This window comes from Phragmites australis, chromosome 2, assembly GCF_958298935.1.
Source record: "Phragmites australis chromosome 2, lpPhrAust1.1, whole genome shotgun sequence".
NCBI lineage: Eukaryota > Viridiplantae > Streptophyta > Magnoliopsida > Poales > Poaceae > Phragmites > Phragmites australis.
Genome location: NC_084922.1, coordinates 29,352,998 through 29,425,086, shown reverse-complemented (window position 1 = coordinate 29,425,086; position 72,089 = coordinate 29,352,998). Strand labels below are relative to the sequence as shown.

The 72,089-nt window shown below is 43.5% G+C and overlaps 4 protein-coding genes and 1 pseudogene across 4 annotated transcripts; 1 reads left to right on the top strand and 4 right to left on the bottom strand.

Moving 5' to 3' along the window:
• Positions 1–28,555: 28,555 nt before the first annotated feature.
• LOC133908161 (kinesin-like protein KIN-13B) lies at positions 28,556–33,176 on the bottom strand. Its single transcript, XM_062350238.1, has 12 exons — positions 32,951–33,176; positions 32,724–32,867; positions 31,793–31,984; positions 31,571–31,678; positions 31,382–31,459; positions 31,215–31,296; positions 30,976–31,135; positions 30,581–30,883; positions 30,257–30,475; positions 29,722–30,175; positions 29,187–29,252; positions 28,556–29,103 (listed from the first exon to the last, which is right to left on the bottom strand). Exons 1-12 carry the CDS (start codon positions 33,038–33,040, stop codon positions 28,900–28,902), a joined length of 2,100 nt encoding a protein of 699 aa, XP_062206222.1. The 5' UTR covers positions 33,041–33,176; the 3' UTR covers positions 28,556–28,899.
• Positions 33,177–49,104: 15,928 nt separating this feature from the next.
• On the bottom strand, positions 49,105–54,070 carry LOC133904959 (protein CDC73 homolog; annotated as a pseudogene).
• A 2,961-nt stretch (positions 54,071–57,031) lies between these two features.
• Positions 57,032–59,373, top strand: LOC133908115 (probable WRKY transcription factor 27). Its single transcript, XM_062350231.1, has 3 exons — positions 57,032–57,896; positions 58,089–58,214; positions 58,721–59,373. The coding sequence occupies exons 1-3, from the start codon at positions 57,274–57,276 to the stop codon at positions 59,193–59,195; spliced, it is 1,224 nt and encodes a 407-aa protein (XP_062206215.1). The 5' UTR covers positions 57,032–57,273; the 3' UTR covers positions 59,196–59,373.
• A 191-nt stretch (positions 59,374–59,564) lies between these two features.
• On the bottom strand, positions 59,565–64,767 carry LOC133908131 (protein SGT1 homolog). The gene is made up of 10 exons (XM_062350233.1): positions 64,486–64,767; positions 62,990–63,059; positions 62,754–62,878; positions 62,383–62,527; positions 62,147–62,243; positions 62,000–62,065; positions 60,854–60,992; positions 60,273–60,355; positions 60,074–60,178; positions 59,565–59,958 (listed from the first exon to the last, which is right to left on the bottom strand). Exons 1-10 carry the CDS (start codon positions 64,649–64,651, stop codon positions 59,851–59,853), a joined length of 1,104 nt encoding a protein of 367 aa, XP_062206217.1. The 5' UTR covers positions 64,652–64,767; the 3' UTR covers positions 59,565–59,850.
• A 3,841-nt stretch (positions 64,768–68,608) lies between these two features.
• Positions 68,609–69,561, bottom strand: LOC133909987 (late embryogenesis abundant protein Lea14-A-like). The gene is made up of 2 exons (XM_062352509.1): positions 69,138–69,561; positions 68,609–68,920 (listed from the first exon to the last, which is right to left on the bottom strand). The coding sequence occupies exons 1-2, from the start codon at positions 69,428–69,430 to the stop codon at positions 68,668–68,670; spliced, it is 546 nt and encodes a 181-aa protein (XP_062208493.1). The 5' UTR covers positions 69,431–69,561; the 3' UTR covers positions 68,609–68,667.
• Between the last annotated feature and the right edge of the window lie 2,528 nt (positions 69,562–72,089).

Below are 72,089 nucleotides of genomic sequence, written 5' to 3'. Positions count from 1 at the left end.
ATCTTGGATGTGCTTTTGAATTGCTCATCCACAGATGCCAAGTACGTATTAGCCTTTTCTAAGATTGGGATTGCTCCCCTTATAACTTCTAAGATCGAGTTCTTCATAAGCATTAGTGACATGTGGTTGGACCACTCCTAATTTTTCAGAAAGTGCATCATAGTTTTGTTTAGTTCATCATAGTTCTCCACACCAATGCTAACCTCGCTCTGATGCCAAATGTTAGATCTAAACTTAACTAAAACATCAATTCTTAGCCTTAAACATGAACACCAATCTAATGCAAAAGCATGACGTTGCATACCCGATTGAGTAGAGGTCATTAGGGTCTTGATTTGTTGATGTAGAAGGTGGTGTGGTCCAGTCAGGTGATGTGATGCACGCGTAGGCGATGCAGAGGATGCCGACGTGAGGGAGAGCTCAGCGGAGAGTGGTGGTCAACGGCGTGATCCTGCAGTAGAGGTGTAGGTTTTCCTTTGAGCACCAGCGCCAAGCCAATCAGGCAGGGGATTTGTTGGGGGGCAAGAGCAATCTCTAGAGATCGTCAGATCAACCAGAGGGTTGGCTCCCCGTTTTCTTTATATTGCGCTGGGCCACGGGGGCCCTAAACCATTGGTTGGTTTGGCACCCCGATCAGGGCGCCTACCTGGACGTCGTACCCCTTAGGACTCGATCGCTTGTTAGCCATTGAGATCATAATACCAACAATAAACCGTATGTGCATAAAGGCATACAAAATTGCATTATCATGTGGAGTTGCCATCACGTGAAAGGTTGGTACATACTTTGCACGCCATTTGGACCAAAGCATGATCCCACAGTACAAAAATCTACTAATGATATTAGCATTTAAACATGCAACTAATCCAACTACCCAATCTAGTGCGGGGCAGAGAGGGCAGTAAGGATCGTGCCAGGATAGGGGTGGAAACGTGGCTCAGTTCGAACGAGCTTGGCTGTGAGTAAGCCGAGGCTCGGCCCAATCAACATTTTGAGCTGAAAATCAGGTTTAGCTTATGCTCGACAGAGGCTCGAGCCAGCTCGACTAGTTCACGAGCTGATTGAACAATTTCAATTCCAAACATTAGACACTTGTTCAGACAGTCTTCCAGTGTGTCTAAATAACAAACACAACAATTCAGCTATTAGCAGTACACATGCTATACACAGACACCACACAAGTTGGGAGATCGGTGACACCAATTCATCAGCTAGACACAAGTACACAGCCTGTAAACACAACAGCATAGACCTCGCCTCGCACACAAGGAATACGAACAAGTACATCAATCATTCACTCTCAAAGCACAACCATATGATTCAGATAAAAAACCCTTGTAGCAGTAAGTATGATCACCTCAATCACTACAAGTCGACCTTGGGTTTAGCCGGACAAGCAACAGTACAACGACTCAAAAACCTCTTGCTTCGGCCTTGCAATCTCACTAAAGAAACAAATCCCGCACCATCGCAATGCTGAGGAAAGCCATGGTAAGCCCATCTACCGCTATGGATCATCCATATCTTCCAGCCTTCACGCTCATGATAAGGCGGAGAGGTGGTGGGTCGGTGGCATTGCGAGGCTATAGGTGGAGAGATGGTGGGCTAGTGGGATTGCGAGGCCACGGGTAAAGAGACAGCGGTGACGGTGGCAGGCACCAAGCTGAGAGGCAGCAGGCGACAGTAGCGAACACCAGAGACGCGTCTCTAGCTCTCTACGAGCGGGTGGAGAGGCACATCGGCTTGGGCTTAGAATGTGGAAAATAAGACCGATGTCTCACCCCTAAACCTAAAGGACTCGGTGACTAGCGGCTAGCGGTCCGGGACGCTTAGCTATGTAGTTTGAATGACTACGCTAGGTTGGCGGCGGAGCCAACGAGCCACTTGTAAGTCAACTCAAATTCGACCTGTTAAGCCACCAAGCTAGTGAGCGTGATTCAGACTCTAACTCATTTAACATCCGAATCAAACGAGTCTTTTGAGCCTAAGCTAGCTTGCGAGACTCGGATCTTTATTTTCGGTCTAAGTATATACTCTCTTCCCGTTTGCGCTTCTCTGGCAACGACTAGTCGTAGGCTGGACACCTGTCCTGTTAGTAATGTGGTCGATGGATCATCAGCTCTGATTTTTACACTGTTAGTGCTAACTAGCTATTAGCCTGCTACAGAATATGTAACACGTCACGTTCTCAACAGGAAAACATATAGTAATACGTCACGTAGGGCTGTGAGTCTGTGACTTGCGGACGCGCGCGACGAGGATCCGTACGTGCGCGCTGGCATCCGTGTCACGTCGTCGCCGGGCCAGCGTGGGGCAGCGAGATCGGGGCGGTGACCGGCCTGTCCGGAAAGCCACCAGAAAGGCGCTGCGGTTGGTCGTGACAAGACGCGAGCTTACATGCTTGAGGCTTGGAGCTACGGTGCACTGTGCTGGACTGCTCGTGCAGCGCACGCGGGGTGGATTAGCTATAACCGGCCGGCTAGCCATCTAGCTAAGGCGATCGGGCGGATTGAAGTCAGGGAGCAATAGTAAAATGTGTCAGATGTTACAGTAGAAAACAGTATTTTTAACTTTATGTACTGTTTAGATTTACTGTCCATTAAAATATTGTTTACATTTACTGTTTATAACGTTGCCGTATCACTAAATCTTGTGCGTCCATTTTAGATCAAACGTCCAACACGAGTTTAAAGTCACGCTACAGTGCCTTTGACTTTAAAAGTGAAGTCAGAGATCCAAATTCATTGGGCGGATGGGCGTGCCAAATCGTCTCGACGAGGCATGGGACCAACAGCAGATATGGACCTTGTTTGGTATCGTGAAATTTATAGATTTTTACTTAAGAACTATTTTAGAAAACATACTCTCTTTAATTATAAATATAGATTATTTTAGCCTCTTCAACTATTCTCTAAATATAAGTTATTTTTAAACTTCTATGCATTTTTTTCTCTTTTATTTTCTTCTTACCTTTGTTTAATAAATACTATCGCTCTCACAAATAAATACGTTATCTTTTCCAATGCAAAATAAATAAAGGGCAACAAGGTCATTCGATCTACTTTCTTAATTCTTGTGCATAAGTCTGGAGTATTTATGATTTTTTAAAAACGGTTAGCTTATTATCTTAATTTTTAGACTTTTAGCATATAACTTTTTTAAAAAAAAATCACTTCTAATCAACTTATCATGTTTCATTTTATCAAAAACTAACTTACCAATTTTCCAAAACCCAGCGTAAACTCAACCTAATGGACACAGCTTATCAACGAATCTTTTTCTCATAAATCATAAGCATAAGCTGTACGGACTGACTGAGTAATCACTCGCACAAAAATGGTGGTGGGCCAAGGCTACCTTTAGGCGGGCCCCACCTCCTTACCCTTTTTGGGGGATTGGTCGAGTAAAGAAACGCACACGAGGTTGGCATGCCCTCTTCGAAAATATCTTGCCCCCTTTGCTTCGAGGCCTGAAACGGATGAGATCATGCGTGCCCTCCTTGTCCTCAAGTAGGTGAGCTGCTAATCCCTGTTCCCAAATTGGGCATGTTATATATTTTTCAAAAAAAATATTATTGTATTTTAAAATAAAAATTAAAAATATATATGTCTATTTAAAAAAAATAAATATCTAGACTCAACTTGTGCTGGCGGGTAGCAATTAGCACGTTGTTTAATTGGTTGTTAGCATTCAATTTGAGTGCCCTACTTCATTTGGATTTCTCTCGGGGTAGATTCAAAAGGGCCTACAGTTCCCTATTGCTTAGCAGTCAATGTAAACTTCCTAATAATATTTTTGTCTAGATGGGAGATAATCTATACTATAAAGCGTGAGTTTTTTTAAAAATATTTCTCACCCAACAATTATCTACCAAAATCGATTTAATAGCGTTAGATCCGTTGCACAATTTCCATCCAATAGCATGCATGGATGGTGGCCCGATCCATCCACGCGCGGGCATGCCTAGGACTCAAGCGAGAACGCCTGCGTTTGGCCTCCGAGGTCACCCCTACGCGCATCGGCCCCGTTTCTACCCGCCTGCTGATACCCACTTCTTGCATCCGCCACCGCCGCCCTCGACTCCACCTCCCTCTGCCACTTTGGACCTCACCGCCTCCCTCCGCCGATCTCGATCGGTCACCTCCCTCTCCGTCATCCCCGGCCCCACACCCTCATCCCCACACCACACCTCCTCCCCAAATCCTCAGATCCGCCTCCTCCTCTTCACCCTTGCGCCGTGCCTCCACACCACACCACACCACACCACACCCCACCCCAGATCAGATTCGCTGCCACAACAACTACCTCCTCCACCACCATGAGGACCAGCAGGGTAGCGACGGCATGGGGCGGGACGACGGTAGGGTTGAGGCCATCTCGGCAAGGAATCTGTCGACATGGGGTGCATACTGCCTGGACCCTTGCTCGCTCCGACTAACTCTGCCGCCACAGTGAGGGGTAGGTGGCAGATGCGTCCATTGCGGCCCATACCATGGAGGTGGCAAGGAGGCAGAGGACACGGAGACGCTGTGATTGGGAGCTGCCATGGATAGTCATCACGGTGGACTCCGCCCATTCAGATCTGATGAATTCGCCGCCAGATGCACCGAGCTCCACAACGCCGACTGTTGATCCCTCCCACGCAAGATGCGGAACCTCTGAGGTCCCCACGGTGGGCACACTCCTCTTTGTCGATCTGCCTCGGGGCTAGGTATAGCAGGCGAACTCCCCCTATCTATTTTGTTTGGAATTTTAGACGAACTTGTATTGCTAGGACTCGTGTTCTTGAAATGTGAGAACACATGAATAGAGGGTGCAACAGGATTGCTAGCATGTTAGGGCAAGGTATGGCAGGGTGGAAACTGGATCGTTAAAAATATATGATCAGAGATTTTGATGGATTCATGTTGTCCTAGCATAATTTAATTTGTGCAATTTTATTCCTACTTCTACAATTAAGAGCTTTAACTGCTGGTGCTTGTGCTTGAAGAGAAGGGAAGGTACTTCAGGGCCGCCCTCACTTGACACACTTCGACACAGTGAGGATGGGGAAGGCGGTGAGTGGATCCGAGGAAGCTTGTTGCCCTCTTCACCCACTATCTACGTAGTTGTAAGTGCTCTAGACTCTAGTGCATGGCGCCTGCCTCTCAACCTATGATGCGGTGACGACCTTCCCCCACCTCACCGGCCTGCACCTGCGAACTTCATGGATCCATGTTTCCTCTATGTTCCTATCTACCATTTTGTCTTAATTTGACTCTGAATTCAGAGATATTTGGCACTCTTCCATCCGTCTCCAATGGATAGTTTAAATGAATGATCCCATAGAGGTATGATCTATTTTTCTGTATGTTTTCTTAATTGAGATCGGCTTGAATTGGTATCATATTCTTTGAAACAACAAAGACATAGGTATTAGGCTAAGCTTGTCCATGTATGTAAGCATCTAATACGAATTTCTTAGTTAGTCAGATTTCCACGACACTTTGTTTATGTTCGACAGTCTGAAGTAGATACTATTCTATAACTTTCTTTAAAAGGAAGAGAAGAAATAGATGTAGCCTCATTCTATTTTATTCGGTATTAATTTTTGGTATCAAATTTTTTATTTTGAATGAATTGTGTGCTAAGCATTGACAACCTCCATTCCAATACAGTATATGACCATAGCTAGGGAGCTGTTGGAGCAGCTAGGAGCATAAATTACACCAGAAGGAATATCAAGGTGTGTTTTCTTCAATGGCGTAGTCTTGAAAGCTATTTTTTGGAATGATGATATAGTGATATACCGGCCATTTGTGACCTAGTCAATGTTTGTTGAGGATCCATTCCAATGCAGTATGTGACCACAGCCAGGGAGCTATTGGAGTAACTAGGAGCATAAACTACACCAAAAGGGATATCAAGGTGTGTTTTCTTCAATGGCGTAGTGTTAAAAGCTTTTTTTGAACATACTAATATAGTGATATGCCGACCATCTGTGACCTAGCCAATGTTTGTTGAGGATCCATAATTTTTTGAGGGGAAAAAAAAAGCAAAAACTAGCTGCCATATGACATTACCAAACAAAAACATCAAAATTCCAAAGTGAAATGTAAAACTGTTAAACATAAATTTCAACATTGATCTTGCCGTGTCATTTTGCATTATTGTAAAATCTTGAAGTTTGTATGAGGAGTATCGGCTGCTAATGAAAGAATAAACTCTGCTACTATTTGTCTTTGGCTGACAGTGTCTTTCAATATTTTGTTAAGCCTTTTTAATGCCTTTACATTCTGATTACACAAGAATGTCCCCCCCCAAAAAAATACAAGAATGAGGATTGAGAAACTCATGATCTTTCCTTTACACACAAGTGCTACACTAACCTAGCTTCTAGAAAAGTCTTTCTTCTTTACCCTTTTGTATGTAGGGTTACAATATATACCCTTTTGTTGTGCTAACAAAAGTGACATATAAACATGGTATTTCATTTTTACCGATGTCGATGTGTTGCAATAGATATTGTAAAGTTGTTTTTATGAATCTTTGTCAGTAACTTAAAGTTGTGAAAGCAAGGGTTAAATCCTATTTCTAGCTAACCTACTGGATAAATTAGTCCATTATTTCCTTCATATTGAAATATTGTGTCATCAAAGGCAACATTACTTTTGGGCTCTTAAATGCTTACATGATGCATTGATCTGATGTTTCTGAGAAAAAAAAATTCAACTAGAACTCTATGGAATCTAAAGTAGTTCACCCAGCTACCATACATTAAGCAATTGACTTCTTTTCTCTTGGTGAGAGCTAATAATAAACGATGTTGGCATCTTTGTTCAAGCATTAGCTATAGCATTGCTTAAAGTTAGCTAGGGGGCAATGCCATCCAGTTGTTTAATTTTCATAAAAATATAGCACTGCAGTTGTTAGGTACAACTATATGTGACCGACTCAAAAGTCTAAACTAGAATTCATGCATGGAATCATAATATCTCATGGAAAGCATGGACAATTTATAGCTGAGATTTTATTTCTATTTATTGGTGAATGTTGACAATCTTTTCACCGCCCTTGCGGTCCGTTGTCTTGTGGTTTTTTTTGTTGAGAAATTACATACATACAACACACGCACGCGACCCCCTGGTGCAGCACCCGCGTATGCTCAAAATTCGTACAAGGGCGGGTGGGGCGTTGCCACCCACACCTCACCACGACCTCAAACCCAGGTCGTCACAGTAACGCTTGAGAGTTTTGCCACCCAGGCTGAGAGTTGTTCACGTCTTGTGGTTAGTTAGGTCTGGAGTTCTTGGCAGAATGTTGCACACCTGTCTACATCTGTGTTGCTGCTGCTGCTTTTTCCCCTTGGTCGTAATGCGCTGAGTGCAGTTATTGTGTTAGGTTTCCGGTGGTTTTGACTTTTTACATTTGGCTTGAATCTATTAACGGAATCTGGAAACCTATGCTTGCTCAGCTTGTACACTGCAAATTGAAATTCCACCAAAATGTTTGAAATTTTTCAGCATACAGAGGATCTGATCTGGGTGCTTAATCAAGCAACAGGAGGCTTTGGCATTTGCAAGGAAGCTACCCTTCTCAATCTAGCCATCAGCTGCTTCACAATCACATTTCCATTAGGTCAGTTGTTGGAAGGGCTGCTTTTGTCTCCTCCTCCTCCTTCCTGAGCTACTGCAATGCCCTGCATGCTGCATCCATACATCTATGCTTGTCCTGAGAAAAGCTGAAAATTATTGTGGAAAATTATTTCATGAAGAATATGATTTCTAGCTGTTTGCTGATTGGATGCGTAACTATGCATTAGTTGAAAGTTTGAGTAGCCTTGAGGCAATACTTGTCTGTTGGTGATCATCTACGACATGATATAGGATAGCACTTTGCAACACATCTCCACTACATTAGTCAGGAGTGTTTGAATTTATGTTAGCATTGCCATTTAAAATTGAGGACACGAAAAAGAAAAACCAAACTAATCTGGAGAAATAGTTCAAGGAAAAAAAATGAGAACGCCTACATTAGTCAGTGGTCTTTGATTTGCTAGGAATATACCATATATATGTCAGGATTGTCAGTCTTGGTTTCACTCAGGTCTAATCAGAAACTGAATTCCTACACATCTTGGATTGTCTTGGATTGCACTGTCAAGATCTTGCAGGTACCATATTAGTGGGGACGTGATAGACCAGAGTACATCTTCAACGAGAAAAGTAATTGGAATTGGTGGTCGCGCTCCATTGAGTGATCAGACAAGTCCAGTAGGCAATGCTAATGAATGTATACCGTATGCTATATTATATGTGGGTTGTTCTATCATATGTGCCATTGCTCCGCTCTATGGTATATTTTATGATGAATCTATATGATGACAATCACTTGTTGTTTATCAATGTTTGCGTTAGGTTTTATAGGCAATGAGTATTTCGATGAGGCTGAGTGTAGGTAGCAAAAAGATAGGAAAATGTTTGCCAAGATGTCCGATCAGGATAAAGGGAGCATCCGTGCTAGAAAACGTGCATATCAACAACGATATAGGGATAAAAAGAAAGGACTGGTTGTGTGTATTGATGAGCATGGCTCATCACCATCTACGACGCCTGCGACAATACCTTATGTGATAAATGACAACTTTTGATTATTTATATTTTTTAAAATAAGCTATCATCAATGTTTTTTGTTAAATCCATTGCACGCTGGTAATGACATAATATCTTGTACATCTAGTGAACATGGTGAGAACGTTCTAGATCAGACTATACGTAAAAGGGAGCAGAGGATGGCAACACACTCTGGTAATGGAGTTAACCTCTTTTGGATTTTTCATACTGCTGGTACTTATGTCACAGTTGCTTTGCATTTTGCTCGTATAGGAAGCACATAGTCTATAATTTCTAACAGGAGCATCGTGAGTGAGAATGGAAGGGGTTGCTTTGGAGGAAATAACAATGCCCCATCATTTGGTAGAATCCTCGATAGAATCTTGAGCTTAAAGGTCCCCATCATTTGGTTTCCTGACATACGATCCGAGCATATATGGTACTGTGGCGACTGAAGAAACGGTACTTATCATTGATTTGGGGCAGATATGTGTTACCAGCTCTTTGGGCCCTATGGTCGCCCATACGAGCAGAGCCCCATTTTATATGGCCTCCTCCAGTTTGGGGTGGGGTCGTATCTCGTATGGGGTACCAACATGGTCAGATGTCCTGAACATGTCGACCCAAGCATAATTTTTTTGGTATTTTTCTTTTTCTGCTGTTCTCATCGCCGGCAACTGCATTTAGAACAAATTGTGATGACACTGTTCTCATCGTTGGCCACAAGGTGCCCGTCCCCTTCATCGTCCGTATGCGCGCGTTGCTCGAATCGACTCGTGTCACTAAGCGAGATCGTAACCCCTGGAGATTCTGGAGAGCTCGCGAGATTCATCCTAAAAAATCATTGCCGTGTGCCCACGTCGATTTCCACAGAAAAGGTGCTCCATACCGCCACTCGTGCCACCGAATCTGTATCAGCCGTGCGCCCGTGCCTAGATCCTAGAGGGAGGCGGCGCCGGAGCATTGGAGCGGGAACTGGAGACGGCAGCGGGAGCGCCACGCGCCAGGCGAGGCGGGAATTTGGATGGACCCGCGTGGGCCGGTAGAGAGGGAGACGCTGGTCTGGGGCACTTGGACCTGGTCAGATAGGGCTTAGGGGGTCGTTAGGGCTTAGGGGGTCGTTAGGCTACACTGCACTTCAAGCAAGGCACCTTAGCGATTTTTTTTTAAAAATCCTAATATTAATATTTAAATAAATAGACATATGATTAAAAGAATTACAGAAATAGATATCTTCCGTCTTTTGAGAGAGCGATAGATATGTCAAGATGATATGAATATCTTTTATTGTCCTTTGAGAGGATGGTTAGATCTCACCTCTGTTTTACTGCCCATACCCTATACAACCCTCTCAGAGGGTGGTTAGTACTTACCACCCTTGAGAGAGTAGGTAGGCCCTACCCTCAGGCACATTGTACCATACCATCTCTTACCGTCGTCTGAAAGGACGGTAAGGCCATTGTCACCCTCTCAAAGAGCGGTTAGTCCCCCTGCAACGCTACTCCCTCACGCTATAAATAGGCTGAAATTAAGTTAAAATAGCCATTTTAATCAAAAAAAAAGAAAGAGAGGGGAAGGAGAGGAGACTGCATGCCCAAGCCCTAATGTTTTTAGTCTACAAATTTTGGACCTCAGTTTCTGGTAATTTTTTCTAAACTTATATTTTTATTAGTAATTAAAATACCACTAGATCTTGGATTAGCGACATAACCGTAGTTACATTATATAAGACCTAGGGTATAGCAAGGCAATTAGAAAATGAGGCTTTTATGTCTTTTATAGTATATTGTAAAGGTATAGTTCAACATGGTAGGATAGACATCAAATATATAGTTGTATTTAGAGTACGGTAGTTTCGATCTAGATTTTACAAAATAGTGATGTAGGTAATAACTATAGATAATTAGAAATTTTATTAAGTAGATGGGGTTTAATTAGTTTAAATTATTTAGTTTTTTTAAAGCAATATTGATTGTAGTGAACTAAATGTATTGTTCAATGACCATCAGTTCCGGTAATTTTGTCAGAGTTTTGATAATTAGAAGTGTAGTTTTTCCGTATTAATGTCGGATATATTTTTGGATGTTTCTAGGTATGTTCGATAAGCTATATTTTCATATATATTATGGTAAAACTTAGATTAGTTATGGTTCTAGTGGTGTAGATCTCTTTGGATTTCATTAAGTCATCAAGAGACTTAGTAGAGCCAATAATAGGATCATAGTGGGTGTGTGCAAGTTTCTGATGTGCCATTTTTAACTAGATCCCCAACAACATAAGGTTAAGCTGAGAGCTGTGCTAAGCCATGCTACTCATGGGTACTTTGGGAAGTTCATCCCGATTAATGTGATATCTACTTGGAGAGAGTACGTAGATATAGCATGTGAACGTGATCTCCCTCTTATGCTACTAGCTGAGGAGTATCAGAAGGATCCAACAGAGATAAACATTGGGGAAGCATTAGCAAGAGCAAATCAGTCAGTGGTGGATGAAGCAGACCAAGCAACAATGAGGAACGAGCAGGACATTAGGGTTGTACAAGAGATGCAGCCGAGGGGTGTAGCCGATGAGGGGGAGCACATCTCTAGCATATTTGAAGAGATGGAGAGGGAGGATCAAGAGCTCGAGGAAGCCATTGCCGATGAGGATTCATTGGATGAGTAGGAAAGTACTCATGTTCCTACAGAGTGGAGGAATCAAGAATTTGCAAAACTAGTGATCAGTGAGGGGCATTGGACATTGTGGGAATATCATGAGAACGATGTGTCCTAGGGTGCTATGCACCCTAATAAGGAGGCTGTTATTGATATAGTGAAATACTGGTCTCTTTGGAGGCAGTTTAAGGTTGTGAAGTCAAGCAAAAAAGAGTACGACGTCAAGTGTTTGGTGCCTGATTGTCCATGGCGAGTGCACGCATTTAGGGAAAGTGGGTTGACCACTGAGAGTGCTCATTAGTTAGGGAGAATAATTATCACATTGATGAAATAGAGTTATCTCATCGGAATCTATTATCAACTTTTGTTACTAATATTATGTACGAAGAGATTGTGGACTTCTTAAAGTTTGAGCCATGATAAAAAAATCTGTGCTATTGAGGAAAGGTTCCTGTCGGAGGGTGAACTCCTATCGCAGGGATCCTGAGGGACCCCTTTTTGAGATTCGGCCGAGGGGATGATTCTGAATATATTTGCGGGAGAAATAAATGGATGTAAATGCGATGGCAGGTGGGGTGGAATGATCTAATGCAGTAAGAGGTAAATGCACTGGAGGTTTTTAGACAGGTTCAGGCCGCATTGAGCGTAATACCCTACTCCTGTGTGGATGCTATAAATGCCCTGAGAATATCTCTCAAAATGTTGCTAGTTACAAGAATGTTTGTCTATCCTAGAGCTTCGGGCTCCTTGTTCTTCGGTGGTCTCAGTTTCTATGCTTGTACGAAGATGTTCTTCGAGTCTTGGCGTCTGTGCTCTCTGAGAGTCCTCTAAAAGTTCTTCTGGGTTGTCTTTGTTCGTGCCCGCCGGCGGTAGAGTTACCCAAAAGGGAGGGCACAACTTCCAAGGCACCATAAATGGAAAGGCGATCATTATGGGTTGCTGTGCGAAGCGACAGGGGGTTGAAAACGCGCCCCCCCCCAACCCTGTCTTCGGTCGTCATGATAGCGCTGGCAACGGGCGCCGTGGAGAGGGCCCACCGGGTAGCCGCAGAACAGCCCAGCGTACCCGCCCGATCTTGTTCATCTGACACAGCAGGGCGGCAGGCGGGGCACTCGGGCCTTGCGATGCTATCCCGAGGCGCACTGGATGACGCAGGATGGGACCCGTGCAGGGACTGACACCGAGCGTGGCAGGAGCAGTTGGAGGTGACAGGCCACACGCCCTCTTAAATGCGGCATCGGGCCTTTCACAGACTGACACCTTACCGCTGGACCCCTATAGGGGCCACCGACGAAGGGCTTCTTGGGCCGTCGGGGAACCGAGTGCTCGAGGGTCACTGTTCACATCCCCGAGCACTCTCTCCCGGAAACACCCTCTCTTGGTCCTCGGGGAACCGAGTGCTCGGGGGTCACTGTTCACGGCCTCGAGCACTCTTTCCCGGAATTGACTGTTCGGGTCCTCGGGGAACTGAGTGTTCGGGGGTCACTGTTCGCAGTCCCGAGCACTCTCTCCCGGAACTACCTTCCTTGGGTCCTCGGGGTACTTGGGTGCTCGGGGGCCACTGTTCGCATCCTCGAGCACACCCTTCCCGGTACTCAGCTTTTCTGGTCGTCGGGGGACTTGGGTGCTCGGGGGGCCACTGTTCATGACCCCGAGCACTCTCTTCCCGGTCACTTGATCTTTGCAGATCATCGGGGAACCTGGGTACTCGGGGACCACTGCTCATGGCCCCGAGCGCCCTTTCTCGGGACTTAGTCTTTTAGTACCTCGCGGAGATGATCCCCGTGGGAGGGCGCCACGTGACGGATTGCTGGCCTAGCCTCGGGATTCGGGGACCCCTGGTTCCTGATTCACCGACAGTTCCAGTACACAATAAACTATGCAAAGGTATGGAGGGTGAATCAAAAGGCTATTGAGATGAGGTTTGGGTCATACAAAGCATCATATGACAATTTATCACGTCAACTAGCCACAATATGTGCGAGAAAATTCTGAAAGTTACTTTGACATCAAGCATTACCCCTCGTGTGAAAAGCTTGGAAAGCAAGTATTACAGCATGCTTTCTTTACATTTGCAGTAACCATAAAGGTATTTAGGCATTATCGACTCATCATTTGCTTGGACAGGATGTTCCTCACTGGGAAGTATAAATAACATATATTGTCTGCAATTGAGGTTGATGGGAACAACCAAATGATGTAACTGGGGTTTGCCTTTGTGAAGAGCGAGAACAGGGACATCTGGTATTGGTTCATTGAGCGGGTGAAGCATGCTATTATTCTGGAGTGGCCTGATATATGTTTGATTCATGATACACATGCGGGGTTGTTGCATGCTTTGCTGGATATGCAATACTGCAGTATTCGATGATGTGTAATAGCAAAGTGGTCTGACTTGAAGAGCAGGTGGTGCATGAAGCATATGGGTGCAAACTTTTACGGATAATTTAAAACAAGAACTTGATGAATCTTTGTAAGAAATTGTGTAGCCAAAACTAGTAGAGAAAGTTCAACACACTATAGGCAAGGCTAGATGAACTAAGCACAAAACATTCAGCTGAGGTAGCAGACACCAGAGAGGAGTCGATTGCTCTTGTACCCATCCCAACAGATACTCCTCAGATAGTAAGGAGGCTAGGGTCATCCGTTAGGAACTTCTCGTAGCGGATACAAGATGAGCCAAGCGAGAAATAGACCCTAATGTACGACACTGGAGGGGTAAGGTATGGAGTATAACAACTAATCTTGCTGAGGTCTACAACTAGGTTAGGCGGGGTATGATGTCACTTCCCTCTTATTAGAATTGTTGAAGGTATTAAGTATGGAACCTACAGATATTTCATTGATTGTTACGTAGCTATCTCAAAGGCAATGATAGATAATCATATGCTCTATGGATTGATACTATGTGAGTACATGGAAAAGGCCACAAAAAGGCACATATGCACCGCGTAAATCAAGAGTGAACTGTGGAGCACAAATATGAGGGTCTTAGGGGTGCCAAACATGAGCGCCATGTGCAAAAGTATGTGCTTAGAAATGAAACATGCATATGTTTGTGCCAGAAGACACAGTTGCTACACAGGTCGTACACACATCATAGCTGCATGTGGGAGTGGGGAGTCCAATATGCTACCCCAACAATATGTTTCTTGCTATTTTAAGAAGGATCAGATACTGAACACATGGAATCATGAGCTTTATGGCTACGACATTGTTGATATATTTACAAGTGAATCTACGTGCCATACTTCGAGAAGATGAAGTTGAAAGTGCATGTAGGCCCCCTATGTGGGTTTTGGATAATTGATGACAAAAGATTAAGGGACTAATATGTTTACTGAGGTTATGAACATGTTTTAGTCCTATTGGAGAAGTTAAACGATGTTGGCATCCCTCAAAAAGAAAACAGAAGCGGCATGTAGTTACTCATTAGGTTTAAATTGTTTTTATTTTCGAACTTGAGTTTAGGAATACCATTCTATCAAGAGGGATGCGTTTAGATTGACTTGAAGATGTCTCAGTGCTCAAATAACTCTTTTAGACCAAATATGAGAGACACAATCACCCTACAGACACCAATAAAGTTTTAGTGTTTGTTTGCACCCGGAGTGTCTGGGTTATTCCGGACTCTCCAGGTTGCTGGAACCTCCGGGTAAGTCTCCAGGAAAGGTGCTTGGGTAGAACCTAAGTGCTGAACCTGGAGTCTCCGGGTTGTCCCGGATACTCCAGATTCTAGTCAGTGGTCCGGAGTCTCATGGTTAAACTCCGAGTCAAGCTCTCTGTTTGGGCTTGAGTGCCCAACCCAGAGTCTCGGGTAGACCCGAATACTCCGGAATATGGTGATGGTCCGGACCCTCCGGATAGGGCTATGAACAGAGGTCTCTATGGAGCTTTCGAATGCCAACCCGAATACTCCATATCAGAAAAAAAAAAAGGTATTGTAATGACTAGTTTTTGGGGGCTGGGTTTAAATACCCCCTTCCCCCTTTCATTCATTGTTGTTGAACCAACTCGAGACAAAAGACTTCATAGCCTCTTTAGAGCCCTCTCACTCCTCAAGTGCATTAATTCTAGCAAGGATTTGAGAGTGTGGGTTGGAAAGTGAGATTGAGTGCTAGTGAGCTTAAATCCATCTTTTGAGCACTTGAATTCTTCGTCAAGCTATCGACTCGCATTTGTTACTCTTGGAGCTCCAAGCTCCTAGACGGTTAGGTGTCACCTGGAGAACACCCAAACTTGTGTAGTGTTTTGGGAAGTTTGTGAAGGTCATCCTAGCCTCTGCAAGGGAAGAGGAAGGTTGAGTTAGCCCCAAGCTCGATCTTTGTGGTCGCTCGATGAGGATAAGGATTGAGAGAGACTCAGCTCTTTATGAGGACCTCAACGGAGACGTTGGATCCAAACTTCGGAAAAAAAAATATTTGTCTTCTTTACTTTCTTGCATACTTCCTTGTTCTAGTTGATCTTTTGGGCGATTTGCCCCAATCTACTTGTTTGTGAGTTTGTGACCGCAAGTGGCTATTGAAAAGAAGCTCATACATCAATTAGAACATGTGGTAACTCATAGACTCAACTAGATTCGCTTAAATATTCATAGTTTTCGATTTCTTATTATTTCTGTACTATTTGGGTTCACCTGGAGTATCCAGATCCTATACAACCTGGAGTCTTCGGATTGACCTGGAGTATTCGGACTCTATAATCCGCTATGAAGCTTTAAATTTCAGGAAACGCCTATTCACCCCCTCCCTACTAGGCAACATCACGTACATTCAGAAGTACAAACCAGGAAGTCAGCAAACTCGACAGATTCAGAATGATATGGATGAATCTGAGGCGGGTCCAAGGGTGAAGCGATGCAATAAATATGATGGAACTGGTCACACATATAAGAACAATCCGAAAAATGCACCTTATGTAAGGGAGGGTCATGACGGCGGTTAAGTGTGAATGTGTTTGTCGTATTTGGATGTAATGTTTGTGGGGTTTTTGCCTAACCTATGTAGGTCGTATTTGTACCTTACGTTTGTATTTGATTCTGGACCTTACATTTATATTCGTAATTGTATATATGTAACATCCTGAGTTTTAGCATACTAATTAATTGTAAATTTCACTCCAAATTAGAACTTTTTGTGACTAATTAAGCCAACTAAAATCAAGGAAAAATACATGTTCAAATGTATTAAGTTGACTAGGTATTCCAAGATGCACTAGAATAATTTTCAAAATACACTAGAGCCCAAAATAATCCCTGCATTAAATTGGTTCATACGCATTGGTTTATGGTTTTTATGGTTATTTGTGTAGAGATTTGAAATTTAATGTCTCTTAGTTTCAAATCTATTCTTAGATTCTATTCAGCTCAAATCCAATTTAAATTCAAATCTTTTTTATTTGAATCACCTAAGCTTTACTCCTATTTCGTAAATTTAAATTAGCCCAATTAAATTTATGCCAAGTCCAAAGTTAAAACTAAATTCAAATACCTCTATTTGAATTTAAACCCAAACCTCCATTTGAATTTATGCCAAGTTCAAAGTTAAAACTAAATTCAAATATCTTGCTAGCCGTCGTCATGTTCCTCGGGGACAGCGCGACACGCCCACCGCCCCTCTGTAGCTCCCTTCCCCTCTATAAATAGGGTAGCCCAGTCCCCATTTCCTCATTTTTCTATCTCGCCGCCACCAGAGCTCCGTCGCAGCCACAATTACGCACCACTGCAACTCGCCATCACCGATCAACCACCCGCCTACTGCCAAGGAACACCAGGAAGCCACCGTCGTCCTTGTGCTGCTCTTCATCGACAAAAATCCAGACGAGAGGCCACCCGCACCGGACGCCGAGCCACTTTGCCGCAACTACATCATCACTCTGCCGTCCACCAGCCAACATCTCGCAGTTCTTGCTCTCGGTGAGCATCCCAGCACCCTCACGAACTCTTCTAGTTAGCATGTAGCCATCCCCTTGCTTTCTTCTCACGCGTAGCCGCGTGCAGCCTGTGGTTCTTGCTCCGCCGCCATGCAATAGCTCACCACCGGTGTGCATATGCCTCTGTGTGTGGTCCGGCCATTGTGTCGTGTAGTCCAAGGAGCTCCACGTCCCTTTTTCGTGTAGGTTGACCACGCCTATGCCGAGGGTCCTGCCCAATTTTCTTTCGCCACTGTCGTCTACCACATTGACATGCAGGAGGCCCAGGAAGCACCAGGAGTCAAACTCAATGAGTTTCCCATCAACTCAACCCTTGCAACAGTCTTATTTGATTTTGTAGCTTCGATTCATTTGTTTCTTCAAAGTTTGCTGCACTTCATAAGTTGCCAACTATGAATCTTAAGAAGCTGATTCAATCCCGTATGGGAAGTATCTTGTGTCGTCTAGGATGCCCCCAGGTTAAACTCCGTTTAAGTGGGGTACAGTTTCTAGAAAACCTAGTTATTCTGAATTCAAAAGTAATAGATGTCATACTGGGAATGGATTGGTTAACCAAGCACGAAGGTAATATAGCTTGTGCTAGTATAAGAGTTACCCTGGTCAATCATAAAGGAATCAATGTAGAGTTTGAGCCTAAAGGACCCAAATCTGACCCAATAGTGTGCAACTTAATTGCTCAGTCAATAGAGGATGTGTCAGTAATATGTGAATACCCTGATGTATTTCCAGAGGAATTACGTGGTATGTCACTGGACTGTGACATATAGTTCGTTACTGATTTCTTACCCGCCAAGAGACCTTATGGGATGGCAGTCAATGAATTGGAGTTATTGAAGGAGTAGATTAGAGAATTACAAGCAAGTGGTTTCATGAGACCTAGTTCTTCATCCTATGGATCACCAGTCCTGTTTGTAGAGAAAAAAAAGATAGCAGTTAGAGGATGTGTGTTGATTACCATTCCTTGAATGAAATGACCTCAAGAACAAGTATCAACTACCAAGGATTGATGATATGTTCGATCAAGAGGAGCCAAGTACTTCTCTAAGATAGATTTGAGATCTAGATACTACCAATTAAAGATTAGAAAATGTGACATCCAGAAGACCACCTTTGTAACAATGTATAGATTATATGAGGTTACATTCATGTCATTTGAATTGACAAATGCCCCGACATGCTTTATGAATCTGATGAACAATGTGTTCATGGAAGAACTGGACCGAATTGTGATAGTATTTATTGATGATATTCTCATCTACTTAAGGAGTACCAAAGAGCATGAACAACATCTGAGGGTGGTTATGGATAGGCTAAGAGCACATCAGCTCCACGCCAAATTCAGTAAGTGTGAGTTTTGGCTACAAGAAGTGGTATTTCTTGAACATGTTTTAACAGCGAAAGGGATATTAGTGGACCCTTCAAAAGTTGAGGCAGTAGTTGGCTCGATTCAACTAATGAATATCTCAGAAATCATAAGCTTTCTTGGATTGACGGGTTATTACCGCAAGTTTATTGAGCGATTTTCAAAGTTAGCTAAGCTAGTGGCCAAGCTTCTCCAGAAAGATGCCAAATTTGAATGGGGTGAAGCCTATGAAGAGAGTTTCCAAGAGCTCAAGAAGAGGCTAACTACCGCCCCACTGTTAAAATTATCTGATATCCAGAAAAAACTTCGTGGTCTATTGTGATGTCTCACGCCAATGTTTAGGTTGTGTATTGATGCAAGAATGCAAGGTTGTAGCTTATGCATCCAGGCAACTAAAGCCGCATAAAGAAAATTACCCAACCCATGACCTGAAATTAGTAGCAGTTGTGCATGCACTTAAGATATAGAGACACTATCTTCTTGAAAATAAGTGCGATATCTATATGGATCACAAGAGTTTAAAGTATATTTTCACTCAGTCAGAATTGAACCTGAGGCAACGGAGATGGTTAGAGTTGATAAAAGATAACAATATAAGTATCCAATATCACCCAGGCAAAACTAATGTGGTGACTGACACCCTGAGCAGTAAAGTTTACTACAATAGTCTTCAAGTACCAGAGTTAAGACTAGAACTTCTCTCAGAAATGCAACATTTGAATCTTCACATAACAAAAGGGCAAGTTCACACCCTAGTATTACATCTAACACTAGAGGATAATATTAGTGAAGCCCAGTCAGAAGATGAAGAGGTTCTGGAAATAAAAAAGAATCTTGGTTTACATAAAGCACAAGGGTTTAGAGTAGATCAGTAAGGAACTAGATGGTACAAGGATCAATTATGTCTATCGGATCGGAAAAATCTTAGGGAGTTAATCATGGATGAAGCCCACAACTCTCCTTACTCCATTTATCCTAGATGTACCAAGAAGTTCACAGACCTAAGAACCAAATATTGGTGGACAAGAATGAAGTTTGACATAGCAGGATTTGTCACTCGGTGTCACACATGTCAAAGGGTCAAAGCAGAGCACCAAAGACCAACAAGATTACTACAACCATTATCGGTCCCAACATGGAAATAGGATGAAATTGATTTGAATTTCATAATCGGGTTACCCAGAACTTAGAAGGGTAACGACTCCATATGGGTCATAGTAGATCGTCTAACTAAATTGGCGCACTTCCTACCTGTCATGACGACCTATAGTGGAGACAAGTTGACATACTTGTATATTGACAATATTTTGAGGCTATATGGGGTCCCAAGCAGGATCGTCTCTGATCGAGAACCCCAGTTCACATCAAGGTTATAGAAGAGTTTGCATACTACCCTAGGAACTAAATTGGACTTTAGTTCTACTTATCACCCCTAGACTGATGGTCAAACTAAAAGAGTAAATTAGATCTTGGAAGATCTTTTGAGAGCTTGTGTGATAACTTACGGAAAAGACTAGAAGAAAAGTCTATCATTTGTAGGGTTCTCATACAACAACAACTTTCAAGCTAGTTTAAAGATGTCGTCTTTTGAGGCATTGTATGGAAGGAAATGTAGAACACCTCTATTGTGGTCAGAAGTAGGAAACCGTGCGGTCTTTGGACCTGCATTGATCAAGGACGTAGAAGAACAAGTTACCAAGATTAGGGAGAATCTAAAAGCAGCTCAGAGTAGACAGAATGGTTATACCGATAACCGAAGGAGAAGTCTGACCTTCGAAGTTAGAGACTACATCTACCTCAAGGTATCCCCAATGTGAGGCACCCGAAGGTTTCAGGTTCACGGAAAGTTGGCTCCTAGATATGTGGGACCAAATGAAGTAATGAGAAGGGTTGGAGTAGTAGCTTATAAGTTAGCTCTTCCGAGAGAAATGTCCGATGTACACAATGTGTTCCATATTTTGCAACTGAAGAAGTGTTTGAGGGTTCCAGAAGAACAAGTTCCCTTGGAAGTCATGGATCTACAGCAGGACCTTCAGTACAAAGAGAGACTCATTCAAATTTTGGATGTGACAACTCGTCAAACCGAGGAAAGCAATCAGGTTCTGTCGAGTACAGTGGAGTAATCACACAGAAGCAGAAACTACATGAGAACAAGAAGAGGATCTGATGAAAGAGTTTCCCATCTCTTTGACAAGCTTTTTGAATCTCGAGGTCGTGATTTTGTTTAAGTGTGGTATATTTGTAACATCCTGAGTTTTAACATACTAATTAATTGCAAATTTCACTCCAAATTAAAACTTTTTGTGATTAATTAAGCCAACTAAAATAAAGGAAAAATACATATTCAAATGTATTAAGTTGACTAGGTATTCCAAGATGCACTAGAATTATTTCCAAAATGCACTAGAGTTATCTCCAAAATAATCCATGCATTAAATTGGTTCATATGCATTGGTTTATGGTTTTAATGGTTTTTTGTGTGGAGATTTGAAATTGAATGTCTCTCAATTTCAAATATATTCTTAGATTCTATTCAGCTCAGATACAATTTGAATTCAAATATTTTTTTATTTGAATTATCTTCCAAACCCCAGAGCTTTACTCCCATATCGTAAATTCTAATAACCCTAATTGAATTTATGACAAGTTTAAAGTTAAAACTAAATTAAAATACCTCCACTTGAATTTAAACACAAATCCCTTTTCCCTTTTATTTTTTTTCCTCTTCTTGGGCGAAATCTCTATCCCTCTCTCCTTTCGCTGGCCCAGCCAACCGGTTAACCTCAGCCGTTGACCCAGCCTCCCTCGCACACGTTGGCCAGTCTGCCGCTCGGCTGTCCCCAAATCACCCATCCCACGTTGGCACGCCCATGACCTCTCCTTCCTCCTCCAGTGCAATGACGCGCCACTCGCCACCGTGACAACCACCTCCTCCTAGGGAAATATCCAGCCACCACATTAAATGCCCAGCCACTTGCTCGTGTTCTCGCTCCCTCTCCTCTCTTTTCGCTCTCTCCCGCGCATAGCCTGAGCATCTGTCACCCACAACTTCCATGGTCCGCACGCGTGGCCGACGCAATGCCACCATGCCATGGGAAATATCCCCGCCAACTGTCGTCCTATTCCTTAGGGATAGTGCGACGCGCCCACTGCCTCTTTGTAGCTCCCTTCCCCTCTATAAATAGGGCAGCTCAGTCCCAATTTTCCCGTTTTTCCATCTCACCACCACCAGCACTCCACTGTCACTGCCATTACACACTACTGCAGCTTGTTGTCGCCAATCAGCCACCTATGTGTTGCCGAGGAACACCAGGAAGCCACCACAATCCCTGTGTTGCTCTTCGTTGACCAGAAGCCCAATGTGAGGTCACCCGCACTAGACGTCGAGCCACTCCGTCGCTACTACATCGTCGCTCTGCTGGCCGCCAGCCAGCATCTCGCCGTTCTTGCTCTCGGTGAGCATCCCAGTCCCCTCATGAACCCTCCTAGTTAGCATGTAGTCATCCCCTTGATTTCTTCTAAGGCATAGCCTCGTGCAGCCGTGGTTCTTGCTCTGCCGTCATGCAATAGCTAACCTCCAGTGTGCATATGCCTCTGTGTATGGTCTAGCCATTGTGTCGTGTAGTCCAGGGAGCTCTAGGCCCCTTTTTCGGTGCAGGTTGACCACGCCTGTGCGGGGGGGGGGGAGGTGCCCAGTTTTCTTATGCCGTCGTCGGTCGTCGTCTAGTGCCGCTCCGACCATGGACCACCATCGATATGCCCCTAGCCGAGTTCCCCGTAGTTCCTAGGTCACTAGCATTAGCTTCCTGTCGTGGAACTCTGGAGGGAACACGATCCCAGTGAGCTCATCGCATGTCGTTTTTTCCTCCCCGTCCTTCACTGTCGCGCCCGTGCGAGCATGCCAGACCCGACCTGCACACCACCGGCCTGCCAGGCCGCCCCATCCACCCAAAGGCCTTGCCCCTGTGGGCCTACCCAGCTCCGACCCACTAACCAGTCGGCCCGACCCGAGTGTGCCAAGTACTGTGTAGCCCAGTAATGTGCAGCCCAAGTCCAATATGAGCCCAATTTGGCCCAACCAAGTTATTGTTCATTTGGGCCCAGGCTACTGTTCATGCGGCTCCCACTCATAAATAGTATCATTTCATATTTTCTTGATTATTTTAGATTTAAACTTACAGGAGTCATAACTTCTCCGTTCTGGCTCTGATTTCGATGATTCTTTCATCAAAAATCATCTAAATTTGTGGTCTATCTATTCATCACAGTGTGATATCCTTTAGGGCTCATTTGGTTTTCCGTTAGTGTTATTTGATTCTTCCCTAGTATAACAGGGTGATGTGTAAAAATGGGTCAAAACTGTTTTGATGGGGGCAGGTGGAGCAGTACTCTAGACGAGGATGTTTATGAGGGCTTGAGTTACCTCTGTGGTATTCATTGCCAGAAGATACATGTCCCGACCGTTTAAGGACCAAGTTATTACACTATCATGCTTAGCCACCCCTCTGCAACCATGTGTCCTAAATGGGCAGAACTTGACTTCTCATTTACCGGACTGAGTTAGGCATCATACTAGGAGGCTGAGAGCAGTGAGCAGTCAAGTGGCCATTTGTCCCTTTGTTTAAAGGTTGGTAGAACCGGCCTAGGCTTAAAAGGGGGCTGGCCTTCAGTACATGGCATCTGGTACTTGAGGGTAAATCTCGTAGAAAAACCTAGCAGGAAAGGTGATTGAAGTGTTTCAGTATGATTCGCTCCTCCGCTTGCAATGGTTAGAGGCCGAGCATATCATATGAGTACAGTGTACAACTTCTGTAGAGTATAAATCTATTTGAATAGATGTGTCCATGGTCATGGATATGCGAAAATAGTGACCCTAATGACTAGACTTCGGGTGTGTGTGGCTTGAAGAGTGGGTGTGTGGATTATATGTTCAGGTTATGAGGTTGCTTGCTCAATCCCCTAGAAGTTGTATTGTACTAGTGGTACACCAGATATGACAATAGGGACTGTGGAGCAAGGTGTAGCCCCTCCTAGTACTGAAACCCCCAGATATAGCTTGTTACCTGGTTTTGAACTATTCAAACTATTTTGAACTCGATCGTAGATGATACAATTGGATACCTGCATAAAACTACTTTGCGCTAACTAAAACTGTAAAGCCCTATTCTTGAATTACCCTTTTATGTATCTATCTACTATTTGAAGTAGTATAGGGTTTGCTGAGTATCTTCCGTACTCACTCTTGTTGTCATTCAGATGAGAGAGTCGATGCTAACTTCGTCAGGGGTGCATTCGAGAATGAAGAGTAGTCGTAGAAGTCACGTTCGCACCTTAACTACTTGTGGCTATGGATCATTGCTTTCCACTGTATTTTTTGGTTGTTTGGCTGGGTTTGTAATATATTGTATGGTTTATAAACCTTTTGTACTCTGAACCTTAATATTTATGTACAAAGTATGATTGTGATACTACAACTGTTACATTATGTGTATCAGCTACTTGATCTAGTGACTGATACATGAGGCATAGGAGATCCCGGGTTTGGGGTCTTACAGTGTACATGTAATCTATTCATATAACTGTGTGTACATGTATGTTATACGATGTTCACGTAACTATGGTTATATGTATGGTGCAGACTTCTTATATTTGTTTTTAATGCAAATGTGGTGCACCCATTGACCCTTGAGCTTTTTGACCATATAGTGGACAAGAAGCACTGTAGCTTCTTGTCTATCGTTCATCAGACTGAGTTAGGAGTTTTCTAACCACGTGGCCTTAGGGAGCTACTTACAATGTATTTATTTAAAAATATGTTAGGTGCACATACACACTTAATGCTGCAAAGATCTAAACCATGGCCGGCGTTGACACCTTCATCGTTCGCGGGCTTCTCAAGTAATGGGCGCCAATATACAATGTCATTCAGTATATTCGATACTATATCTAATATGATCATCCATCCGCAAGTTACTACGGTGATGAAGCTGGGACATCTGCATATGCACCTCCACCGTTCGTACCCTATTTCGGCAGTCAGGACTGGTAGTCTACAACTGCCCATGCGTACCATATAGGTGCAACATTGCATTTTTATTAATACATTCATTTTCACAATTATCCTGTCTTATAAATTCATCTGTTCACAAGCCCCGCAAGTGATTATGCATGGATGACGGTGGCAACATCGCAGTTGTCATACCCGTGTCAAGAGGATGAGCTTGGGTCGAACCCCATGTTTGACATCGTGAGGGACTTCTTCGAGGGCACACCAGACTATGACATTGTCATGCGGACCCAATTTGCTAGTGCTCCACAACCAACATAGCAGACCCAGGAGGAGGTCTCGACACCTGCGATCGCTACAAGGCCTACCAGGCATGTTGTTCCACCGAACAACCTAACCTACTCTAGGGGCCACGTGAGAGTGAACCAGTGGAAGCGGTGACGGGACCATGATAGTGGGAATAACCGACACTAGCGGGGAGACAGTAGTAGGATTTTATCTTTGCTTTTGTAACTTAGATGTTTGTTTCATGATGCATCTTCAATTCGCAAACTAGTCTTACATATCCGTACATTGATTCGTAAACTAGTCTTACATGATCTAAGCAGGGACACGTTTGCTAATTGCTTACTGCCAAAAGGTATGTCGAAGCCCGAATGCCACTATGGACAGACATGCAGTGTTCGGTGTTCCCATGACTTAGATACCTTCATTTCAAACTTAGATGCGCTTCCCAAAGAGAGTGAAAGAAGCATCAAGTGACGAGGATCGACTCTGGTGCGACTCCACTGTAGGCCGGCAATTTACTTTCCATAATGTGTGTCAACATGTTATGCTTACGTTTTATATTGACCATAATACTTAACGCCATAAAAATTGTAACTTTTCAATGTGTGTGTCGTATGGCAGTGTAACTATGCTATGTAACTGTACTTGAATGAATTATCACCGACCGTTATTCTACAAACCATTTTTACTTCACATATTCCTATCTTCCCCCAATGATGTGCCTTTGTCAGCTACGTGACGAAGGGCATATACGACATGTCTAGTCTTACATATTACATATCTACTTTCTATGTATTACATATTCACAAGTTACTACTTACCATATCATTAATACATTTCTTAATCCCATGTGATGTCACGCTACCAGCTTCTCAGAGTGAAGTCACCTCTCGCTGCCACCTTTTCAGGGAGATGCAACCCCTCGCTGTTAGCATTTTAGATTGACATAACCGTTCGCTGCCACCTTTTTAGAGTGATGTGACCACACGCTGCTGACTATTCAGAGTCCAGTGACCGCTCGGTGCAGGAATGCATCCAATGCATGCACTATCTTAAAATTACATACCTACACTAGGTCTATACACCATTGATCCCTACATATAAAACATGAGGCTGAGACAATGAGAAGGTCATAACATCGCAATTTTCCAAAACAGCACTAGCATCTGATAACTAATACCACACCATGGCTGCCTTCTCAAGTAGATATTTCTTGTGGACATCCAAATTCTCAATGATAGTGATGAGGACATCACTCCCTCGGATACATACAATGATCCTCCATTGAACTTTCAAGGTCCAATCACAAGAGCTCGCGCACGACAATTAAATTTAGAGGTGAGCTCGTTCCTAAGCAACTCTTTATATAATTTTGAGAATAGATTACTACCTAATGATTATGTGTTGGTTAGGAATCATGGAGATGACAAGGAAACACATAGAGGAAGGCTTGGAGGCGTGGAGGAGCAGCTAGGACGTCCAACAACAGCAGGAGGTCCAGTCCAACTCGAGTCCGAATCAGCCTCGACCTCCAGGACCAGCGAGCAGTAAAACGGACGTCCAGGACGCATCCGGACTCTGTTTTCGACGATTCACATATGGTTGGAAAGATAATTTCATAAGGAAACCAATGGAGTTGGTTTAAGGTCCAAATTCCTTCTGAGTCAACGGAAAACGTCGAAACAAGTCAGCGTCCAGAATCTGTCCCGGTGCTGCGTCACCGTTTTTGGTCCGTTGGGCCATGTATCGTGTTGGAGTCCATTAGGGACACGTCCAGGGGTCCTTGGCCGACCCTAATCCTTTATATACAGTAGCCGCCGCCCTAATTAGGGTTGGGTTTTGCTTAGATTATTCTGTCAAGAACAGTTTCGCCGTTTCGTCGGTTTGTGAGACCCCAACTCGTGAGATTAATCATTCATCTGCAATTTGGTTGCATTCTTCCTTGTTCTTGCTTGTGTTCTTCGATTCGCAGGCAAGGATTTTAGCCTTCTTGGCGAGGTCAACCATGCAACGCCGGTTGATAACCAGAGGAGACGTGGTGCTGCGATTGCGGGGTTTCGGATCGTGTTGTTCGGAAGCCGGATCGACTTGTGTCTCGTTTCCACCAAATCGAGAGTTACCAGAACCTTTCGGAAGATCGGGAACCCTTGTTCATATTAGATAGCCCTACAGACTATGAGGGAGATCTAGGCAAAAGGTGATGATGTGTTTAAGGATGAGAACTTGAACAAAGTGTTGTTGAAATGGCAAACCATGACTCACTGTCCTTGTTTCACCACGAAGGAATGGCGGTGAACGGTAAGCTCTGTGACCTAAATGGATCTTAATATGCACTTGTTAGAGTGCCATTAGAGATATATGAGGTTGTGCGAACTAGCCGACATAGCAAAGTGTTTTAATAAGTGAGCACACACCATATTTATGCACTCTCAACAGTACGAGGAGCACATTAAGGTACGTTCATCGTTATTAAATGTCTCAGTCATTTGTTAGGTTGCACTTCTAAGACATGTTTATATTTTTCATATACTCTTTTTGTATACTTAGGTATTCTCTCATAATGAAGAGTTGCTAAACAAACCCATCGAGAACTTTTTAGATCTGCATCTACTCTTCGATGACGGCTGCCTACCTAGACATATCTAGAGACGTGAAGGTGGTCATTTGAGACCTTCATGACGTTGCGAAAGAGGCGGTGGTTCGAGCCACTGTGAAAGAGGTGGTCGTTCGACAACAACCACAAGAGGACATGCTTCTACCACTTCCGTCACAACTGAATGAATTGGTTCAGACGATGATGACTTCATGCTTACTCCTCAATGAACTCCACGCCGTTGTGAATTCTCTAACGACGGGGCAAATGACTGGGTTCCTAACTTTATTATTTTCCGTATACACCGGCATCATGTATACCAAAATCCCTATAATATGATTGTAATTAGTGGTCCTGGAGGTAAGGTACGGATAACTTTAAGGGCCATTTTGTTTGTAATATTTATGCTACTAATTATTGTATTTGTTGAATTCAAGGTGGTTCTATCATTTTTAATCTATTACCTAAGTCATATATGTATCTTAGATATAGCCTACATGCTATTAGTAATATTTAAATTTCATATATATATATATATTCTATCTAACATTTAGTGTGTTTTTATCATTTCACTTACCTGTATTTATTCTATCTTCATTTAAATATTTTCTAACATTTTTGTTATTTTATCTTATATAACTTCTTGTATTATTATTTTTTTTTTAAAAATAGACTAACTACCCTCTCCGAGAGCAATAGGGGTGCTAACCGCCATCAAGGGAGGGCATGTGACAGGGGGCTAACCGCCCCTTCAGAGGGCGTCAGAAGGCGTTAATCGTCCTCTGAGAGGACGGTAAGGCAAGGGTAGAGCCTAACCGCTCTCTAAAAAGACTACAACCTTTGAAAGAGTGATACGCGTCTATTCTTGTAATTTTTTTCATCAAATATCTATTTATTTAAATATTAAAGCTGGAAAATATACTAAAAAACTCCACCTTAGCCATGACCGAGGCTGCAATGGCAGTGCGCCACTCGTCTCAGCGTAACCATGGTCCAACTGCCAACTTCGGCAGTGCGCGTATCAAATCACAGAATGCATTGCGCAGGTATTAGGCCCGTCGCATGTACAATTAACGTCTGCAGATGAGACGATACTGCAAATAAGGTAACCAGAGAGAACGAAATGTGTGTATAGCTGAACGATGGAAAATGATCACATTCTGCAAATCGCGTATTTGTTGAGCAACAAACAGCAGGGCACTCATGTGACATACACATGGATGGGGCGCACGAACACACGGACGGCCATGCCAAGAACGAACCAGTGAACCGGCCAACTGCCATCATGGCAAGAAGCAGTGAACTAGCCATCTGGATCTGCCCTTGCCTTGCACCTACAGTTTCAGAATTGCAGCGGCATGGCCACGGCAAACACCGCATCGGTTTCCACCTCCCAGACAGAATCTGCCAATGCCCATCTTTCTTGTTAACCTAACAGTTGGTGCTGACTGAAGTTACTATGAGCAAAGGCACTAAGCATATAGCAACACGTTGTTCTCATTTAGACGCGCATATAGCAACACGTTGTTCTCATTTAGACGCCTCTGGAACTGCTCCAGCCGGGCTTGTAAATCAACAATTCCAGCAGCTTTCTGCGAGAGTATACTGCTTAGTCGTGTGATGTAGTCATCTAGCTGGTTGCCAGGCTGATCTGCTTCGCCTAATAAGTTCATTTCCTGATCAAGACAAGACGTCTGAAGGTTAGAGCAAAATAATTCAGCAACCGATGAGGCAGTGCACAATCATTTAGGGTACTAACCTCTCTGAGGATGTCCAGGGTCTCTTCCACCTGCTTTCGATGAGCGCTCACCAAATCTTCCTCTTCCTGCAGCAATCACTCAAAGTCAATATTCAGCTTATGACCTGTATGTTTTAACTGCAGATTGTGAAAAACAGTTCGTAGATTGTGAATTTTAAAAAACCTAGATTATAAAAGCTAGATTGTACAATCTGCAGAACTTGATGGACGGCGAATTACTGGATTGTTACAATATGGGGACTAGATTGTATAATCCAGCTTTTACAATCTAGTCTGTTTGCTTCAGGTTGCAGATTATGATCACAATCTGCAAGCTGAAAATCTGTAAGCTGAAGCAAACAGACACTTAGAACGCTTGTTTGTTTCAACTATGGATTGTGAAAAACAATTTGTAGATTTTGGATCGTAAAAAGGTGGATTATTACAATCTAAGGACTAGATTGTACAATCTAGCCTATTTACAATCTATAAGCTAAAACAAATATGCCCTTAGTTATGTTGTATCAAGAAAGTCTTGCAGAGGCAATAGCACCACCTGGAGTAGATCATTGAGAGGTTCATCTTCTTCGTATGACTCAGCCCTTCTAACTGGGTAAGCAATGGAATTTCTCATATTATTCTCCGAAGCAGAATCTTTAACCTTCCCTGCTAGTTGCCTTCCCTGCTGGTACATTGTATCTGGTACTTCAGCTATGTTTTGTGCCATCTTACCCTTGCTTCTTTGTTCCTTTAAATAAGCACAACTTGATGAGCCGAACTCCATCCCTTCCTTCACCTTGGGCATTCGATCCGCAAATGCTGGAGCTGGCTGACCTTTGACATACTGCTGCTTGGGCCAACCAAAATTACTTTTTTCAGTGATATCATTCATCACCTCAGATGCAGTGGAGGGTACAACTGAAGACAGTGGGGAAGGACTAGACTCTCTTGAAGGCACTGCCAAAGGCACATCTTTTTTGGCATTGCCTCCTTTCGACAAACTCTTCACCCTGAAATATGATAATGCCTTGCTTATACTATATGGACATGAGCAGTTATTAGCAACAAAAAGGATGGAGGTAGGTAATCACCTATCAGCATATCTCAGTGTGTTCAGGGTATGCTCACAAGAGCCGGAACTAGGGGAAATGCATGATATCATGACAGTGCATGAGTCTCCAATGAACGAGTCACGCAAAACTTCAGTTAATTTGCTACCTCGGAAAGGAATGTGAGTCTGATCGTTATCAAGTGCTCTAATGCACTCCTTTAAGGCAAGCAAACTTTTATTGATCTCAGCACCCTCGATTCTACATTGTATTTCAGAAAGGACGGCTCAGTACACAAAATGTCGATATATTTGTGAGGTACTACGAACTAGAATAAAAAAGAGGGTGAAAATTGTGAAAGGTGACCTTGTTTGTTTATCATTGTCAGTTGTATCAGCACCACGCTCGCTGCCAGCAAGGTCAATAAATGACAACTTGCCGACCGGTCTGGGTGGTTTGGAGTCATTGCCATCAACACGTCTTTTAATAGCAAGCTGAAGAATGGCATGAGACCTTGAGGATTCTTCATTTGCACCAGTTGTACCAGTACTTCTGGTGGCACTGCCTTTTTCAATCAACTCCTTGATAGTTTCAACATCAGCAACTCTATACTCTTGTAAACCAACAATGCAAACCTTTTGTTTTCCATCCTCTCTCATGCAAAGTTTACTGCACGAAGCAATACACATTCTGTATGTGAGAAATAGCAGGCTCACTGATATACACTATTCTTGAACATCACAGATTTTAGGATAATTCACCTCCTATCATTGAGGAGGTCAAATAATTTACCACTATATATCTCAAAGAAGCTGACAAACAACTGAAATCCTTGGTTGCGGTACGTGTGGTACATTAATCTCAGGATATCTTGGGAGGCCTTAAGAGGAAGGGGCCGCATGGTGTACGTTTTCCCACTACCTGAATGTAGAATATTAGTTGAAATGATATTAAGTATGCTGCAGATATACAATGTATCTAGAGAAGATCTGACGTATACCAGTTTGTCCATAAGCAAAACAGGTTGCCTTTGTTCGATTAAAAATTGTAGGAACCACAGGTTCCACTGTTTCACGATAAACCTATAAAATGGATGAAGACAGGTAACTGACAATGAATTTATAATACTTAAAAACTAATGAAAAAGGGTATACAGTCTGTACCCACCTCATCATTTGAAACATCTTCGTCTAACACAGCATCAAATACAAACTCATGCTTTTCAACATATTCAGTAAGGTCAACCTGCAGAATGATGTGCAAGACATTGAGCATTGAGTATAAACTGCCAGAAGCAAGTTCATATTCTCAGGAACATTGGCCATAAATACAATTGATAGAAGAAAACAAGCGAACCTTAAGTTTAGTCTCATGGACAGTCAGAGAGTTTGATCTTTGTTCGATGTCTATGATATCTTCTTCTCTCTTTGATATTTCTTTTTTGTTAAGTGGTCTTTTGCGCACCTGCATTTGACATGTTAAATTGAAACTATTAGAAGTGGACAGATTACAGTAATTTCAGCTAAGCCAGAAGGGAATATTTATCACCAACTGTGGAGCAAAACTAAAGAAACATACCACCACTTTGATCTTCGCAACAGGCGCTGCCTTCTCTTTCTCAGGGAAGGCCTTCAGGTAGTTACTTTCAACAAAAACGGTGGACTTGCTCAACTGCTTATTTCCTGCGAAGCTCATATCTGAATCATCAAACCCACCTCCATGCAAATAGCCAAACTTTTGAGCACCGTCATAGGCCCCTGGTACTTGCAGCTGTATAAATAAGATATGAACTTTAGCTCAAGTCATTAAAGAATTGTCAATGCGGAAGTGATTAGATATCCTTTCTCCTTTGTTGCAATACCACATTACCAGTGCAAGAGCTAGGGTTTAAAGCAGATCATTATAGAATTAAATAGATCGCATCATCTGAACAAAAGAACCAAGCATAGCTCATTTGGTTAGGGTCCTTGTGGTGGAACCTACCATCCGGGTTTGAGTCCCAGACTCAGCATGGGTGCTCACATTTATAAAATGGCTATATATATCCTTGCCGTCTTGACTTCTTGTGTTGGTAAACTTGGTATAGAGGCTGGGAGTTGTATTTCATCTAAAAAACTGAACTAAAGAACCAAATTAACTTTTAACAATTCAACAGCTGGATCAATACAATCAACAGACTGATGTGGTGCTGCATCTCAACAACCAACCACGATTCTACCAATAAAATATAAGTTCGGCATTCCAGTTTCTGCACATGAAAATTAGTAAGCCTAAAAGAAGACCAGAACAATATATTTGATTTCCAAGTCGCTGACCAATTGAAAAACTAATTAAAAAGCGATAGGTTTAAGTTTCCACGATCCCATGACCCTCCCTCCATTCAAATTCAGGACGTCAGATCCACCACGCCGACAACATTCTCGAACAGTATGATTTAACCCAACCATGCGAGATCACGAAAACAGAAATAGCAAATAAAACGTTTAAAGATACAACTGATTAGTCTCACATCGGGGATTAGCTCGGTGTCGAAGGCGTGGAGGTCGAACAGCCCGGGGCTGAGCTGCTGCCTCTGCCCCGGCGACTCCCCCGCCGGCGTCGCCGGCTCCACCGACACGAAGATATCGCCGTCACCGCGCCGCAACCCGCCGCGCTGCGCTCACATAAACACCCGCGATGAGCTCAGCCGGAGAATCCGCACCCCACGCAGATCTCGATGAACCGCCGAGCCCGTACCTGCTGCGCCCACCGGCCGGCGCCGGCATTGGCGGGGACGTCGAAGAGGAGCTGCTCCGAGGAGTACCGCCGCCGCCCGCCTCCGTTCATCGTTGCTGCCGGCGAGGTGGGGGCCGGGCGACGTCGTGTAGAGTGGCTAAGCGAGGAGTAGAGTTGAATGCGTGGGCGATTTTGCGGATTTCACCTTGGGCTTCGCGAGACGTTGCGGGGACGCCCTCGTGTTTGAATTTGGAGTGGAAATCAAGGCAACGCCACAGCCTAGAAGGAAGGGAATCTTATACGATTCTGTGAAGATTCTCTTTCATGTGATAATATATGTTTTTTTTTAGCTAAATTATTGGATCATAAAATAGGTGACATGTATAAAGTCTCATGAGTATTTTTCTCAACAGGGTTCTATAAAATTTGCTTTTTAGGTATGAACGGTAAATCGGTCGTGCCTTAAAGCGAGAGGGCCTTTTCTTTGGCTGCTTTTTGGGGTTTGTTAGGCGGCGCCTGTCTCGGCCGAACTGGTTGGTGCCTTCTTGGGTTGAGATGGGGGATCATTTTTCCCTTGTTTTTAAGTAATTTTTTATATGTTACTAGTAAAATTTACAAATCTCTGATATATCATTATATGTTTATAACATGTGAGGTTATCATAGTCATTGACATGTAGGGTCTAATGACATATAAGGATTTAAGTTTTAGTGATACGTAAGGAATTATACCTGTTTTAAAATCAATTTCTTCTGTTTTACGGAGGGTTATTAGCATCAATTGCTTTCTGCATGTTTTGATATTAGAAATTAGAAAGTGTACTATCCATGCTAAAATGTAGCCATCGAGAAACTTTTTAAAAATAATTTTGTCCATATATATATTGCCTTAATACTTGAGGAGAAGTTACCATATTCGCTCTTAAAGCCAAGAAATTATCACGTTAATCTGAAAAAAGAAAAAGATTTGAACCACTTATTGTTATGAACATCGAACGGTCTAGATTTAACCAAGAATCTATATCAAATATGATTAATAATTATATGGTTCAATTTTTATACGGCCTGGAAGCAAAATATCTAAATAAAAAGTTCAAATAAAGTAAAATAAATAATGATTGAAATTGAGGTTAGAATAGAAAAAGAAGGATCTGACGCAATCCATCGGTTGATTTAAAGCCCCCGTCTTTCGCCCATAAAATTGATTCACTAATAACTAAAACTATTCTAGTAATGGAATTCCATATCATGAATCTTTTATTCTTGCCTGCTTCAAGATATGATGACCAGCAATCTAGTTTCACTTGGTCCCGAAACAGAATTCTTTTTCTCTCTTCTTTATTCCTTGTCTATAGGGGTAACTACATATTATTTTAAATATAGTCTTAGAAAAATCAAATTATTATAAAAATCAAATACCTAAATAAAGAGTCCATTTAAAATACAATTAATCATATATTATAATGACAAAATATTACAGCGAGCCTGACCACGTTATTAGTGTGGACCAATTTTTTAGTTCAAGCAATTCAAAGTTTTTCTTAGAGTTTGTACTGCACTTACGGCTGAATGCACTCGGGAGCATGAGTGTAGTACTATCGGTGAGACGGTGATAGGAGAATGAAGCAAATGTAGTACAACACTTACAGCTAGGGACTAAAAGTCTAAGAGCATCTTCCGCATACCATGCATCGCACCCTCTATCCTACCCAATAGCTAAATCCAGCAAATTTGGTTCTCGAGCAATGCCTTCATCGCTCACACCATTTTGCCGAGCATGCTATCCCTCTCCCACGCACGTCAAATCTGGTGTCTCCCTCCCGCACACCATCCTCCAACCGTCCACTAGCCCCCATGTGCTCCTATCATGATTCGACTTATGCGGGTTCACCCTAAGACACCGACACCGCCGGTCTCCATGGCTCTTCTCTGGCCTCTATGACTCCGCCCCAAGCCCTTGACATCACCGGCCTCTGCGGCCAGGCACGACATCCTATTGACGGCCTTCGTAGAAGACGTAGAAGCCTACCTCCTCTAGACCGACCTCGATGTCAACTTTGCCATCGCCTTCCTCCAAGAAAGGTATCCATCCCCTCCCCTTCCCCTACCCCTTAGGGCAATTTGGTAGCCTAGGGATCTCAGCATGCTTGGACCCCTTGCGGCGAATTGGTAGTCTTGGGTATTGCAGAGCTTTCGCCTCCACTTGGGGGTCAAAGGGGTAGCTAGTGAGCATGGATTTGAAACTCATGCTATTGTGTAGTTGTGTAGTTTGTAGGCTGGCCACTGGTTCACTGGTATCAACAAGAGGACTACATTTAGCTTATTTTACTGTTTAGATTTATTTGTTCTTGACTCACTTGTGTGCATTGTGGAACTTTTTCATTCATTTGTAATTGGATCACTCACATGTCTCAGCTTAAAAAAACTCAATTTGCCTTCTGAATCCTGATGGGCTAAGAAAATCCTGATACTCTTTTTGTAACGTCTCTTCTGTTATGTATGACATTTAATAGTAGAAGCTGGTAGAAACTTGTTTTTTCATGGCTAGTTTTACTTGATTCTTTCCCTTCATGATAATGATATTCATTTTTTCCCCTGGATCCATTGCTTGGATTCAATCTTCTCTCTTGTTTTTTTGCGCTTTTGCTACGGGTGACAGGTCAGTAGAACAAATTTGTAGTTGTATATAGTTCTGGGCATTCACTTACATTATTGTATGGGTTATGTTATAGTTTACCATGAAATAAGAAACCTAATTTACCTGAGTTTTTGTTTAGAGTTCAATATTTAGCTTCCGCTAATTTTTTAAATTATAATTATTTAGCTTCAGTTACAAGTTACTGAGGTTAACAGAATCCGTTCAATTATTTCTTGTTGACAGAACAGATGCAAGAAAAGAGAACATTTTTTTTACTATGGCATAGATCATATACAAAGTTTGTGTCATCCAGCATTGATGGTTCGTCATTGTATATACAACATTGATGACGGTAGCTTCAATGGATAGTTGTGTAAAGTTGTTGAAAGAGGGAATTGAAGGTTCAACTTAGGAGGACAATCAAATTTTAGCCTAATTGGAGAGCAACCCCTCTAAACTGAAGAAGCTATAGCCTTTGTGAGACCAAACAACAAGAGATAAAAAAAATTCACAGAGAATGAAGACAATGTATTGGTGTCGGTATGGCTAGATACCAGTTTGGATACAGCAACAGGGAATGAACAAACTCGTGATTCGTATTGGACAAGGATTCATCAGTACTTCCATGAGAACAAGTGCTTTGAGTCTGTGCATAACCATGGCATGGAGCATTCAATTGTTGATATTTATTATGTGATGTGAATATTGTAGCAACAATGAGTTCGTCATCTTCAGGTGAGGACGATGATGAATCCAAGAGCATTTGCAAGACAGGATTGTGACAAGTCATTGCGATATGGTAGAGAATACACAAATATGTGGATGAGAAGATACAACCAAGAATAGCGGATGGATTTGCATATATAGACCGTCGAAATATAGCTGTTGAAAATATAGCGGTTAAAAATATAGTTGTTAGAAATATAACCGTTAAAAATATAGCTGTTGAAAATATAGCTGTTACAAATATAGGCGCTACAAATGTAACCGTTATAAATATATAGTTAATTACAGGAAAATACTAAAATATAGGGGAGTGAAATATGAATGATAGAATATGTATAGTCTATTTGGAGTACGATGAGATATGAATGAGAAATCTTTTCAAATGACACTCTATATGAAAATATGGAAGATGATATTTGGCTAATATACTATAGATGCTTAAAAGACTAGAGATAACAAATTCACTTCACATGTTTTTGGAAAGTGGCCTGACTATTTCAGTACTTCTCCAAAAAGCAAAAGGGTAGAAGTGCAAATGTCTCATAGAAAAAATGAGGGAGTCACACGAAATGATTTGGGAGATTACACAATTTACCATTAAATGACTTGTCATGTTTCTTATGTGGCATCGTTGTATCGATTATATATGGATCGAGGTCTCATATGTCATCCTCACAATAAATATTATATTAGAGTTTAGCCAGTTATTCAATAACATATCATGAATTTATCCAAATGATTTTGAATCCATTGGGGAGCCGATCTCCCATGGGCACATGGCGGTCCCTTGTCACGCTGGCAAGAAGTGTGTCCCTTGGGCAACCGAGACCCGCCATACGGATGAGCCCGCATCATATTTTCTTTGAGAAGGAGGAGCATGTAGCCCATGAACCCACACATTTTTTTAGAAACATTACAACTCGTAGATGTATACACTCATATCACCATATGTATACGCTTATATAACATCTACTGAAGATTAGAAACACAGAGCTTAAAGATTAACGAAGTTATCATAAATATCTCGCTGTCGACGAACACATCACCTACAGCTGAAAGAAAATTCTAGGTTAGAAAGACACATGACGAGCAAATATAGGATTTGATCCCTGATGGATAAGAGATACAAACACCTTTACTAACCATCCAAGCAAACCTTAGTTCTCGAGCCCACACGCATTTTGAATTGATTAACCGTTAATTTAATATACTATAATTATGTATTAGTGCGTTTGATACTTTGATTAGAAATTTAACACCGTCGCTGCTAACTAGCCTTCCGTTTTGGCACTTTGCCTCGGAAAGGTACAAGTGTTTGAACCATGGCGGCTGCTTTGCTGGAATGCCAACCGCTTGTCGATGCAACTTGGCATTTTGCTGTGGTGGCTGAAACATTCAGTAAGGATTGGCTTTTCTGCTTGCTAGAGAGAGAGGATGTAAACGAAACACAAATCAGAGCTAGTGTTTTTTTTTCAATTTTGAAACTATTTCTGAAACTGAACCAACGACAAAACTATTTTGGGTTTTTGACCCTCTAGCTCCACGCCACAGTCTGTGGTGCAGATATAGACAGTGTCTGTCGGTGGATGAACACCTCAAGCGGGGATCCTGAGGGACCCCCTTTGAGATTCGACCAAGGGACTGATTCTGGATCTAGGCGGGACGGATAATCGTCAGCTAGTAGGAGTAAATGTACAAGGGATTTAGATAAATTCGGGCCGCACGGAGCGTAATACCCTACTCCTGTGTGTCTGATGTGCTATTAATACACTTGAAATGCCTTTCTCTGGATCTCTGTGTTACAAGATTTTTTGGTCTATCTATCAAGTCTTGAGCTTCGGCTTCACTTCAACCTTCTGACTTGCTAAAACTTGTTCACCTTCTGAGCCTCAAGTTAGCCTCTATTCACCTGTCTTTCTACGAAGTGCTCCCCCCCCCCCTTTTATCCTATCGGGGGAAGACTCGGCGTGCCCAAATCGAGGGCACAAGTTTCCGTAAGCCATAAATGAAAAGCAACCATTATGGGTCTACAGTTTGATGTTACAGGGGTTAAAAATGTGCCCTTCGGTTGGTCCCGTTGGTCATTACACCTCAACTTTAGCAGGCGCAGGGGGAGCCCATCGGCCAACCGCTGAATATCCCCGCATGCCCGTCCGGTCAGAGTAGATCTGACACGGCCCGGGCAGCAGGGCGACAGGCGATACGCCTCGAACCCATCGATGATATCTTCAAGCCGTCTTCCTTCAGGGGCCCCGTAGGGTGACGTGCGATGGGACCTGTCGCATTAATTGTCCCCACGCCTTCCTGTCAGGCGGTGGTAGGGACTGACGTACTCAGTACGACAGGCGTGGGGGGGGGAGTGGTTGGATGTGACCGGTCACGCTCCTTAAATGCAGCATCGGGCTTCCCGTCGATTGACACCTCACCGTGGTGCCCTTGTGGGATCCACCGGCAAGGGGCTTCTTAGGTCCTCGGGGAACTCTGGGTACTCGGGGACCAACGGTTTATGGCCCTGAGCACCCCCTCCCGGGCCTGGCTCTTCTCGGGTCCTCGAGGAACTCTGGGCACTCGGGGACCAACAGTTCATGGCCCCGAGCACCCCCTCCCGGAGCTGGTTTTTCTCAGGTCCTCGGGGAACTCTGGGTGCTCGGGGACCAACTGTTCTTGGCCTCGAACACCCCCTCCCGGAACTATCTTTTCTCGGGTCTTCGGGGAGATGGTCCCCGAGGGATTGCGCCATGTGGTAATCTGTTGTCCTGGCCTCGGGACTCGAGAACCCCCGGTTCCCAGATCACTGACAGTGTCCATGCCATCATTACTAACACGGATGTTCTGGTCAATGTGGTGTGCTGCATGGAGTGATGCTGATGTTGGATTCATGCCATAAACGGGAGATCCAATGTGGCACATATTCCACGCCAATGCATCTGGCGTGGATGTTTTGTGTGCCACGCTAGGGGCTCTAACGCAGACCTCTCTATATAGCATGCGGGGCCGAGGCCACCCACCCCGTATCATTTTGTCCCTTCGAACAAGGCAAGGGCGGCGACTGCTTTCTCTCTCTCCCTTCACCACCCCTCTCAAATCTGTATTTTTCGGTGGTTTTGACCGTGATTTATCATCGGAATCATCTTGTGTAGGTAAACTTCTCTATCTCTCCTTATTTCCCATTTGATTTTACTAAATTTAGGTGGGTTTGAGTGGAAACCCTAGATGCAATTTGTGGTGTGAAATTGTCTGTTCTAGTTGATGATTTATGGTTTGGAATGGTTAGAAATGCAATGTAGGTTCCATATGATTGAACATATATTGTAGAACAAATTTTGTTTGCATATTAGGTTGAGGGTGCCCTATAGTATGATGTTGTGATCGGTTACAGTGTAGGCATAGAACAAATTGATGAATTTGTGCAATGAATTTGCTCGTTGAAGTAGTGGACAATGAATTTGTGTGTTGAAGTTATGTGCATTGATTTTTTAGAATATGGTAACTAAGTTTAGTACATAAGATTTGGTACTGTTGAATGTAAAAATGTTTGGTGCATGTCAAATTCATAATGGATTTGTGTTTATGCGTTATATGGTATGAGAGACCATTTGTGGCGTAAACAAAAGTGGGCACACATCGGCAAGAAGTCTCCCGATGTTAGTTGCAAGGATGCTCCCATTCCTCCCGCTCTTCCCGTCCTGACTTGTGACTGTGGTAAGCATGTTGTGTTCCTTTAGTCGTTACATGAAGATATTGCTAATCGCTCTTACTACTTGTGCAAGGATTATTGTGTGAATGTATATTTGTTATGGGTTAGGGTAGAAGCATATGACATTACTTTTACTGAAATGATATTTTAATAATTTACAGGAGTGGAAGATGTGGTACATCTTCAAATGGATTGATGGGTCTAAGATGTATGACCCTAGCATTATGAAGGTGAAACGATTTACTCAGTATCCGAAGACATATGATAAGTTTATTCGTTGGGTGCCTCCTCCACCAAATTCACTAAAACTGACAGATAAAGAGAAGTGAGCAGAAGACGTGTAGCAAATCCTTCGTTGTGCAACTATGAGAAGCGAAGTGTCCTTTGTGAACTTTCTGGGGGATCTCCTTACTTCCGTTGTGAAGATATGACAAAGGTAAAAATTGAGTATGGTTGCTTGTTAACAATTTGAATGAGATAGAATTAGATATCATCTACCAATCATGAATTTGAATGCAGCACCATGATGCTACTTATAACTTTTGTGATTTGTTGTACAATCCTGATGGTGAAACAATGTCGTGCTCCCTGTGACCGGCTCACCTCTGATAGAAAGAGCTAACATCATGGTCACGTCCTCAAGCATCTCCCCACAAAGCAGGTGGAAGGTGTATGTCTTGGGTCACCATCTATCAACAAGGGTAGACAGAGCTGGTGCATTGAACGTAGGCATTCCACACTAGCAAAGACTAGAGAAACCAATAAGCCCTACCTATCGCAAGTACGGGGTGTACCGCTCATCCTAGTCCATAGCGGGGTGACCTCGTGGGTGGAGTGTCAGTGGCATCTAGGACGAAAAAAGAAAAACAATTACATGAAGATAACAAAAAATACAAAACAAAAGAAACAATGCCATTAATAGGATGTGAAATTTTACCTCTCCTACGGCAACCTTCCTCGCTCGGTGTGTCACGTCGTAGTGCTCATCCAAAGCGCCATCCTAAAAAATAAGATTTAACAATTAGATAATAGAAACATAAGAAAGTTACATAATTGGAGTACATTTTACAAAATCTAACTCTTACGGTAGATGAGAAACACAAAGATTGTCTCGTCGTCCTATTACGGCGTGCCACACCCCTACTACCCCCTCTTCCCCTCCTAGATTGCTCACGTTTAGGGCATGTCGGTTTTTTATGTCCTTTCTTATGGCAATGCGAGCATTCGTCTTGGGTTCCATCATACAAAAAGTAGTCCATGTAGTTTTGTCTTTGTGATGACCCCATCCTATCCATGTCATTCCACAGCTGCTTAGTTTTCCATCTTCCCCTAGTGTTGACCATGAGAGCATGATCTGCCGCGTAAGTGTGACCTTCGTATTGGGGTCACTGCATAGGATCAAGGTACGGTTCAAAGAAACGTGACCATGTTTCAATGACAGCATATAAAGAGAACTCGAACGGAACATGTGAAGGTGACTAATAGCCCAACTTATGAATATAGCAAATTGTTATCAAATGGGAACATGGAAGGTGATATATTTGGAGTCGTTGGCAACTACACTCATTTCTAGAAAGAACGACCACGAATGCCCGACCGCCAACCACCCACACTTGTGACACCATGCTCAATTACCTCATACTTACATGACTTCTTGTCAAAGCAAACCGCACATCGATGCGCCATTTTAGTCTTTTGGTGGGATAACTTCATCGAAACCACTTTTCCGCACTTTCTCTTGTCCATATTTTTTAACTTTTCAGCTTTGCTTAGCCTATCAACAAAGTACTCATTCAGCTTCTCGAAGGTGTAGGACACGATTGTTGTAATGGGCAAAGACCTAATTCCCTTAAGCACTTTATTGAAAACCTCAACCATGTTGCTAGTCATCATACCATATCAGTGGCATTCCCTATCAAATGCCCTAGCCCACTTATACTTCTCTAGCATATGATCTTCCAACCACTTACAAGGACCTTCATCAAGCAAGACAACCAACTTCTTTTAACTCCGTAAAGAACAACTTCTTCTCCTCAAGCATGCAAATACATCTTAGTTCCTTTGTCTGGCCCTTTGTAGCGCCTTACTGGTGGAAGTTGGTCATAAAGTGCCTCATGCACCACCTATGGTGCACATTGCAATGACCAGAGATATCCTTGCCCACAATATTCAGAATATCTTTATGTCTATCAGATATGATACAAACTTCACGATGTGGCCCAATTACAGTAATCCTAACTAAGTGAAGGAATCATTCCCAATTCCTGTTATCCTGCTTCTCCACTAGAGCAAAAGCAAGAGGAAACAACTAATCCTCCCCATCTGCACCTATCACGGTCATCAAAGTGCCCTTGTACTTCCCTGTCAAGAATGTGGCATGAACCGAGAGGGTGACCTACAATGCTTGAACACCTCCACACATTGTCCGAAGCACCAGAATGCATGATTGGAAACAGGCTTTACAACATTATCAACCATTACGAACTTCTCCTAATGTAGCTCTATGTGGTACACTATGCTCGAATTACACTCCTTAATAGCTTCGAACAAGGTAGGAAGACGTACATACACTTCACTCCAATCGCCAAAAATCATCGTCCTTGCCATCTCCCTAGCCGTCTAAGCCTTCTCATAGCTGACTTTGTAGTCAAAAAAACTCCTCCATAATCTTAATCAAAACTCTAGAGTAATGTTAGGATTCTCTTTCACAATGCTACATAGCCGATATATAATGAATCTTGCATTCAACTGCAAATGCTTCTCCAAACATTTGTCATTAGCACATGTGTGGGGCTCCACAACACTAGTGACTCTCCATGTGCCATAGTCTGTCTTGCGAGCCCGGACCGTCCACACACATCCTATTCTCTCGCATTGCACAGTTTATCCTAAATTGCAATTAGAGTGAGCTACTTCGTATGACCGGTTGTGCTTCATGGAATATTCTTGTAGCCACATCTTCAAGGATAGCATTGTGGAGAATTCAATACCATTATGCACAAGTGGTCTTCGATAAACGTCAGGTACCAAGGCTGTAGTATGACCTCCATCTACTATAGCACCTTCGACCCCACTAAGGTCCCTAAATTCAGAGACACGAGGATGGCGGCTGTCGGAGGATGAACTCCTCAAGCGGGGATCCTGAGGGACCCCCTTTGAGATTCGGCCGGGGGGATGATTCTAAATCTACCTCGTACGTGAATTAAATGAGAGTATGTGGGATGCAAGCGGTACGGATGATCGGATGCTAGTGGAGTAAATGCTCGAGGGATTTTTAGACAGGTTCCAAAGAAGACTTAAAGTCAATGGGTCTTCGGGGATTTGGAGACTTGGCACAAAAGAAGGAGTGAAGATTTAAGCAAAGAAGCCAAGTGTACAAAGATTGGGCACATTGATGAAGATCATGATCATCATATACTCAAATCCCCATCCAAAAGTGAAAGGTACCATATGCTAAATTCTCTCAATTTTGTACCTTTGCCTTGTCTAGGATTGCATGTGCTAATTTTAATTTATTGCAATACCTAGTGTAAGTTTTCATATGGTAGGTTGCTTATGTTTCTCTCTAAGCCATGAGCAACCTACATGATTTATTAGTTGTAGGTTATTTATATGGCACTTATCTTTCATTCGGTATCTTTTATGTGCTATAATCCAATCTATAGGATAAATCCCTATTGTCATAAATAACAAGTGCATATGTCTCACAAGTATTCAACACTTGTATGCACTTATTTAGGGGGGGTATATCCTATAGGTTGTGATTTTGAGACTAACATGTGTTTCAAGTTGTATCTATTGTAGTCTCATGGAGCAATCAACATTTTTCCGGAGGTGTGCAATGCTTAAATGCTTCAATTAGTATTGTCAAATCTTTTTGTTCATTTAAGCTACCTCCATGCATAATATAGCCTAAACTTCCTATCTTGACATAACTATCTAGTTGTGCATATGTTTTATTCTCATCATGTGTATGCACACATATAGGGGGGTTTAGACTATATTGTGTAAGTTTCATGAATTATGATCCATGTGCTTTCATAGCTTTCAGTTGATATCATTTTTTTTTGGATCATGTTTTATGAAGCTTTCTCCCATATGCTCTAATATATTTCCTTTGAGTTCAACATGTGCATATAAATTTCTTTTTGGATATTTCTTTTTGGGGATTATTGACAAAGGGGGAGAATTTGGATGACCAAAGCAAGAAACAAGTATCAAGGTAGGGGAGATTGTAGTATCAAGTAAGATGGTCTAGGAATACCGTAGTTGACAAAGGAGAGAAAAAGAATGTGCTAGAAGCAACATAAGGCGCCTAGATCGACAAAAGAGAAGCTATTGCATAGGTCGATCAAGGGAGAAAGTGGCATTGGAAAAAGGAGGAGCCACAACAAAGGGGGACAAAGTTGTAAGAACATGCATCCAAGCAAAGAGGTATGGTTTTGAAAATGTCTTGAATTCATATAGATCCTTGTTGGTATCCTTTGCCTCTTGCTTTAGTTGTGTTGTCATCAATCACCAAAAAGGGGGAGATTGTAGCAAAAATAGCTCTATTAGGTTATGATTGTGATTTTGGTGATTAATGACAACATAGTCATTTGGGACTAACATATTTGTCAAGTATATGCTTTAGTAGATCTCATGGATGCAACAAAAGAGAAGTCGCCGAAGCCGGAACAAAGAGAGGAATGAATTAGACTTGTTCAGAAAAAAATAATAATATATATCACTCACCGGATTATCCTCTGATGGATGTCTAATACTCACCGGATAAACACTAATTGAGGCATCCGAATTATATGAAAAATTTCAGAAGTGTTACACCGGAACATCCGGTGATGGAAGCCCGGTGACCACCGGAGCTTTTCCAGCAGAGAAAATTTTCGGAGAAAAACAATTTTGTACTCACCGGATTATCCGGTGACTGCATAATATGAACACCGGACTATTTCTTGCAGAGAGCATTGCTTCGGGCCACAGTGGAAAATTACGGTCACCGGACTATCCGGTGACTTAGCTGGCAGACCACCGGAGAAATGTTGTGAAGAAACTCAGACAAATTGAACTCACCGGATTATCCGGTGAGAGCAAAAATATCACCGGAGTATTTCTTGCAGAAGGTTCTGAAATTCGAAGGGTCGGGTGAGTTGTACTCACCGGATTATCCGGTGATGACTGCGTGTTCACCGGAGTTTATCACCGGACAAATGTTGCCGTGCAACGGCTAGTGGCAGCTGGCTCTGGGTTTGAACCCACCGGATTATCCGGTGATCTTAAGGATATAGATAGCGGATTATCCGGTGATTACAGAAACTTGAGTGTGGGTTCCAACGGCTAGTTCGTGAGAGTGTACTCACCGGATGATCCGGTGTTAGTACTACTGTTCTCACCGGATCATCCAGTGTTAACAGCTTTTTAGAGCCGTTGGGTTAACGGCTAGTGCGCAAGTTTGAGGCTATAAATACCCCTCCACTCAGTCATTTAAGGTGGCTGGAGTCTAGAGAAGTTGACAAACACCTGAGAAGACATCCAAGCCACCAAAGCGCTTAAAGTGATCATCCAAGGTGATCAAGCACAAGATTAGTGAGTGATTGGTGCTTATAGGCCTAGAGAGTGAGTTGCTAGGTGATTGCTGCCTAGAGAGTGGATCAAGGAGTGATCCAACAGTGTACCTCTTGGTACGCCGGCACCTTGGAGTCTTGGTGACTCACCGGCAAACTTGTTGACCCTCCGACTTGGTGTGGAGCGGCGGCAAGGCGATTGTGCGGGGACGCGGAGACCCTTGCCTTTGTGGCTCAAGCTTCGAAGTGATCACGGCGGCAAGGAACCGGAAGAGAGGCTAGTGGTGAGACCTTGCCTTGGTGGCTTGGTGGCTCATCTAGGGGAGGCCTTGTCTTTGTGACTCGGTGGCTCAAAGGCCGTGATCGGATGCCGACCGGGAGCATATCCTTTGTGGAGCTCCAACATGGACTAGGGGTGGCATTAATGCCATCGATACCACGGGAAAAATCCTTGTGCCGAGTTTGCTCTCTCTACCTTATTTATGTTTCCGCATTTACTTAGTTGCAATTTACCTTCTTAGATAGGTTGCAAGAGCTTTGATCGGTAGAGTAGACACACTAGATAAACCTAGAGCACATTTAGATAGAAATTGATATAGGTTTATTTTGTGTTGTTTTTGGAGCTAAAAATAGTTTTAGATGTCCTAATTCACCCCCCCCCTCTTAGGACGTTACCGATCCTTACAACATCATACCTGATCCTTACAACATCATACCTTTCTTGCAACTCAATAACTACACTTGGTTCATCTCACCCCACCGCCTCCTTCACTCATTCTACTAACTCAACAAACTTGGAATGATTCTTGAAAACTACAACCTTAATCTCATACTACTGCTAAACTCAGCATCGCCATCATCACTTTGTAAAATTTCACCATCATAATACACATAGACTATTCTTTCCATCTATAACAGTACATTGAAACGCAACACATAAGTTGTTTGTCAAAAATAAAACACAATATTTATGATGCATCAAACAACATGTATACACTACATAGGATCATATTAAGATACACTATCACAAATTATCAATACATAACAATAAACCCTCACTTTTAAAATGAACTAACATAGTCACAAATCAAATCAACATTTATCATACACATACATATAAATTTCATCACAAATTGAATAAAATTGCACTGACATACAACCCTAAATTACCAATAAAAAAAATAAACCAAATTGAACCAAATTATATATGCAACCCATATGCTACCTACATTGCCCTACACATGAATCCAAACTACAAATAATACCAAAAAACGAGCTCATTTTCGTGGATTACCTTGAAGGTCCTAAATCGCCACGAATCAGGGAAAACACAAAGGGAACGGATGAGATTACCTTAAAGATCTAATCCTCAAGCAAATCTACAGTCAAATTATCTTAAATCCTTGGATTTTAGGAAGGAGTGGAGAAAGAAAAGGAGTTGCTCGCGCTCTGTGTGTTTCGAACAGAGAAGAAAGAGAAGAGAAGAGAGCGAATCAGTCTCGCATGGTGCTTTAAGTGCAGGGGCTCCGCGTTAGAGCCCCTAATGTGACACACAAAATATCCACGCCAGACGTATTGGCACGAAATATATGCCACGTTGGATCCTCCATCTACAGCGTGCATCCGATATCAGCATCATATCACGCTGGTCGTAACATCCGTGTCAATAATAATAGTGTGGACACGGTCTACATCTACGTTAGGTTAAAACCCAATATAGTTTTGCCGCTGATCCAATTTCAAAAATAATTTTCAAAAAGGATTAAAATCGAAAAAATCATACGAGTCTCGCTGCATGCATGAAAGTGGAGACATTGCTCTTGGAACGATCTACGCTGAAGAGGCTAGATTGGAGTCCCATAATCGCGATCTCCAGGCATGTGAGGAGGCGAATTCCCTAGCACGTATACTTGCACAGAAAAGCATGTTGTTTTGATAACTCGTTTGGTTAGAAGAGCCTCCAGATTTTGTCGTATGCAATTCTTTGAGATGATGTACTCGTACAGTTTAAAATAAATGTCGTTTTAAATTACGTATAATTAATTATTTTAAATTTTAATTATAAATTATCTTTTGTATATTGAGTTTAGATATTAAAAATAATATAGGTAGATTTATCTTAAAAAGTATTTTTAAAATTATATATTTTTACTATATTTTATTTATATATTATAATAAAAAATAATAGTCAAACTTGTATTTTAAAGATGGTGATGATATCTAAAATAGTACTGCATTTCTGGGACGCGAACAAGACGATTGGCTGGATCAGAATCCTCTCTCCACCTATCTGGTTCGTTCTGAGCTTCTTAATTACCGCTGGGGATGTGAGATTGGGATTTGGCATGATGATCGACTATTGGGACCCAAAGCTTGGGAATTCCCATTACGATGCACGCATTACAAGGTTCAAAGGCCGCGGCTCAAACACGTGCACAATTTCTTTTCGAGTAGAACACATGCTCAGCCGCTCAGGCGTCGGTGAACAGCATCAAAGATTACAGTTGATTGGTCGTGGGTTGCAATAGAAGTTAAAAATTTGTCTAAGATAATATTATTAACTTAGTGAAACATATGTGAAATAACATCACACGTGTGTAATTAATTATCTCTTTCTAATTGTCTTATTCATGACGCGTCTAACGTATTCTTACATAACTTCTAACATATCACGTGGCTTTTATTTGGCAATGCTACGCGATAACAATGAGAAAAGGGCGGGAGGGAGCACACGACAGTGGAGCTCGGACTCAAGTGCAGTGCGGGGATAGTGAGAGGGGATGATGAGATGACAGAAGGAAGGCTATTGTGAATATAGTTTGTTACGTGCATGCGTAATAAACCAAATGGATGCAAGACTGGAGCATGCAGTTATGGAGGTTTTTATTCGTTTTAGATGGCAGTCTAGATTACACATCCAAAACTAATATTAATAACCTCACTTGTGGAGATCCGCTTCCATCCAGGTAGAGTTTGCTTTATGTTGTTACGTGTGATGTATCATAATTATTTGGTTTGTGATTGTGCGTAGATTTTTTATGCAGATGCTAAAGGTAAATTTTTATGTGATTATTAACTTGATGTAATAATGAGAGTTAATAAAGTTTTCTTTTTAAAAAAATAAACAAAACGCTTGAAGATGTCATAACAAACCGTTTCCTTTCCTTAAACTGCATGATAAACAACAACAATTTCCTTTGGGAATAACAAACAGTATGCAAATATACTTTTCTCTCACATCTGCTCTGAAATGCCATCTATTCTTTTTCGAAGTTACATATCTGCATTATCTAGTACTTACATTTGTTGTTTAGTTTCTGAAGCGACGACAAACACTGCAGAAAAACTTATTTCTTGCTTAAAGCCAGTAGTGCAATAAACCTTTAACTCAATTACGATAACAAGGTAAGCATTCAACAATCCTATGTATACCCTATGTATACAAAATAACACCAAAGAAAACCCTATCCGGTAGTGCAGATCAAACATTCTACTTCTCAAATGTAGCTACAAACATCTCAACAAATTTCAAGCACAATGAAGCTATGACCATCTCAAACAGATCGCAAATGCACGAACAATACCATGTAACAGAAAGGGGCGAGACCCTCACCTCTGTTAAAGATCTCAACATGGTCCTTCAAAGGCCAGTCATTGAACTGCCATTCCTTACCGAGCATAAACACAACCACCACCCGCCCCTGATCATCGAACTTGAGCGAAGTCGGCTTGTCCCTTACCTTGAAGGACATTGAGCCCCCCGTCGCATCCGCCCTCTCCCCATGAATCAACTTATTTTGCATCGTGATGCTCTCCGGCTTCTCACCCTTCATTGCTCGCATCCTATCCTCACTAGGCACGAACATCCTATCCTCGAGGAACTCCCTAACGCTGTTGTCTGTGTATCAGGAACCGGGGGTCCCTGAGTCCCGAGGCCAGGCCAGCCGTCCGCCACATGTCACCATCCCGCGAGGTTCCTCCTGTGAGGTGAGGAAAGTCTAAGTTCCGGGAGAAGGTGCTCGGGGCCACAGTCCCTGGTCCCTGAGCACCCTAGTTCCTCGATGACCCGCAGAGTCTAAGTACCGGGAAGAAAGTGCTCGGGGAGGTGCCCGATCACCCCCGAGCACCCTAGTCCCCCGACGATCAGAAGAGCTAAGTTCCGGGAGAGAGTGCTCGGGGGCTGCGCGCAGCAGTCCCCGAGCGCACGGTTCCCCAAGGGTCAGTGTGAAAGTGCTCGAGAGAGAGTGCTCGGAGCTGCATGTGGCAGCCCCCGGGCTCTCGGTTCCCCGAAAGGTCTGTACAAAAGTGCTCGGGAGAGAGTGCTCGGAGTTGCGCGTGACAGCCCCCGGGCTCTCGGTTCCCCGAAGGTTCGTATAAGAGTGCTCGGGAGAGAGTGCTCGGGGAGGTAAACAGTACCCCTGAGTACCTGGTGCCCCGAGGACAAGGATAAGCATTCTCGGGAGAGAGTGCTCGGGGAGGTGAACAGTACCCCCGAGCGCTCGGTGCCCCGACGACCCGGAAGGGCCCCCGAGGGGCCCGCCGATGAGGTGTCAATCAGTCAGAGGTCTGAGGCCGCATTTAATGAGTGTGCGCGGCCTGACATTCCCAACTGCTCCCGCCGCAGTGTCAGTTCCTGCCACGTTTTGGCAGAGAGGCGTGGGGCTATTAATTGCACGGGTCACATCCCGTGTCATCCGGTGTGTCTCGGGATAACATCGCCAGGATCAAAGCATTCCGCCTGCCGCCCTGCCGTGGCAGAAGAACAAGACAGGGTGGGCACACCGGGTAGCTCTGTGGCTGCCTGGTGGGCCCTCTCAACGGCGCCCGTTGCCAGGGCGTTTATGGTGACCAGTGACCGGGCGTGCGCCGCGTTTTCCACCTCTCCGGTCACTTCGCCCAGAGAAAATGATGACGCCTTTCCCAGTCATGGCGTCTTGGAACTTGTGCCCCCTCCTTCCCGTTCGGGGCATGTCGCAGCCGGCGAACGCATAAAAGAGTCGACACACAGAAGAGAAGCGGGACGGACCCCGCAAGCATCGAACACAGAAGCACCAAGAATCAAACCGTAGTCCCTGCCCAAGAACAAGGAGCCTCAAGCTCTTAGTTAGACACAATATTCTTGTAACCAGCAACATCCTTGAGAGACTTCCTCAGGACAGTTATTACATCCACACAGGAGTAGGGTATTACGCCCTTGCGCGGCCCGAACCTGTCAAAAACTCCGGTACATTTACTTCCCTTTGCACTAGGTCGATCATCCCCCACCACCGGCCGTTGCATTTACTTTCACTTCCATTTATTTCTTCGACGAACTTATTCAGGATCATCCCCCCAGCAGAATCTCTAAAAAGGGGTCTCTCGGGATCCCTGCGACAGGAGTTAATCCTCCGACAGTTGTAGATCATAATGAGCGTCTGCGAGGCACTGGGCACGAGGAGGATGGGAATGGCACCCTCGCCAAGGGACTTCTCCACCTTAGGCTTCGCAGGGCGGCGGCAGTGGTGGAGGGCTCGTGGCGCAAGGGTGCCATGTCCTTACCGTCATACTTACACTGCTAGTCCTGCTGGCGCAGGGCATTCTGGAGCACGACGTGAAATTCACGATTGTGGGTGTCGGGGAGGGCATTGTGGTCCTTGAACAGTTGCTCGAGGCGTGGATGTGGGCCCAGTGACCGGCTCCTCAGCACCACTGCCAGGGTCCTTAGGGGTCAGTGAGGGCGGGTGATGGAGGTGGGGCTCCTGTGACAGCGGGGGGAAGGCAGAGGGGAGGAATGGGTTGGTGGAGGGGAGAGAGTTATGGCTGAAGCAGAGGAAGTCGAGGAAGGTATTGCGGTCAGGGAGGGAGACAGACAAGATGCGGTGGAGGCTTGTGGCCTGGATGAAGTCGATGTGCTTGAGGTCGTGGTGCTGCACAAGGAAGATGGCGCGGAGAGCGGGTAGGGATGGCCCGACTGCTTGGAGGCGAAGGCGGTCGGGGTGGAGTGCCGCTCAAATTGGATTTAAACTAATCAAAATCAATGATTGTTTAGTAAGATGAGAGCTAGCACACTTCTATCTCTCAACGTGTCACGTGCTAACCCATATCTCAAAGCTATAATCGCAAACGCAAATGATTAAAGAGAATGCAATTCCGGTAGTCCTGATATGTGTTTACGCCTAAGATCGAAACACATGCCTATACGACAATCCTCATCACATCAAGATATAATAAAGAGTAAATAGATTAAACATATTATAAGTCTTTAATATGATTACAAGTTCCATAATTTCAATGTACTACTTGGTAAAATTTAAAAGAGGAGAGCCAATTAACAAGTTCGAGCTTTCAACATACAACAAATTAAGTGTTAGGCTAAGAAAAATACATCAAGTTTATACCCTAGTACATGAGCATTACTACGCATGAAAATATCGACTAAAAACAACAAAAGGGGTGTCATCATTTGCCCTAAGGCACCACGGGAACACTCCAAGTAGTACATCACTACTCTTGCATGTCACCGACATCGATGGGCACGAAATAGCCATAGACTAACTCATCATTACCTACAAAACTTCAACAATAGCATCATGAATACGAAGGTATTCGTAAGACTTACTCATTATAGGTACATATAATAGACCGACTTCAATGATTATGCAATTTGGAATGAGTAGTAAGGAGTAAGCCATAATGTTAAGTTGAACTTAAGCGAAAAGCATTTTAAAATATTATAGGTACATATAATAGACTGACTCCAAGGATTATGTAATTTGGAATGAGTAGTAAGGAGTAAGCCAAGGTTAAATTGAACTTAAGTGAAAAGCATTTTAAAAGACGCATGGTGTGAGCATAATCATAAGCAACAACATAAGATATTCTCATGTGACAACATATAAATAAACATAGCCAACGAGATATCATGTTCATCTCAACATAGACATACACAAACCATCTCCCAGCATACCACTTATAACCACAATCACCCAAGTACCGGAAATACTATGATTGATGTCCAATAGACATTAAGCACGCTTATGACTGAGAGCATAATAATTCGAATTGATCTTACACCCTACAGAGGAGTACAACTTTACCCGCACGACACGATTCTGTTTTCTCGGCCTCCGTGATAATATTTTCTCACATATTTACGCCTGGTTGACCCATCTCTATAGTGCCAAGTACTTGGCCCCATGGAGATGGTAGGGAGATTCCACAATTTGCGATGTGGAGGAAGGAGGGGGAAGGGTGGGAGAGGGAGATATGGCAGGGGTTAGGGGTCACTAGCAAATCGAGGGGAGTGATGGCGGCGAGGCGAGTGGATATGAGGAGGTTGGGAGCTATCAAATATAACTCCTGTTTTTTTTTCTCCGAGTTTTCTTTTAGGCAAGGGACCATACCCGGTTTTTATCTGGTTTTTTATTAGATGGATGGGAGGTGAGGAGGATGTACAAATTAACTCGTGCTTTATATAGTAGAGATTTAGTTAGGTAAAAACTGTTGTGACAAGCAATTTAAAGAATGAGAAAGAAGTGCTTATTTTTTAAACTAGCATTGGAACCATTCTAAATGGAAGAAATCTCCCTATTAGATAATTAATTACTTGAAAAGACCTTAAGAAATAACATATAGGTACAATGATAATTTCTTAATCTCTACTTTTAGACACCGTATTCGGTTTTTATCTAGTTTTTTATTAAATGGGTGAGAACAGAGATGGAGGAAGATGCACCTTATCTTTTATATAGTAGAGATGGATAACAGGCTTGGGCCTGCGAGTGCGACTAATGAGCCCTGTAACTTCCCAAACCTGACCAACGTAACCCAAATGGCGGACTAGGCCGATTAGCTGGGTCGCATACAGTTCAGCCCAATAGAGTGACCACATCACCGCGACGGGGCAGTCTTCCCTGGGATTCCTCGGGAGCAAAAGCTGCAGCTTAATGCGCATTCCAGTTAACTAACGTAAGTACTAAACCGATCAAGCGGAAGAACGTAAGCACTAAGCACCATCGATTCCATCGTTACTGAACTATTGATACCGCCAGCATAAAAAGGTGTTCTTTGTTATCTGTGTACGAGAAAGAAAACGAGCATAAGTGGACTTTGGCTTTATGCCTTTTTTTCTCGCCGTACGTCCTCATACACCAGCCATATTGCCAATTTTCAAATTCACTTCGCACTTTCGGTTAGTTCACACTCGAAACCTTTTGTAGTCTACAAGACTATAGTATTATCTAGTAGGTGATGACGACGACGTGCCGTGCGGATTCCCTGAAAAGAGGGAGGGGCACAGGTTGACGGGACTGATCATGCGAGCAGTGTGCACGAGTATAAGATTCCGCCACTCACTGCTCTGCATCTCTGCATCCTCGTCGCCGCGAGCAGCGAACGGCTCGCGAACGCGGAGGCCCCCTTGGCGAGCTCGACCAGGCGCCTCGCAGTCTCCCGAAATCCTCTCGATTCTCTGCGCTCGGCAGCGGCGCCGCACATTAGCGGTGAGTTCGCTCGCTCGCTCGTGCAAGGGGCCGCCCGCATATCGGGCTCTTGGCAATTTGTAAGGGCCGGCCGGCTTTTCAATTTCCACGTAGTGCAGAGGACGCTCAACGACAGGGAGACCCATCGGCATCGCCGGCTCCAAACCCACTTCAATTTGAGCAGTGATCGCAAAAGCAAACCAAGCTGCGGGTAGGATTGATTCTCTTCGCTGCCAGCATTGCATTGCAGTCCACCGTTACTTTTGGCAAGGATTTCCGGTGTGCGCATAAAGACAAACTCAAGTGTCCAGTTTTCAAGAATTCTGCAGACATGCAGTTAAGTTGATGTTTGAAATTGAGAGGCGAGACAAAGACATAAATAATTTTGTATGAACCATTTGAATCACGGGCTCCATCAGTATGGGCATCAACGAATAATCAATTAAGCCTCTAAATTCCTGGTCCACACATTGCATCCGGTTTTATTCCAGGTCCACCCTTTGACATTTGAGGATCATTTTTTTTTACCGATAAATAAAATTTATCAAATGTCACCGGTAAATAAGATTTATCGGACAAATCAAAAATATTGGATAAAATTCAAACAAATTTAAATAAAATACTAATAAATATTGTAATTTTTTTCTATCAGAGTCCACCGGTAGACCCGATAAACCAATATATTAGATATACCGGGCCGATTTTTTCCTGATACCATATTTAACTATCTGGAACACATTTGCAAGAAAGACTACAGTTCAAGCCCTACAGAAAAGCTGAGAAAATTTCACATGTTCTTCTTCTTCTTCTTCGGAAAATGGCACCTGCTTTCTCCCTCGCCTCATTTCAATTTAATCGTCTTGCTCCTGAGTCCTAATCACACCACCGAGCCGGAGGAACAAGTGCAGTTGGAGCGGGCGGACGTACTGCTTCAACCGAAGTCAGGTAAGTGATCGCAACCACACTAAAAAAGGCACCAGCACGTAATCACACCATCAACACAGATCACATCCAAACCTAAGGTAGTATTTGGTTCGTAGGATGAGATAGTGTAGAGTGGATTTATTTTGTTTTTAGCTGTTTGTATGAAGAGTAGTGGGATGAAATAGTTTAAAATCCGATAATACTTTTTAAATATTCGAAACCGAGCTATTTAAAAAAAATAGTAGAACGTAGTCATCTTACTTCGAACGTGACACTGACAATAAACCTAAAATATAAAATAAACTCGTTTTATCATACTCACCAAACAAATATATACTAGATAGATTCGCGCGTTTTGCTGCTTCTGTTTTAAATAAATGTTATGCTTGAATGTTGCGTGATTTATAGTAGCTTTAATAGCACATGGAGCGTACCAATTTTTTCACCGTTAATATATGTTATTGGAAGGGGAACATTGGATTTATTTAGACTCGTGTATGTAATATATATATATACACACACATAATAAATATATTGCTGAGTAGTAGCTACGTCAATAATACAAAACTAACAAAATTTGTTTCGTATTAGTGCACTGATTTTTCCACCATTAATATATGTTATCGGAAGTGGGATGTTGAATTCATCTGAACTCATATATGTAATATACATATATAAATATAAATATATATTTGTATCTATATAGATTTATATATATATACATAATATATTTGTAGACAGTAGTTACGTTAGTAACATGAATGTAACAAAATTTGTTTTGTATTTTTTTAGTTTTAGTTTTTTTCTTTGCACTTTAGATTGTTTCAGTCGATTTATCAATATAATTAATTTTCTTTTTACATTTCCCCAGTATTTTCAAAAATAGAAAGTATATTATATATATATAAATACATATATACATATATGCACATACATATATGTATACATATTCATATACATATATATGTATCCGTACATATACATATACATATATATCCGTACATATATGTATCCATATATAATGATGGTGGGCCCTCCTACAGTAGCATAACCTGAACTCTCGGGGATTCCGCCGACGTTAGTATATAAGATTGATATATAAATAAAATCATTTTATTAAAATATATAAATAAAATCATATGATCCCATCTCAAACACTACCTAACAGCTGCAGTGTTGGCGAACTGGCGATCGGCCAGTAGCGATAGCGTGGGCCGACCGAACCGTACCTGCCACTCTTGAACGCACTTGACTTATCCAAATCCGTCGTGCTCGCTTGCCTAGTTCTTCTCCTTGGCTCGCGCATGCATGAGACGCGCAGCGTGAGTGGTAGCCTCGCAACATCCCCCGTGCCGTGCGCGCGCGTGCACCTCGCGCGCGATCGGCGATGAATCCTCCGTGAGAATGATTAGGATTTGCGCGTCAATCGTTCAAGAAAATGCGAGAGCGGAGGAGGCACGCGGCCGCCGGACCGGGTCCCAGCCCCGCGCGCACTGGGCGGCCGGTCACGGCAGCGACAGCTAGCGGCCGGCCGGCGCGCGCGACCGAGCACACGCACGGGCTCCCCCCCTCCGATCCCCTCGCGTCGTTTTCGCGGCCAAAAGCGCCGCACTCCCCCCCCCCCCCCCCCCGCACTTTGCCACTCACCTCCGCGCCACGCGAAGATCACGTAGGAGAGGAGAGTACTACTAGTATACGGTTGTCTTTCTCTCTCCGGCCTTTGACATTTGCAGAGAGTCAGATCGAGGAGACAAATAACAACTGACGCCTGACGGACTCAAGTACCAAGTCAAGCGCAACCAATAATAGGAAGTTGAATAAGAAAGTAACAACTGTAAATAAAGCATGGTGCGCGGTTTATTCCAACGCCGCAGCATGTAGGTGTAGCCTTTATGACGCGAGAAGGTTCGAAGATTCCAGCTCCCTTTCTCAGACTCCTCCCTTTTGATGTTTGGAGCAAAGTCAAGGAGAACAATAGGAAAGCCTACCGAGGGACAACGACGACGTGACGTTGGGGTGGGTGGGGGCGGGGGCGGGGGCGGGGGCGGGGGCAGCGGTGCCTTTCGAATAGCAGCGGAGCATCCCCTTCCAAGGGCCAGCACCGAGCTAGTACTTGCCATAGACAATGTGCACATCTAGGTGTGCGTGATCAGTGCATCCGGGCGCAATCTTTTATCCCCTGCTGCTGTTGCCGCCGCCCAGCCGCCGTGCCCACCACCTGCCGTTGACATCACAGCGATCAGGTTCGCGAGCCATTGCCCCTGCGCGCTGCGTCATGCCACCTCTCTGAATGCTCCCAGCCTACGCGTCTCGGTACATGCGTACGCCGTACGCGTATATATGCGGTGCCCGCGCGCGGGGCCGGGTTCTGCTTGTGCGAAAGGTCAACTCCCCCCCATCCTCCTCCCCAGACGAGCAGCACACGTCCCTCCTCCTCGCCTCGTCAAAGGCTCAAAAGCGTTCATGCGCGGCCAGCTGCTGCTCATGGAGAACTTCAACGATTGGGACCTGCAGGCCGTCGTCAGGAGCTGCAGCTTCTCCCACCCCCACGCCGGTGATCGCTACGCTGCGGCGCGGCAAGCGGGAGCGGGGGCTCCGGAGACGGCGCCGGCGCCGACACCGCCGGGCGAGCAGCTGGAGCGTGCTGCACCGTCATGTGCGCAGGTGGCCGACCGGGGACCGGCGCGGCTGGCGCCCGCGGCGGGGATGGCCACGGACGCGTCGCGGATGGCCACGGACGCATCGCTGCTGTACGACCTGGAGTACCTGGATTTGGATCGCAAGCCGTTCTTGCTGCCGCCCACGACGTCGTCGCGGGCGCCGGCGCCGGCGCCGGCGCGGGCGGGGGACGACAGCCGCGAGGTGATGATCTCCTTCCCGGCGGCGGCCGCGTCCGGGATGCAGCCGAGGGCGGTGCCGCCCGGACGGAAGCCGGGTGCGCGCACCCCGCGGCCTAAAAGAAGGTACCGAACCAAGTTTGTGCACTACTGCACTCCATCGTTTCAATTAGCTCGTACTGTCATATAGATGCCGACAGGAATTAAGTGCAAGATTCTTTTCGAAATGACTTAATTTGTGTGCATGATTCGGGTGGAGAAGAAAGGAGTGATATAGCTTCCTGTATTTTTCTTTTTCCATTCTCCATGGTTGAGCAGCAAGAAGAGCCAGCTGAAGAAGGTGGTGCGCGAGATGCCCGTGGCCGACGGCGGCGCGTCGTCGTCCGACCCGTGGGCGTGGCGCAAGTACGGCCAAAAGCCCATCAAGGGCTCGCCTTATCCGCGGTAACTACCTTTGACCTCGCCTCCCTTTTCCACGCGTTGCACTCAGTCACCACCAGCTCGGCGCTACGCTACCCGTAACAAACAAACAGCCTTATCAGTTATCACAGTTGACTACAGAGAGCACTCAACTTGGTAGGATGAGATCCCAGAAACCTGTTCATCAATCCACTGCTCCTGTAAACGTAATTGCAAACTTGTGCTAGATAAATGCTACTTGACCAATTTTATTTTCTGAAATGGAAGATGCTGCAGTTGAGGGTTGACCTAGTGAGTTGACCTAGTGTTAGGAGCTCGAGCTTGCCGCGACAGTCGAACGGCTTGCCAATTGGGTCGCGCTGTACGTCACGTGTACATTTATAGTACTACAAGACAATACCATTGTAGTACATGTACGAGCGGTAGTACTGCGTGCGTGCGTGCTCGCCGCAGGTGACCTTGTGATCGACCGCTGACCTGCATGCTCAACTGACGCCTTGTTGGGGATCTCTCTCTGACTGCCCGCGCAGGGGGTACTACAAGTGCAGCAGCATGAAGGGGTGCATGGCGCGGAAGCTGGTGGAGCGCAGCCCGGCCAAGCCTGGGGTGCTCATCGTCACGTACATGGCCGAACACTGCCACCCCGCGCCCACGCAGCTCAACGCGCTCGCCGGCACCACGCGCCACAACAAGTCGTCCTCCGCCGCCGCCGAGGACCACCCGGCGTTGTCGTCCAGGAGCCACGAGGGGGGCCCTGCTGCTGTCGACGACAGAGCCAACGAGAAGGCGAGGTGCGACGTCGACAACAGCGAGGCGTCGACAGCGCCGATGGCCGCGGAGTGGGGCGCCGAGGAGACTGCTGCCGCGGCCGACGACGACAACGAGTTCTGGCCGGCCAGGATGGAGCTGGACGAGCTCTTGGCGCCCGTGGACGACGACTTCGACTTCGATTTTGATCATGTGACCGAGGAGGACGGCGTGCTGGGACGGCGGCTCTCGCTCTAGCTGGAGGTGGTCGCTGTAATTTCAGAACCATCAATTGCGACAGAGATACTGACACCAAGAGAATAGATGTATAGGCCTCTTTTGTGTGTGTGTTTCTGACAGGATCCCCAAAACCAAATGCTGAAATTTCCATATGCATATGTGCACTTGCGTAATCTCTGAGAAGGCGTTGCGCATTGATTTTTGTACTCCTGTAATTCACGTGGACCTGACCGTACCTAGCCGAGCACGTGGACCTGACCAAAACCTGAAACTAAGCGCCAACACATATGCCATATGCTCTAGCTTAGTCTATCTAATTATCCATCCCGTACAAAGTTCCTTACGAGAGAAAACAAGTTCAAAACAAAATTCGAATTACCTTCATGCTTCGGGTCGTAATCACGTCAATTCATAGATGATAGTTTGCAGTAGCAGTTACCACAGACGTTTTGCACTTGAAACAAGAGGTACAGATAGCATGCTTTAAATTCAGTTGTGTCATGCAAAAGCTAAGAAAAATTGTACTCAGACAAGCTAGACCGTTATACAGACAGATGTAGAAACTTCACGAAGAGCACGACCAAAAAGAATCCAACTGACAATGATGTGCAAGTTTGCAACCAATCGATGACTCAGCGACCCGGATTTACAGAGCATAGAGATGGTCCGAAGCCTAGTATTCCCACTTCTTAAGTTCCATTCCATCAGGAGGGCTCCCTTCAACCTTCTTTGCGCCAACATCTTTCCAGTTAGTCGAGAGAACTGTGCCATTTGATTCAAGCTGCAGGAACAATCCCAGCCAACGGGTATGTCAGTACAGGCACTATTTTACCAGTTATGTGAACCTAGAGTATTCAGTTCCAAATCAAGCATTAATGGGGTTAATGATCACGTACGAATGACTTCGTCATAGCCCTCCTCATATCTTCATCAGCATCCTTGTAAATATCACGGAAGAATTTGTTCAATGCAGCATCACCATCAAGTTTTTCGTCCTTCTCCTGATAGACACAAAATCATGCCACCCCAGTCATAATTAAGAAACTTTAATGGCATCACTAAAAATTGATGTATAATTGTGAGCCGTGCTCAAACCTCCTTTTTGACTTCAGCTTCCAGTTTATCCCAGTCCTTTTTCGACTTTGAAGACGGATACGAGGGTCTAGGGGCTGATGCAGCTGCAAAACATATATACAAATAAAATGTATCAGTAACAAATGCCAGAGTTCGATACAAAAATAATCCAGATCACTAAAGGGCCGACATCTGCAGAAGGCTGTCAATCTCAAATCATCGACCATGTACAGAGTTCACACTAGCTTAAGCTTACTCAGCAACCATTCCTATACCATGAAACACTATAAAAGTAGCTAGTGTCTGTGCCAAAGCAATATGGTAAGGAGAGACGTGCATACACTCAGCAGTCAGCACCCTACTCCCTTGAATTTAAACTCGATACCCTTAGTTTAAGTCATTTGAATAACCAAATTCTTACTAAGCAAACCAAAATGACGGTAACACAACACATAGTTTCTATACATCAACATTACCACACAACTACAAGAACAATACGGCTGGTTGACACTATTACAAGTTATGCTAACATCATTGCAACTTCCATAGGCCGGAACAAGGACATGATCCAATTCAATTGCTTTATCTGTTTGAGGAATTACTTGGCATATTTATCTTTTGTGGAAGGGCCTTTGGTTTGCCACTGTAGTCAAGAGTCGTCCAATGCACCTGCTCAGCTTTTGCAAGACGTATTTCAACCTTTGTGGATAAGACATGATATTTGCACTTCTCTGGGATAACCTGATTTTCAACAATCAAAAAATAATTAGCAACACACAGATGAAGGATATTTAATAAGCTACCCGGTTAACTACAAACAAATGCTCTCAGAATAAAATTGGCTTCCAGAAATAGTGTTTTGCAGAATTTCAATGCACCAGGCACCCATGTCAACATGAAAAGAAAATGACTGCAGTATTTTTTTTTGTTTGAAAATCATTCCCTCTGAGAAAGAGATAAGAAAAGTGCAACATTATTCCAAAAACTCTTAAAAAATAGATCTGACAATATGTGTTAATTGTACCTAAGGCAACAAGCTAAAACAAGTCAACAGATATAAATAGAGCCTGAGATATAGGTTGTTGACACAATTTTTGCAATGCATATATCTATGTTATAATCTATTTACTTATCGAAATAACAATAGCATCCAAAACAAACACAACGATAAAAATAGAGAACATGAAATAAACTTAAATCTGCAAAGGAGAAATTAACGTCTTAGTTTAGCACTTCAGATAAATCACAAATTCAAGTGGCCAAATTTAACATGGAAAAATATACCCACTGTCCATATCTCAGCACAACTTTTTAAGTACATATGTCCAAACAAAACAAGGCAACATCATGTTCTGAGTACCATTGCATGTACTTATACAAATGGACAAAAGAAAATAGGTGCTTATATGCATGATATATCGGTCCACAGGTCAATTTGCTGAACACCCTTTTTCCCTCTCCCTGCCTAGAACCCATTTATACAATGGACAAAAGCAAAGAAGTTCCACTTTAAAATCAAAATCCAACCGTTAAAAGCTCCCTACATAAATTCTTCTTGGAGCAGCCGTAACTAATAATATATACTATGTATCCTATATGCTTTGAGACCCTTGCCTTGAGGGTAAGGTGCCAGTTGTAGGTTCTAAAAAATAACAAGTATATATATTATTGAAGCGAAAGGTCATTTCAAAACACGCTTTTGTAATACATAAGAAAAGCAATATCCAAGTAGTAAGGAGAGTGGGTACCTTAGAGAACAGACGGGGCTGCAAATGGTACGTTTCTTCACCAGGGACTTCAATGGATACACTTAACTAAAATGGGATGCTAGATTAGCGCATACAATCAACTAGCAACCACAAGAGAATTACAATAATAAGGTAAGGGGGGCATACCATCTGTTCACCAAAATCAACAACTACACTGTCAGCAGGGACACCCTTAGCAAATATTGTCAGTACAACTTCTGTGGGACTGTTATAGAAGTCATGCCTGCAATACAGAGTGCATTACCAGAAAATATATTAGCAAAGTAGGCCACTACTGCTTGACGTGAATACAAATTTTGGGGAGAAGCATCTTTCTCTTTCTCTTGAAGGGAGCAGTATTGAAGGAATTGTTCCCTAATTACCTGTATTTAGGCTTGCTTGGAGCTTCTACCATAGATTGTGCATTCTCCATAATTCCACCATCCTCCTTGTCCTCAACAGTAGCAGCCACAGAAGGAGCAGCTGGAGCAGCCTCAACCTTCTTCACTGGCACCTGGCTAGCCTCCTCTGAACACATAAACCCAATAACAGTAGAGAGAGTATGAGATGATTGGAATATCTTTTATTCTTCACTTTACAAGGCAGTAAACATTTCTCAGACAAACACAGTAAGTGTGACAAAAGGGATATGTAGTCACAGATAACGGTGTGCATCACAGGCATGTCGAAGTGAAAAATATTGTCTAGACTGCAATGTGTAAGTCAAATAAAAACTGAGTTACTAATTGCTCACCAGCAATGCGTTCCTCACATTCCTTCAACAAACGAGTAAACCTTGAGTCGCCAGATGCATAGGAAGAGCCCAATTCAAGAGCAGCCTTTGCAGTTTGGTATTCTTCAAGCTTGATGCACGCAGCACTGTAAACCCGACATTACTTATTACATAGATGAAAATGCAATAGAAAAGACTATGGGAATTTGTTCTCACGTATAATATTAGGAAATAAAGAATATAATAGTGTCACCAACCCTTTCCGGAGGTAAGCTTTGTGCATTGTAGGGTCCAGTTCAATTGCTTTGCTGGCATCCGCTACAGCCTCTGCAAGCCAAATTAATATGCATTTAGTGCCCTACATTTTTCATTTTTAAAATGAAACAGGCAACACATTGATGCTTAATGAGGGAAACATAGCTTATTACTAAAAAGAGTATTGAGCTTGTAGAGGTCGCATCGTCATGCAATATACATTATTTACGAATGATAACTTAGGTACTTACAAGGGGCTTTTCTAGGGAAATGAAGTCGTGCTCTCTAGTTAGTTAGAAAGTTAGGTTCATATGAGTGTTAGGCTGTTAGGTAGTCAAACCCGTTATAAAAAATGCATCAGGGCATAAACAAAGGAGAACTTTGACTAGCAGCATCAGCATGCACGTTATTTGTTACAGATTGTCCTACCAAACAGGTGAACACATACCTATAACTACTTTTGTCGCCCAAATTCCTAGAGGAAAACAAACAACTAAAGCACACTTCATTGCAACAATACCATACTCCAAACAAATGGTTGCACTTCCGGAAGGCGACAAATGCATCCTTGATGTCACAGGGCAACCCCAAATATTGTGATATCTGTGTAGGACACTGTATGAGTCAAACTTTAAGTACTATTTCTTATTGCAAACCTACACATTACAATGTGTGAAGCACCATGCAGTTACTTCTTTTCGTTCCTACTGATTCAGACATAAGCAGCAAGACCTTCAAGTGACTAATGCAATCTAAACCATTCCAACCACCCAATTTAGCATCACTCCTTTATCAGCATGCTGCTGAAAGCCCCCAAGCAAGGAACAGAAAAGCAGCCGCAGAATCTCATCAACCATCAATCAGAACACATAGCATACACCAAGCCATCCAATCAATCGCACTACTCTATGACATGTCTGCACACATTTCGACTGAAATCCACAGAGAGATGAACAGAAAACAGGCATAGCATCTCAACGAGTAGGGATATAAACTTAAAACACACAAGTCATTATGCTACATCCTAAAACACGTCACAGACAGCACATGTCTCGAGACGGCTCAACCATTTTATATCTGTGTCGTCTCCATAGTCCATACACCAACCAATAACGAAATCAGCTCTCACTAATCAAACTCAATTCAGCCATCTCAGTAATCCCCACCATATGAGATCTTCTTTGAAGTTTGAATCACACGGCGCTCGTCCCAACAAGGACAAAGCAAAGCATATTCAGACCTCAACCACATGTTGACCTCCCAAACCCTACCCACAGGACCGCACGAGTTCGCCCCACGCAACGCAAAAAGCAGCCGCGAATTGAACTCACCTGCTACGCCTAAAACCGCACGCCGACATCTCGACCCCTCGCGATACCATCGTCATTCACACGCGGAATCACTACATCCCCACACGGCACCGCATAAGCACGCGGATCGAGCCACACAGGGGGAGCGGGAGCGGAGGAGAGGATAAGGCAGGGGAGCACGCACGCACCAGTGTAGTTGCCGAGCTTGATGTGGGCCTGGGCCCGGTCGGCGTAGAGGTCGGCGGTGGCGGGCCCGGCGTCGATGGCCTGCGTGTAGAGCTCGGTGGCGAGCTCGAAGTCGTCGTCGACGAAGGCCCCCTTGGCCTTGCTCTCCAGATCCGACGCGGCGGCCATGGAACCCCCTCCGGCTTGTGGCGGCTGCGGGGGCAAGGTCGTAGGCGACCAGACAAAGACTTGGAGAGCGAACAGAATAATCGAGGTCTTAGGTGGGCAAATGGATGGGGTTAACGCTGGTGGTGGTGGGGGGGGGGGGGGTGCAGTTTCTAGAGTGTTCCATGCGATTAACTGCAACATGCTCGGATAATTATGGATGACAATTGGACCTATCGATCTGGTACCGTGGGTTTTATATCCGACGGTTCTAGGTTTGGATTTCATTTTTTATTCATACGTGTATGGAGTCGGGTCTCTGAACCGGATCATGTCAGACTCAGGTTTTAACTCTCAGTCATGGGGGTTTATTGGGTCATCGGATTTGCGGTCACGCCTCCATTTCTATCGGCAGCAACTCGGGCCTCCCCATCCGCTAAGAATGGTCATTTTTCTCTTGTCGGTTGTCCTCCTTGCTCGGTCCTACCTCGTCGACACCCTAGTCCCTAGCCACATCTCGTCTGCCTGCCCGATGTCAAGCCCTAACCTCCTCGCTGGCCCTGTGGCCTTGGCCCTTCCCTCCCAGTAGTTGCCCCACCGTCGGCCCCTCCCCACCGCCCCTCAAATTAACCGACTACCCTTTTCGCTTGGTCACTGCCATTCCCCGCCGTGGCCTCGCCTCATATGAGCCACCCGGTAGCCCCGGCGCCTGCCTCCCCATCGTCCGGCCAGCCTCTGGCGCCACCACACCTCTTTGATCTCCCCATTTGGCCAGCCTCCAGCGCAACGGTAGTGGCGAGGCACCCGCGACCCGATGAGCATCCGACGGGTGCGGGTCCCAAATTTAACCCATTTGTATGTTGGGTTTTGAGTCGTGCGTGGTTTCATTCCATCCGACTCCGACTCGATCCGTTACCATGCTTAGGGATAATTGACGAGGATGCTCTACAGATTTTTGCTGTTACTTTTTTTTCTCTTGTCCTTTTGCCCCTTCGTGTGGGTCTAAGTTGTCGTGATCTTTTTATTTTGTTATCGGGAAGTAGGAAGGTTCGTAAGTGGCTCATCGATTGATTGATTATTATTAATGTGTTATTTTTAAAAGTACAAATTAGACGCACATACATATCTATACACATATATTATGCATATTACACTCACACTTCAACATACCTAACACATACTTTAACCATTGAACATGTAATATTCCTCTCATAATTTAATAATTTTAAAAAAATACGAGCACCGATTCGAGTATATGACTAACCCGAATGAACTTAATAATTTCATCCGATTGTTGGTAGACTTTGCAAGTTGCGGATTTGTGGTGGTGGTGGAGGGGGGTGTTCAGGTGATGCTGGATCTGACGGTGTTGCTTGGAATCGTGGTCAGGGAACGGCAAATCACGTCCCTGGCTTTTCTTTTTCTTTAGTGAGCAGCAGCGGACCTCGCTAGCATTAGGCATGTGCGCTTGAAGGAAATGGAGATTCGAATGCGGTAAGGTTAATACACTACGAGGCTTTTGTGCTTCGTACGGTGCTTTTTCCTTTTACTCCTGTGCTTGTGCTTGCGAGTAATAAAAATTGTTCAGATCGGCGTAAAAGCTTATTACCGTAGTTCGGATAATAATCATATACTGCACGCTGGTAGTTGACGAGGCTTGGGTTGGCTCTAGCCGTTTAGGGTGAGGAATTGAGCTCTAAAGATAACCCTATCAGTTCGGCCTCTTTTGTAGGAAAATAAGGAAAATAAGGAGAAGAAATTCAAACTCTATGTATATCTTATATCTCTAACCTATAAAACTCGAGTTGTTTCTTACATTACATTTTCTCTCTACTCTTCTCCCATCTAATAAAAAAATTTAAATTTTGAATATTTTACACTTTTTATTATCTACTCTCGTCCTCTATCCTTTTCAACTCGTTATCACTATTGATATATGATTTGTTTTACTAATAAAAAAAATTAAGAGAAAAATTAGTAAATAATATCTTTTTTTAAAATCATATCTAAAATCAAACTATGTATGTCTTCTAATGTATTCATGACATATACACGTCTTTATAACTTGAATTTGTATTTGATATTACTGTATTTAATGTTTATATTTTTTTATGGCAAGATATGGACATTTAGCTCTCCATTTTAAACACCTGCCTCTCGTGCCTTGGCTTCTTTGGAGCCCATCTTCTGGGCTTGTGTGTTTGGTTGGTTAGCTCTGGTTCCGGTCCAAAAGCTAGGAGCTAACTTGAGCTACGATACACAACATCTCAATATTGAGTCCGTGCTTTTAAAAGTGTGAGCGCCACTACGGAGATATTTGATTTTCGGTTATTGAATTCGATGGAATGGTTATTTGATTTAGATCTCTGGGTGCCACTATGGAGATATTTCATTCCATCTGATCTGTTTGTTCCGTAGAAACAAAAATTGTGCAACTACATACCCAAACGAGAACATGAACATCTTTGGATTACCAAAGCTCCTAAACCCTTGTTTCGAACATAGGATCTATTATATTATTATTTAAGAGAAAAAAGAGTCATCATGTTCGCTTTCAGACCACAAAATTACCACGTTAATATAAAAAGAAGAAAAAAATCTAGACTACTCATTATTATGAACATCTAACTATCTAGATTAAACTAAAGAGTCCATATCAAATACAATTAATAAATAGTTTACAAACAAAAAGTCCATAACAAATACAATTAATAAATAGCTAAATTCAGAATTAAAAATTATGGAAAATTAGCCATTCGATTTCTATATAACTTTGGGAGCAAAATATGTAAATAAAGAGTCCAAATAAAATAAAATAAAATAATAATTGAAATTGGGGCTAGGATAGAAAAAAGGTCCATATCGGACAGTCTTAGAAAAAAATTAAATTTTTATAAAAAATAATACCTAAATAGATAGTTCATGTCAAATACAATTAATCAATAACTAATCGTATTAAAAAAATTCAAAATTCTTACTAAGATAATATATTAAGAAGCACCGTATAGTTAAAGATTATCGCATCAAGTAGTCTACATCTGATTTTGGTTAAGCTGCCTATATATGACGTACGATTTTGTTAGTTGATCAAAATGTATACGAACTAAACTAGCACTGTATATCTATGATTCAGGTACAGATTTGAAGCATAAATAATTTTATCTTTCACCAACATAATTTTTATCTATTTTTCAAATTTTATGAGTTTTGTAACCACTGACACTAACCTCATTAAAAAGTTAAATTGACTAATTTTTAATCAAATGTTACTATGACAAAATATTACAGCGAAGTCAGCCACACTATTTGTGTGAGCTATTTTGCTAGTTTTTCTAATTCCACAGGAGTTAAATTGTTTGTGAAATTTCAGTAAAACTCCTATGGAAGTTCTGCATTTCAGTTAGGATCCAAAATATTAAATATCTGCCAAAATATTAAGAAATCCACTGTATTTCGGGATGTATCAATCACTTTTACGATCTCTTGGCTTTTATTATTACCAAAAGCTTGATGATCGCATCATGGTTGGCTTCATCACAGAGCTTGCTTCTGTTGATTCCTTGGAGACAGTATTTTTTTATGAGAGAGAGTGTGGTGAAGTCTATTGGCAAGCAGGAATCCGATCCGAGAGAAAGCTAGGACAGATGATTGCTCATCTGTGACGTGACAAAAATGACAAAAAGGCACACACGGCTTGTGTGCTGATTCTAGTTCAAAGGCGAGGAGTTGTCTCATTTTCGGAACAAGATACGAGTAGAGAGTTGAAAATATGCATACTAATAGAGAATCCACATGATTTATTAAGATTATTTATTTATATTAAAATTCGTGATAAAAAGTAGGTAAAAAATTAAAAAAAATAGATGAAACAATCAACATATGAATAAATAGCATATAAAAGAGGATAAATAGCGTATAAAAGAGATTGACGGCCGAGATAACCCGGTGTCCACGTACCCATGTAAAATTGTCTTTCCCTATAAACTAACGACATATAGATAAATAAATCGATCCGTTCACCAAGAACAAGTCGAAAATATTCAAAACAACAGGTCCCGGAAGGTGGGGAGCTTCATCTCACCCTCGGTGGTGAGTGGGATGGTGAAGCTGCTAACGACGGGGAGGTCGATGGTGAGCCCCACCTCCAGCACGTAGTCGATGTCCCAATCCCCGCCCAGGTCCTTGATCAGCGACACGATGAAGTCGTACGGCACCTTCACCGGCAGCTCCAGCTTGGTATTGCCGCTCGCCGCGATCCACCCGGGGTCAGGCATCGTCCCCGATGCTATCACCCTTGAAAATCACACGAGAACAAGCATTAGCTAGAGGCCAGGTTTTTACGGATAAGATCAAGACAGGTGCATGTATGGCATGAATCCGTGAGATTAAGGAGTACTTATTTTCTTGGTGCCTTTTTGAAACGAAATTGATTCTACACAATGCAATAACATCAAGATTCAAGACAAGAACAGAGCGATGAGACGAAACATGGTGGGGCATATGCACTTACTTGCCGGCGCTCTTGAAGGTGTAGGTGATCTCGCAGATGGGAATGCGGTGCGCGTAGGGGTTGCTAACGTCGACGTGGCTGTGGAGCGTGATGCACTCGCGGTTGACGCCCTTGAAGGAGACGCGCTCCAGCGACGCCTCAGGCTTGGGAATCTGCGCCACCTTCTCCGCCACGAACCCCTTCGCCTTGTCCACCAGGCCCGACACCAGCCCGCCGCCTCGCTCCCTCCTCTCCTCCTCCCTGCCTACTTCGGCGGCGGTGGCGGATCTGTTCTCCTCCTCTGCAGCGCTCATGGTGGGGGGCCGATGTCGGATCTTGCGGCGGCCGGCTTCGTTGCACGCGCGGGTGTCTCGACGTGGAGACGAGGGAATGGGAAGCGGAGCCGCGCGAGGAAGTCGCCTTTACGGGAGGAGGAGAACGCGGCCGCGTGCCAAGGAGTGGGCATGCGCCAGGCGCCGCGTGCAGCGGAGGACACAAACGCGCGCAACGCCCCCCGACCTGTACGCGTTTGAATTGATCGTCCAACATGGGGTCATACGATCGAGCGGCCCGTGCGATCGACGGATCTTGTGCCGCCCTGATGGATGGCTAGAGAATCTTTTCGAACGGCAACTGCGCCGGGGGCCAGAATCCAGGGCGTGAGATCCAAGGCCGGTGATGGTTGCCTGGATCGGCCCTTCTGCACGATCTTCACACACTCTGGGTCGCTGCATCATACGGCACACCTGAGAATCAAACTTGCAAGGTGAAATAATACGCTCGTACGTAAACATGTGTCAGAACTAGATGAGATACTTTGTTAAAGCGAACTCCAGTAGATTGTCTTTGTTTCGATGTATTCTTACGAGTGTAAATTGTAAGCAGTCGTCTGGATTTTTGTTGGTTTTCTATTCTAGCCGGAGCGATGTTCATTGCGATTTCTGACGCCATTGGGTCCGCAGATTCAGGGCCTAACTTTTTCAAAGAAAAGGAACATGGGCCTGACCAATTTGACATGCCCTCGGCATTCTAATACAAAGTAGAACTTGGAACGGATTGCACTATAGGCCTCCGCATGGTTGAAAGTTGAAACTCATTTGGGCCTTGTACTAACGGGCCTTTGCCTTCCACTCAAAGAAAACAAGGGTTTCTGCCTTCTGAACTCGCCGAACATAATGATGATTTGCTCAGACTTACAGTGGCACACCCCAAGGGTACGTATAATGACACATTATACTCACGCCGCACATGCACACACATCCGTGCGCATCTCATGCAAACGCTAGAGAATAAATTGGAGAAACCTAAACCTACGGTGAGAGGGAAACACGCATCAACACTGAATGGGCACACAAGTGTGTATCAACAACCTGTTCAGAATATAATCCTGGAATAAATACACCGCTAGAGAATGATCTGATGTGGACCTCTCAGCCAATCATGTAAATCAAGATGTTATGCTCCCAGTCCAAAGACCGATTACACGAGATCATGCCAAGAAGATACAGCAAGAGATGAATTCACTTCTTACTGAGTTGAACTTTAATATTGATAAGAATTTTATACTACCTAAATATTATTATTTTTTGCTAAGATTTACACCTGAAGGGAAGGACACTGCTATGGATGCAAAGGGTTACGAGCAGCACCGCATGATCCTCGACCAGCTCCGAGCAACGCCATGTGATCCTCGACCAGCTCCGAGTAGTGTCGTGTTTTCCTCGACCAGCTCTGAGCAGCGTCGCGTAATCCTCAACCCGTCTCGAGCAGTGCCGCGAGATCCTCGACCACGAAGAAGAGACAATGACCACGGAGAGCAAGTGATCGATCTCGTCGACCATGAAGAGGAGGCCTCGACCGCCTCTGCAACCTTCCACACTCTCGGTCTTATGATAACTGCTTCAACTTCTATGAGTCACACGACTAAGCCTGTGACGATTCAGCATGCATAATACACATGGTTGGAAAGATAATCAAATTTACTTTCATACTCAACGAAAAGATCGTCATTTCAACTTCCCAATACGGAGTAATGACCAATTTATTGAAGAGTGCCAGAAGTTGAACAGGCTACGCGAGGCTCCTCGACTTTAGACCTTTCAGCTAGATGATCTTCAAAGAAACTTAAGCAATCTTTCACACCTAGCTAGGAGGGTTATTTCTAGTATAAATAACCCTTACATCACTGTTATACGGAGACTTTGGATAATAGAAACCCCCCTCTTGTTTAGCTAAGTGCTAACAATTTCAGAGAGTGATCTCTACACCTTTGCTCTTGTGATTTCCTTGTGGAATTACATAAGCAGACGTTTGAGGTCTCGCAACTGGTGCTCCTACTTCATTTGATTACAGGTTGTATTAGTTGGTAACTTAGAGTGTGGTCGGACGAATCCTTGATTTAGGTTGCCGGTTAAAAATGGTTGTTGGCTTCGAGTTTTATTTACCAGGTTACACCATTATCCGGCTGCTTGCAGCTAGTTATCTGGCTTCTTTGAAGCTAGTTATCTTGTTCGTGATCCTACGTCATGAAGATCGAAACACCATCCGTATCATCTGGTATCAGAGTCTCTGTTGCCACAATAAGATCGTTTACCCCTATCTACATATATTTTATCATCCTATCCACTAGAAAGCCAAAAAAATTGTCATAGCCCTTTGTTTTGCATTTGTTATTTTGGTGAGTTTAGTTAAGCTTCTATCCATTAGAGTCTTTATTTTAGTTGCTGATCATCCATCCTTTGTGTGTACTTTGTGTCGATCTATATTTTTGCGTCATTTCATATCTCTATGTGAACATTCCCAAAAAAATTCATAGCCCAAGTTCATCCTTTGCGAAAACTTTGAACCCATCAAATTCCAGCTGCCGATTGTGTTGGGTTTTATCTTCTATCTATGCTAGTCATATATCTGGTACTGTGGTGTTAGAGTTCAAAAAAAAGTGTAAAAAAAAGAGAGAAAGAAAGTTTCTAAAAA

Coding starts and splice junctions, on each gene's coding strand:
- LOC133908161 (XM_062350238.1), bottom strand. CDS start 33,040: ATGAACGGAGGCGGGCGGCGGCGGTACTCCTCGGAGCAGCTCCTCTTC. Junction 30,476..30,580: donor GACAATGATAAACAAACAAG/GTCACCTTTCAC, acceptor AATACAATGTAG/AATCGAGGGTGCTGAGATCA. Junction 29,104..29,186: donor CCCTGGACATCCTCAGAGAG/GTTAGTACCCTA, acceptor TGTCTTGATCAG/GAAATGAACTTATTAGGCGA.
- LOC133908115 (XM_062350231.1), top strand. CDS start 57,274: ATGCGGTGCCCGCGCGCGGGGCCGGGTTCTGCTTGTGCGAAAGGTCAA. Junction 57,897..58,088: donor ACCCCGCGGCCTAAAAGAAG/GTACCGAACCAA, acceptor ATGGTTGAGCAG/CAAGAAGAGCCAGCTGAAGA. Junction 58,215..58,720: donor AAGGGCTCGCCTTATCCGCG/GTAACTACCTTT, acceptor CTGCCCGCGCAG/GGGGTACTACAAGTGCAGCA.
- LOC133908131 (XM_062350233.1), bottom strand. CDS start 64,651: ATGGCCGCCGCGTCGGATCTGGAGAGCAAGGCCAAGGGGGCCTTCGTC. Junction 63,060..64,485: donor CAAGCTCGGCAACTACACTG/GTGCGTGCGTGC, acceptor TTTGGCTTGCAG/AGGCTGTAGCGGATGCCAGC. Junction 59,959..60,073: donor GGGCTATGACGAAGTCATTC/GTACGTGATCAT, acceptor TTGTTCCTGCAG/CTTGAATCAAATGGCACAGT.
- LOC133909987 (XM_062352509.1), bottom strand. CDS start 69,430: ATGAGCGCTGCAGAGGAGGAGAACAGATCCGCCACCGCCGCCGAAGTA. Junction 68,921..69,137: donor ACCTTCAAGAGCGCCGGCAA/GTAAGTGCATAT, acceptor GTGATTTTCAAG/GGTGATAGCATCGGGGACGA.